This window comes from Beta vulgaris, chromosome 6 (assembly GCF_026745355.1).
Source record: "Beta vulgaris subsp. vulgaris cultivar EL10 chromosome 6, EL10.2, whole genome shotgun sequence".
Lineage (NCBI taxonomy): Eukaryota > Viridiplantae > Streptophyta > Magnoliopsida > Caryophyllales > Amaranthaceae > Beta > Beta vulgaris.
This window is the reverse complement of record NC_079207.1, coordinates 66269861-66341949: the sequence shown is the minus strand read 5'-3', so window position 1 is coordinate 66341949 and position 72089 is coordinate 66269861. Positions and strand designations below refer to the sequence as shown.

The 72089-nt window shown below is 34.9% G+C and overlaps 6 protein-coding genes across 11 annotated transcripts in view; 2 read left to right on the top strand and 4 right to left on the bottom strand.

The window, feature by feature from the left end:
- The window catches only part of LOC104897558 (probable methyltransferase At1g27930), a 1243-nt gene extending 215 nt beyond the window's left edge, over positions 1-1028 (bottom strand). The window contains exon 1 of the mRNA XM_010684457.4: positions 1-1028. This exon is cut by the window's left edge and continues 215 nt beyond it. Coding sequence (XP_010682759.1) covers positions 1-817 — 817 coding nt within the window. The 5' untranslated portion in view covers positions 818-1028.
- Positions 1029-1843: 815 nt separating this feature from the next.
- Positions 1844-2950, bottom strand: LOC104897557 (probable methyltransferase At1g27930). The gene has a single exon (XM_010684456.4). It carries the CDS (start codon positions 2849-2851, stop codon positions 1994-1996), a length of 858 nt encoding a protein of 285 aa, XP_010682758.1. The 5' UTR covers positions 2852-2950; the 3' UTR covers positions 1844-1993.
- Positions 2951-16730: 13780 nt separating this feature from the next.
- Positions 16731-21079, top strand: LOC104897556 (non-specific lipid transfer protein GPI-anchored 1). Its single transcript, XM_010684455.4, has 2 exons — positions 16731-17434; positions 20607-21079. The coding sequence occupies exons 1-2, from the start codon at positions 17080-17082 to the stop codon at positions 20813-20815; spliced, it is 564 nt and encodes a 187-aa protein (XP_010682757.1). The 5' UTR covers positions 16731-17079; the 3' UTR covers positions 20816-21079.
- Positions 21080-28614: 7535 nt separating this feature from the next.
- LOC104897555 (ranBP2-type zinc finger protein At1g67325) lies at positions 28615-34132 on the top strand. Its single transcript, XM_010684454.4, has 10 exons — positions 28615-28773; positions 29150-29195; positions 30564-30679; positions 31318-31594; positions 32342-32418; positions 32679-32724; positions 32826-32935; positions 33119-33143; positions 33242-33393; positions 33645-34132. Exons 1-10 carry the CDS (start codon positions 28765-28767, stop codon positions 33645-33647), a joined length of 861 nt encoding a protein of 286 aa, XP_010682756.1. The 5' UTR covers positions 28615-28764; the 3' UTR covers positions 33648-34132.
- A 3501-nt stretch (positions 34133-37633) lies between these two features.
- On the bottom strand, positions 37634-43960 carry LOC104897554 (squamosa promoter-binding-like protein 3). Of its 6 annotated transcripts, none has more exons than XM_010684453.4 (6): positions 43472-43945; positions 41887-41994; positions 40912-41702; positions 40378-40514; positions 39178-39429; positions 37634-38247 (listed from the first exon to the last, which is right to left on the bottom strand). In XM_010684453.4, the coding sequence occupies exons 3-6, from the start codon at positions 41604-41606 to the stop codon at positions 37949-37951; spliced, it is 1383 nt and encodes a 460-aa protein (XP_010682755.1). In that variant the 5' UTR covers positions 41607-41702; positions 41887-41994; positions 43472-43945; the 3' UTR covers positions 37634-37948. The 6 variants fall into 6 exon arrangements, with proteins under 6 accessions (XP_010682755.1, XP_010682753.1, XP_010682752.1 ...); XM_010684451.4 differs by having other exon boundaries at positions 41887-41985; XM_010684450.4 differs by lacking the exon at positions 43472-43945 and adding an exon at positions 42358-42771.
- Positions 43961-68256: 24296 nt separating this feature from the next.
- Positions 68257-72089, bottom strand: part of LOC104897553 (4-coumarate--CoA ligase-like 1) — a 6930-nt gene continuing 3097 nt past the window's right edge. The window contains exons 3-6 of the mRNA XM_010684447.4: positions 71853-72054; positions 71032-71177; positions 69134-69201; positions 68257-68674 (exon numbers count right to left, since the gene is read on the bottom strand). Coding sequence (XP_010682749.1) covers positions 68437-68674; positions 69134-69201; positions 71032-71177; positions 71853-72054 — 654 coding nt within the window. The 3' untranslated portion in view covers positions 68257-68436. The remainder of the gene's footprint in view (positions 68675-69133; positions 69202-71031; positions 71178-71852; positions 72055-72089) is intronic.

Here is a 72089-nt window from a genome sequence, read left to right as displayed (position 1 = left end):
AATCTTTAACAGGTGGAATCTCAAAATGCCACAATCTCCCAACAGCTCCAACTCTATACTTCTTACACAAAAACTCATTAGCAAATTTTTCCTCAACTTCTCGATTCACATCATGTAAGAACACATGTGTATTCCCTGGACGTTTCCTGTCACGCGCCATTATTGCTGCAGAAAATATTGCTGCCATTCTTCCTGGATGCTCAGGAGAGTACCCTCTTGGTGCATCTATCATGATCACATCCCACTCTTTCATGTATACATCGTCGGGTAAATTTTCTAGGGCTAAAGGACAATTTAGGTTCCCTTTTAGAAAAGCACGACTTGGTTGACAATCTGGATTTTTTTTGTAAGTTTGGAGTAATTGATCAGAATTTCGAAGTTGTGTTCTATATAAGACAGTTCTAGCATCTAAAAAAGGTGCGTTTTTTAGTACAATGTTGACCCATTCAGGAGATTCTTCTAAGAAAATAGTTGTACCATTAGGGTTGAGTCCCGCCCACATGAGGGAGTCGTAGCCTAACCCATAAACGAGGAAGTTGCATGGACTTAAAGATTGGAGCACGTTAAATGATTCTGTAACTTCTTCAAGGGTTTGTTGTGGGATCACTTTAGATGTAGCATAATGTAGGATGGCTTTTCCTTGGACCGGGGTGGATTCTAGAGGATATAATTGATTAGATGACCACCGGTGACTAGTGGTGCCTACAAAAGCCGACATAAGGAGTGCACCGGCAATGAATCCGACAAACGCGCCGATTGCGATTAGCCGTGGTTTGTCGGATTGAGGTTGCCCGTTGGTGGTTTTGTGACCCTTCATTTTTAGTTTTTTTTAGCTTGGTGTTGCTTTCTTTGGTGGATTGTGTGCTTTTTTATACTACTACGAGAGGATACATTATACAAAGGGTAGTAGGTGTAGGACTTTAGCCTTGAGGAAGATATTGGTACGTACTACCTTTTTTTAAGTTGTAAGCAAAAGAAAATTTGGAACTAAGGAAAGTGATTGCACGTTCTGCACGTCGAAAGGTCGTTATCACGCCTTCTTCGAAGGGTCTTTGGCTAATAAGATCTAGACAAATGGCAATCAGAGATTAGCTAATGGATTAATGTAATAAATAAGCTAATAGTTTATACTTTATAAATTTAAGATCATAAAAATTTCTTATTTTACTTCACAACTGGAATTTAGACTATGATTTTCGCTTTATTTAATCTTCAAATTTAAGATTAGTGATTTTAATAAGAATCAGTTTAATTTTATATAAAGATCGATAAGAAATGAATTCAAATATAAGCTGATAAAGTTTAATAAGTTCACATAAAGATAATTAAAACTAAAATAAGGTCCAATAAAATTCGATAGGTTCATACCGCTGGAAATTTTAAAAAGATATTGTGATACGAATTATTGAGGATCAAATCATAATTACATTAATCATATGAGAATAACGAAGTAAAAGGATGGTAGATTGTTCCATTTTCCACCTACAAATTGTGGGTTTGATTTCCACTAAAAGAGTTGGAGAAGCTTTAATGCGATCTATCTTACACATTGATTAGACTTTTAGCTCTATGCACAAGAAGAAAAGTATGAATACTTCAAAAAGTCAAACCTCTTAATTGTTCTTGGTTGTATACTTTCTAAAATTCCTGTTTTTTAAACCCACAATTTTATACCTTTCCGAAAAAAAAAAAAAATTTGTTCTACATAATGCAAGGAAAGTTCTATATAGCTTATCCATGCCATAAACTTTTTTCATACAAATTGTAATAGTATGAAGGTACTCATTTAAAAATTTGAGGAATCCATTTAAAAATTGTAATATTAATGATAATAGCCAAGTAGTTCAATAATTAATCTCATGAATTATATCTATATGTATATAGAATAAAAAAAGAAGAAGTTTGAATAATCTTTAAAAAATGATAATATACCCAGTCTTACCTCTAACTACTAGGTTTATTAATATAACATAAACATCTACTTGATTGAGGTTTAACAAAATTTAAAGGTTCCTTCATTATCATCACTATGTTGAATTGGTGGAATCTCAAAATGCCACAATCTTCCAACACCTCCAACCTTATTTTTGATGCACAAAAACTCCTTTGCAAAGGTTTCCTCCACTTTCCTATTAACATCATGCAAGAACACATGTGTATTCCCCTGGCCTTTTCTTTGACGTGCCATCACGGCCGAGGAGAATATCGCCGCCATCCTTCCTGGATGTTCCGGTGAGAATCCTCGCGGCGCGTCGACCATGATCACATCCCACTCCCTTTCATACACTTCTCTTGGTAGATTATCTAAGGCCAATGGGCAATTTTGGTTCCCCTGCAAGAAAGCCTTGTTAGGGTGGCAATAAGGCTCTTCCTTGTAAGTTTTAATTAACTTATCAGCATCTCGTAGGTGTGTCTTGTACGACACTGTTTTAGCATTTAAATAAGGTGCGTCTTTTAAAACGGTAGCAACCCACTCAGGAGACTCTTCTAAGAAAAGGGTGGTTCCATTTGGATTGAGTGCTGCCCACATGAGAGAGTCGTATCCCAACCCATAAACAAGAAAGTTGCACGAGCCTAAAGATGTGAGAACGTTAAATGATTCTGTAACTTCTTTTAGACTTTGTTGTGGGACCACCTTTGATGTGGCGTAGTGGAGGATCGCCTTTAGCTGCATAGAGGTGGTTGCCGTGGTGGAGAAAAGAGATAATCGATACGACGACCACCCACCGGTGGGACTTACGAGGGCCGACATTAATAGGGCCCCCGTAACAAACCCTAACAACACACCTATGCCGATTAGCCGTGGTCTATCGGACCCAAGATGAGTAGAGATTCTTTTGTTACCCTTCATGTTTGGCTAATTAATTTGTTGGTGTTTTTGTTTCTCTTATAAACTTTGATTGCAAGGTTTTATATATACACTAGTACTAGAGGATACATGAAGATTGTTAATGTTAATTATTTGTATGCACGTCGCACGTCTAAAGGTTGTTGCATGTCCAATAAGGTTTTGTTTGTTTAATCAAATGAAGACAAGTGTTAGGAATTGATTGATTAGTAGTAATACATTATTGACCGCTAATTTGGGAATATATTATACTCCATATATAACTACCTTATGGAAAAATATCATATATAAGTATGTTTTATATTACTAGACAGTGATAGTGGGACATAAAAGAGACGTGTGAGGAGCTTAAGATACTGTTCAAAAATAATAACTTAATTTAGGATATTCTTTGAAATGTAAGAAGTAGGAGCTGGGTTGGTAAGTTGTAAAGAAAATAAGCTGACTTATAAAGTTGTTTGTGTATATAGTTATATAGGTCCCTATTTTTTTTAAAGGGAATGAAGAGATAAATTTTATTAACTGAAAGACATACTAATATCTATTTTTGTAGTATTAAAGAAGAATGAAATACAACATATTTAATCAAATGAAGATTTTTAATATAACTATGATAATAGGGATTAGGGTTGACTCAATCGGTGAACTTTTCTATTTTTCCTATTAAGGTCTAAGGTTCAATTTCTACCTCAAGCATTATTTGCTTGGGATTTAAGGGGTAAGGGTTTGGACTCTTTGGAGACTGGAGTGTGTCTGGTTGTAATGTGCCTCTGGGTGGGAGGGGAAGGGGGCATGTGCGAGGGCAGCCCCTAAAATTTCTTCTTACCAATTTTAAAAAAATATAACTATGAATGCAACATAGCCCTATTTGTTTCGCTTAATCAAACAACCTTCCTTGGGAGCATCTATCAATTTATTAATTGGACTGTGTAGATAGCATACACAATTGAACACTAATTGCAAATTGTACAACAAACTGTTAATAAATTGTATGTTTGCAATAAAAATCGTAAAAACCAAACTTTAAACTCCCACAAGGGGATATTAACATATCAAACTCCAAACTTCGATCCCACTAATGGAGACAAATTAAATTAAAGAACCTAATAATTGGATAAAAAGATCTTCAACAAAGAGAAAAAGCAAGGAGGATTATCATAATTGATCGAGAACTAGAAAAACAATTGCATACAAGTAGAAATTTGAGATTACCATCATCGAAAAGGATGGTGACAGCTTCAAACTGATTAAAGAAAAGACTAGGACTTTTTCAAGGAGATAAAAAGAGAGAGACGAGGTAGGGTTGGGTGTTGGATTTGTTATGTGACGTATGTCCCCATATTATATTGGATTTGTTATGTGACGTATGTCTAGCTTGTAATAGGATTCTAGCTAGGTCAAGGCCTATGCGAGGGTAATTAAGAGGATTTCTTAGCTTCTTACCAATATTTAAAAAATATAACTATGATAACAATGAATCGGATATGAAAACACAACATAGCCATGTTTGTTCGCTTAATCAAACAACCTTTTATGAGAGCATATATCATCTTGACATCATTTTCAGAACAAATCCCTTAATTTGACCGACTAGATAGCATACACAACTGAACATTGATTGCAAATTGTACAACATGCCGTTAATAAACTGTATCTTTGCAACAAAATCATAAAAACCAAACCTTAAACTTCTACAAGGGGAGATTAACATATCAAACGCGAAACTCTAATCCCACTAATGGAGACAAACTAAAGAACCTAATAGTTAGGTAAAAAGCTCTTCAACAAATAGAAAAATGAGGAGTATTATAATTGAAAATTAGAAAAACAAATGCATATATACAAGTAGAAATTTTTGATTACCATCATCAAAAGGATGGTGACACCCCTCTAAATTGATTAAAGCAAAGACTAAGACTTTCTCAGGAAGAGAAAGAGAGAGAGACGGGGTAGGGTTGGATGTTGAATTTGTTATGTGACATATGTCCCCATCTTATATTGGAAAAGTCAAGTCTATTTATTTACAATGCTTAAAGGGGTCTGATTTTTGAGAATTTTGTTTTTCTAACAGTTCTTAGAGGGGTGGTATAAAAGGTTAAGTAAAAAAAGCATAAGTATCTAAAGAAAGAGAAAGGGGAAAATAAAATAATGCAAAGATAGAAATTAATGATGAAAAAGTAATGAATCAAATATGCAATGGGGGGGGGGGGGGTAAACATGAGCCAACTACTTTTTGAGTTTGATTTTCAAACTATTATGAACCAAATATTTATATACCTAATTTTTCACTTGAGAATCTGGTAAACATGCTTATAATATTTCTGTATGTTTACATTCTAATTCTATGACATTAGACTTATATTTAACAGTTTTGGACTCATTCTATATCACTATCAGTCTCAGTTTTAACTTAGACATTTTTATAAAATTATCATAAAAGTTGTATATGAAAACAAATAAACTTATCCATACTCTAGTCATTTTTTTTTTTGGAAAATTAATTATAATAATCTAATTTTTGGTAGGTTGGATGATTTTGATCCCACCAATTGATTATTTTTTAATAATCCAACTTTTTAGGGTAGCTTCTCGAACTCTATTGTTTCTTGTCATGACCAATCCATTTTGAGTATATTGTATGCACAACAAATTAAAGTTAGGATTATTTTGATAAGTTATCCCCAAAATTTTAAAATAATATGCACGATTTAATTCACCGAACCGGCCAAAGATTGAATTATTAGAATCAATTTTTCTTTTTTTGCTTATGAGGACTAGATAATATACGAATTAATAAAACTATTAAATATAAAATATGATTTTGTTCTTTCTCGATTTTCCAAAAGGCTAACTCACAACAATAATATACTTAGATTTACACAATATATATATGGCCCATAACTTAGTAATAGGAATTTATAAAATAAATAAAAGAGTATCTACTTGATTACAAAATTCGATCCCAATTCAAGTTTTACAAGAGTACCTCGAAATTTAACTTGAAGTTCTTTAAGCTAGAAAAAGTTCGAGACTTGGCACCAAATGGGATTTTATCATTATGAGATAGAAACTACCTCTAAATTCAAGCTCGACTCAATGTTTTCAATTATTCAAGGGAATTTTTTTACAGCATCTCAACAATAAGCCTAAAGTAGCAATGTAGCATGTAGTGGGAATGTGGGATGCAAGTAATTGTGTTATAGTATATGTTTGCGATGGAATTACGTAGTAGGAAAGTGGATCATCATCAATTAAATTCGATTTGCAAATAATCCAATTGCAATATTGAATCATATCCTAATTCAAATCAAAGAGAGGGTCAATTTTCAGGTTTTAAAATCATTCGGTCTATGTTCATGCTTATCAAATATCATAACTTAAATTAGGCATCATTTTCATTTGATACCTCCTTTTGATGTTAACAATTCTATAGAATAATTAACCTAGCTGTGTTTTCATTTACCTTTGAATTTAATTTTTTTTAATTTATTTTGAGAATTTATTTTCTTTTAGAAATTAGGTGATTTTAGCAAAATTTATTCTAAATATGGACATAATATAGTTTGCATTGAGGGTCTTCCAAACCCTAGAAAAAATCAAGACATCTTCTGTCCTCATGTACTTATTAAATTACTATATTGTGAACTTAAACTCTTAACAATTTTCATTATTCTATATTACAACATTCATCATTTTAAATTTTATTAGTGATATACAAATGGGAGACAAGAAGCTCATCAACGTGTTCTAATTAATTTATAGTCCAAACTTATAACATAATTAAGAGTTAGATAGAACATTATATTAATTTATGATTTTTAGAATTTTATTAATCAGTTACACAATTAAGCTAGTAACACGTTAGCAGAGTAATAGTAGTCATACACTCATACTAGGGTTCCGTTTGTTTTGAAGGAAAACAATTGGCGAAATTGGTAATGAGGCATGCTTTTTTGGGTCATGCATGACCTTGCTCTTATAGTTTGCTTAGGTGTTGGCTTGTCTTAATTAAATTTCAACTTAGGAAAGCACAGGGCTTTACTGTGTCTACCATTTGGACCATGTGTTGTGGCTGCTGGAATTTGCTTGGGCTGTACATATATGTAGGATGTCTAGCATGCATCATAGGATATTAACTGCTTAGACCTTGTTACAGGGCCAACTGGGCTGTTTGGTAAGCATGTTAGTTGCTTGGAGGAAGCTCACTAGCTTCACGCCTGACTTCTCGTTGATAGAGCTTGTAGTCTTTGACACGATACAATGACACAATAATACGAATGAAATTAATACGACGAAAATATAAAGTTGTTAAAAAGAAGCATAGAATTGACATGAATGTGAAATCAATTCCAAAACGATATACAACCCCTTTAAATCAGTTTATAATATTATGTAACTATGCTACAACATGTACATGTTTTGCTTGACATGTGCAAGTAATTTGGGACGAGGGAGTATTATATATATATATATATATATATATATATATATATATATATATATATATATATATATATATATATATATATATATATATATATATATATATATTGTTGGATGCAATGCATTGTGTTGCATACAACTCATGGCTCGAGTGATGATAAAAGAGTTTCTCGGTAACATGGATGTGATTCAAAGACACACCCCGTGTGTGTGATGGATACTTGTACAAACATCTGAATAATACATATTATCCCAGATTATCATTAATTTAATCCAAGGCATACCCTGGACATTCAAATTTATATGGGAAAATTCCTCAGGTACCCCTGAGGTTTGGCGTAATTCCCAAATTACCCCCCACATTTGGGGAATTCCTCAGATACCCCCGAGGTTTGTGTTTGTGCTCAAGATACCCTTACTATGGATGGAAACCTAACGCCGTTAGGTTTTCCTCTCCTTCTCTCCAATTTTCTTCTTCTCTTTCCACCTATCATCCTCCATTGATGAACATGGAAGCTTTCTCTCTTCTCCCACCCCACTCTAAAGCCCTAACCACCCAACCCACCACCGGGCTTCCCCCCACCCCACCCCTCCCCCACCCCCGCAACTCCCCTCCCCCACCCTCCCATCACCCAGCAGCCCCCCTCCCCCCCCCCCCGCAGCCTTCCCCCTCCCCCAATCCGTCGCGAGAACCCCACCCCTCCCCCACCCCACCCCCTCGAAATCGACGCCCAGAACCCCGTCGAAATCGACCCCACCCCTTCCCCTCCCAGTCGAACCTTGACCAGTTCACTTTGGTTGATGAGCAGTGGCGAAATCGATCTTCTTCAGTCGGAGATTTGGGATTTGGGAAAAAACAGAGGAGAGAGAGAGAGATTGCGAAAATGGGGGTTGCGACTGGCGGGGGTGGGGGCTGCAGGGGTGGGGGAGGGTGGGGGAAAGGGGAAGTGGTGGGGGTTGGGTGGTTAGGGCTTTAGAGTGGGTTGGGAGGAGAGAGAAAGCTTCCATGTTCATCAATGGAGGATGATGGGTGGAGAAGGAAAGGAAAACCTAACGGCGTTAGGTTTCCATCCATAGTAAGGGTATCTTGAGCACAAACACAAACCTCGGGGGTATCTGAGGAATTCCCCAAATGTGGGGGGTAATTTGGGAATTACGCCAAACCTCAGGGGTACCTGAGGAATTTTCCCAATTTATATACTTAGATTTTTTGAAAACACAAGCATAACCTAAACAATATGCGAAGAATTAAAATCAAGGCATAGCAGATAATACAATCAAATATTAAGTTCCCATAAAATCATAATTGCTACTATGATAAATAAAATACAAGGGTATGAAACTTAAAACACACATACGAAGAGTATCTTTGTTGTCCGAGGCCATATTTGGATGTCAAGATAATATATGAATAACATGATTAAGTCATTCGATGTTAAAAAGGAATTAATTCGATCAATTAATCAACATTTTAACAGTATAAAAAGTATGAATTGATTTGCCTAAAAAAAATTATATGTAACCATACATGTAATCTAGGATATGCTAAAAAGGAATCACAAAATAGGGCAATTCAATTGATTGAGGAATTACTAAAGAAATTCGACAATTATCTTTGCAGTTCAATTGGGGGGTTTAGGGTTTGTGAGCAACTTAACAAGAAATCACGAATACTAACATAGAGCAAACAAAATCGACCAAGAAAAAAAATCAATTGATGAATTGATTTGATGTCCATTTTAACAATTATTTTTGGAGAAGCCGGAGAAAAGTTAGTACAACGTTATTGGGTTTGAGGATGTCCGTTACAGTGGCTAGTTAGGGTCTATTCTTTTGGACTAAAGTAATGAAAATTCAGTTCAGTTCAAACAAATTCAGTTCAGTTACTTTCCTCTCATAGTTTTCATTCACTTCATTTCAGACAATTGAGTTCAAAAGCAAAACAACAAAGCCTAGTTACATCGAGTGGTTTTTTTTTTTTTTTTTTTTACTCATTTCAATTTAATGATCTCATATGACCAAAATTTATATGTGCTTTTTTCTCATTTGAGATTATTAAATTCAAAGATTTTGATTTGTTCAATTAGATGGGCTAATATGACACAATATGTTTATTTGATCAGGCCGAGTTTAAAGGTAAAAGATTCAATCCATTAAAGTAAACTTGGATTTTTTAATTTTTATTTTACCATGGAAAAGAAATAGGCTAGATTCCTACCGCGTATGTCAACCTGCTACAATGTCTTTTCGGACTAGCAGGAAATTATTAACATCAAATGGAGGGAAGAAAAGAGTGGGAGAGTTATAGGAACGCCCTAGAAGCCATGAAAGCAGACGCTTTATTGCCTTCTCGACCAATGTGGCGAGAACAAATTTTCGAAAAGCCGGCTATATCCTTACCTACATGAGAAACTTTCATAGTTTAATGTAATAATTGTTAACTTTAAAATGCACAAGCTAAGAGTTAACATGGCACGATAGCACGACCTAAAGTCGAAATGAAAATTAGCGGGTTCAAGCAACATGACTCTTTTCTTATGGTTTGGTCAAAATATTTTAAATAGTAACTTATTTATTAAACAGGTTAGCTCGACAAGACAAAATATGACTCAATTGTAAACTCTAGTTTATACCAATTGTCTTCAATTCCATCAACTTTTTTTATATTTTTGGAGCGAGTAAGTTGTCATGACTACTCTACATAGTTTTATTTTTGTGGTTAAATACGCTTCAATATGCTAGAAATTTTAATTTTTAATGATAAATGTATACTAAAGTAATGACCAAGGAGGACATTTGACATAACTCTATGAAAAAATTTCCCTCCAAAATCTTCTTTTGGCAATTTTAAATTTTTTTAACTAAAAAATATATTATAATTGAGGATTTCGTAAAATATACAAATGAATTATAAGATTAGACATCAAATAAATTCAAATTACAAAAGATTAAGTCATTTTAATTGAATATAATGATTGATAAATTTATTATGATGAATATTTGCATTGCAGAAGGTCAAAACTAGTATAAAATAGTTTATTGTTTTTCAAATAGAATTTTCTTTCTACCAATATTAATTTAGTTTTCATACTGTTTGATGACTGGTCTAATTTGTTTAGGCGCTTTTTAAGGTCAATATATTTTGATTATCGCGTATTTTTTGAAGTTAATTGACCATATTAATAAATTTGTAAAACATTGAATTGAACAAATGTCCATAAAAAATACTCAATAGGGATATGATGAACATTATTTAGTACGGTATGTTAGATAATTATTATTATTATATAAAAAATAATTGTTATTAAAAAATCTAAATGAGCAAGTTAACTATTGAGAGTATGCATGTTAAGAGTTTCTAAAATAATTATGACCCATTTTAGCAATATATTTATTTTTTATAACCAAATAATTTAAGATTTATCAATATTTTTTTTCAATATTTTTCTATATGTACAAGTTAATTAATAAGGTCACAATATATCATTTTTGGCTCGAATATAACAATATAAACCTAATTCATTTAATCAAACAAGTTAATCATGTCAATATTTAATTAAATGGATAAAAATTCCACACTAACCTGCTTATAGATTAGGTTCGAATCAAGTTGTTAAATTGAGTCTGCTTTTGCCAACCCTAATTGCTCATGGTGATAATGTTGTGAACTCTAAAAGGTGTATGTCGTAGTGTGTTAGGTGGGGAAATGCACATGGGGATTAGGGAAGCAATAAGTTGGAACAAAAGTTAACAGAAGGTCATGCTATAAAATTGATCAATATTTAAAGCTTCAAAGGAATCATATATATGAATTTAATGAAAATAATTGTCAGCCAGATAATCTTGTTAAAAGCAAAGAGTATTATGTAGAGGAAAATACTTTATCTATTCAGTGGGTCAACAATTCACTATTAATAGAAATAAATAAATAGTGGAATCCAACTCATCAGTTTTAATAGTTTTTTAATACTCTATTTCTAGTGGGTTAACTACCCACCAGATAAAAGTAATTAACATTGCCGAATGTGGAATTCTCAATTACCGAAATTCTACTCCTTTAACAGTTTTGAACCCATCAATCAAACTGAAAAAGTAATAAATAAACATGCAACAAAGAGATTAAAAGACCAAGTAAAAAGAATGTAACCGGGTGACAACAAATAATCTATACAAATATATTAGAAGGCATGTGTGATAACGTATACATGTCACTTGTCACCTCTGTTACTCCACTAAATTATCCAATGTGTACATAAGTCATGTCGATTAACAAAAGTGAATTTAGCTTGCAACAAGATTAAACATGTGACCTCCTGCTATTATAACATGACACAATTACCATCTCAACCAACTTTTAATCATGTTTTAAGTGTTCATAATAAAAATTTAAATTTACCTTCTAGGAAAAGACATAATACAATAAGAAGCCACCAGAGAATCAACCCTCTTGGTAAAATAAATCCGTAGGTCATCGCTTTGCATTATGAAAAAACAAAACCTCACTTACAGAACTACAGAAGTGGAAGTAAGGATGTGTAAATCAATAAACATTAAAAAAAAATCTAAAAATCTATTTAGCATGGAAACTCTCATGAAGATCATGTTTTCCATTTCCGAAACTCGTTTCATTGAAAGACCACCGAGTTTCCTGCCTCAATGATCTTCAGTCATAAAATGATATTTTCCCAATTCAAATTTTTTTTAGCTAACTCTATAGTCTATGTCCTATTATGATATATCTTTTGTCACTAATAAACAAAACTACAACAGATTTCTATGCAACAATAGTTATTAATTCCCTAAATTTTGGGTTTCACGAGAAATGAACAAATAAGGTGTCCAGAGGCTTTTTCGAGGCAACACAAATGTGCCAAGCCCCGCGCAATGTTACAAGTCACATCTGCATTCCTAGGAATGTTTTGGGAGAAAATATGACCAGGCCCGGAGAAGTCCGAAAATGTCCCAACAACAGCCAATATTGAAGATTATAATAGACGCTTTCGTACTTTCCCGTGGCCCGAGATCCTGACGGCATCGGGTGCCTTCTAGGGACATGAGATGTCATTGGAAATGAATCAAGTGACTTTGAATGAATATATGGATGCATTTATGTTCATTTATTGAGACAATTTTGGGTTTCACTAGAAATGAACTAATGCGGTGTTCAAAGGCTTTTCGAGGTAATGCAAATGGTGTGAAATGCCCGCGCAACGTTACAAGTCACGCCGGCTTTTCTATGAATATTTAGGGAGAAAATATGACCATGTCCGGAGCGGAGAAGTCCAAAAATGTCACGGAAACAAACAATATTGATGGTTATAATACACGCTTTTGGAATTTTCCGGGGCCAGAGCTTCGAACGACACGGGATGCCTCCTAAAGACTTGGGAGGTCATTGGAAAGGAGTCATGTGGCTTGGAACGAATATTTGGATGTCTTTATGTTAATTTCGAGACAATTTTGGGTTTCACGAGAAATGAATAAATGAGGTGTTCAGAAGCTTTTCGAGACAATGCAAATGGAGCCAAGCACCCGTATAACATTACAAGTCACGTCGGTACTCCTAGAGATGTTTCGGGAGATAATATGACCAGGGCCAGAGAAGCTCGAAAATGTTCCAAAAACAGCCAAAATTGAAGATTATATTACACGCTTTCGGAATTTCACTAGGAACACTACAAGAGGGGGGGCGAATTATAGTGTGGAACTTATTGCCCAATTAATGCGGAATTTAAAACATAAGCAATAAGGAACTGAAAGTGCATGAGAGATTTTTATGTGGAAAGTTCTTGTCTCAATACAAGAAGAAAACCCACGACCTACTCAGGATTTAAACTCTTCACTATAATAGGAAATCTCCTATGATTCAACCTATTACATACGCAAGTTTCACTCCGAACTCCAACTCTCTCACAATCTCCACTCTATACTCTAGACTTAACTTTAAGTCTTTCAAGAGTTCCCACAACTCTTTACAAAAGGTTTACTCAAACCCTTCACCCCTAGATAGACTTCACCCTAACTCTACGGATACACAACAAGAACTTACTCAAGTTCCTAACTCGAACTTGCATACAAGATTCACTCAAACCTTTACCAAGTTCCCACTACAAGAGTTCACTCAAACCCTTTAACCCCAAACTCAAATACAGACGCTTGATAATTTGGTTTAACTCTAGTATATAGAAACTGAATAACTGTAAAGGAACATGGCACTTGTAGGAACTTGGAACTACAGGAACTGACTCAAACAAGGAATAGAAAATATATTTCTTTTGTAACGCTATTCCTTAAGCCAAACTTATGGAATGACATAAGTCTAACACTATGGAAAGACACTAGTCAGACAATTTAAAACTTAATTGAACTTGTATATTTATAGCAGTTTTTTAGAATGAACGTGGGATTAATCATGTGTTAGTGGTTAAACCATTATCCCATGATGTTCCTTACACGGAGGAACACGTTCCTCAATCATCCCATAATCTCCATGATCACTGTTAAACGTGGGAGAGAATTAAGTTACTGCTCCTTAATTTTAGCAACCACTTTAAGCATTAATTTGAAAATCTGATTTAATTAAAAATATTTTAATTATTAATACCAAAATAAATCTTTTATAAAAAAAATTATCTTTAAATATTTCCATAAAAACCGAAAATTTTTATTATCTTTGGAAAAATAAAATCTTTTCCTTAAAAGATTTTCCTTAAAATCATATTTTTCCTTAAATAAAACGGTTACCTAAAATCTAGGCATAATTTACTCAATTGACATAAATGAACCTTGTAATGCTCCATCCTAAGTCTAGTTCCTTTTAATAGTTAGTTCCTTTAACTTAGATTAATAGACTAGCACGTTGTTCCTTTAGAGGGAACAAACAGACAATTTCTTTAACAACACTCATTATACGTATTATAAATCTAGCCTTTTTATTTTCCAAAAACTGAAAAGATAAAATTAAATTAATTAAAATCAAATTCCTAAAGAAACCGATTTTATTAAACCTATTTTATTTAAAACTTATCTTTTATTTTTAAACTAAAATTTATCTTAAAACAACTAATGCACATTATTTATAAGTATTTAAGCACGTAGAGATTTATTAAGAAATAAACTCTAAATAAATTCTTATAGATTAAGATAATAATATGCATCAGATTTATTGACTCTTAAATACTTTTGACTCTAAGTTCCACGAGTTCCTTTGACCTTACGAGTTCCTTTAGACCTTGTTCCATTACCTTTCATGTTTCCAATATACTTACATGAATCCTAGAAAATAAACTCATATTTTCTGCCTTCATGCTCCATGCTGCTCCAACTCAAGAACCGCATGTTGATACTCCACCTTTGAACTTCAGTGTGCTAGTTCCTTTAAGAAACTTCGCACTCATAGTTCCTGCTCAGAACTTCTGTTTCAATGAAACGTTATATTGCTGCTCCCACTCAGGAACTGCTCCAGAACTTCATATTCAATGTTCCTCATAGGATGTACCTAGGAACCACTCTATTTGTGTTCCTTATATGAACTCTTTTAGGAACTTCACTTGTGGGAAGACCTTCATGATGTGATATATTCAACCTTTGATGACTTGTTTCATGTTAATGTAATATGCACATCTCAAACACACATGTTAGTTAGATAATCATTTGTTTACAATCATCAAAATACTAAATGCATCATACGAACTAGCACCAAGGAAAGATGAAGGAGCACCAATTGACTGAATGGTAGTAGCCATTGGAAATGAGACAAGTAGAAAATCAGAGGAGAGAAAAAGAGGGTGATTGATGAAATTTAGGGAGAAAAATAGAATTCATATGTGGCAATAATCGGATGTGCTAGAATTGCGCAATACTTATGGCAAAACTTATTTTTCTGGGTATTTTATTCATATATGGCAAATTTTAGTTTCCTTTAACAATAACGATTTCCGTAATTTAGCTTTCCTAAAATATTACAATTAAAATTTCAATCACAATGTGTGATTTAAGGAGTAAAATCTCCTAATGACAAAGTTTTTTGACAAAATTGTTTTCCACGTGGACTATTTTGTTGAGCATTTCAACTGTGGAAGATGTTACGTGGCGCAACTACTTCTGTAACATGCCATGTGGCTTCAAGGATGCTCTTTTAGATATTTATATAGATTTTTTGTAATCTTTTGCAATTAATTCATGAATCATGATGATGCTTTTTCCAACAATAAATATGAGATGGATGTGTATAAATGCAGTAATAACAGTAGCCGTTGTTGAATTGAATGTGACATGGAGTAGTAGGCTAAGTCAAGTTACGGATCGTATTAACTCTCAACTTGTTGCCTCAACTACTTCCCCATTATCTACAACATTTATTAAAGTCCCATAGCTAAGATTACCAGGTTTCTTCTTTCATCATGACAAGAAATTTTGCCTTTAATAATATGATAGGAGCATACGCGTAGAACTTACCTATAATTTAGCATAGATGAGATAAGTCTATATCAACAAAAATTAAAGTTTGACAAATTTACAAGATAAGGTCTAATAAGTTCAAACAAATTCAAATAAGAGCTAATAACTTGGGGTATTTTTGGAAATGGTAGCTGTGATGGTAATTTTAGTGCTGAGAGTGGTTGTTAGTTGTGCTCACAGTTGTTAGTGGTTGGTGTGTAGCAGTTAGCTTTCAAAGTAGCATTACAAAATTTTGATATTGAATAAAAGAAATTGTCAGAGTAACTGTTTAGAGATAACTAATCAACAATTTAAACAAAGCTTTATTTAATATAAATTTATATACCACTAAACACTACTATACAAACAATAGTAAGATACTACTTTTATCACTAAAATCTACCCATATCATTACCTAATCAAACATCCTATTTTTGTGTAATTAGTGTTTAAGAAAGCTTGCGCCGAACAAACATTAAGTCTAGTAAGTTTAAAAAAGGGGCCCTATATATGTCTATCTTTAAGGAGTTCATGAGTTTCTTTGTTACTTTGTTTTGATCTTGTTGCCTTAGTTTGGTTTTTTCAGTTGGTAAGTTTAGGTGTTGTTTCTAGGTTTATCAATTTGAAAGTTGTTGATACTCTAGCTTGGTCTAGTGGTTTCTCGTTGTTTTGGAGTAGTTGTTCTGGTGCTTATGGTGTTCGTTTTATCGCTCAAGGTGGTGTAGTTTGGTATTTCAATGTATGCCTTGAACTCTTTTATGAGTATTAATGAAATGAGTTAAATTATCAAAAAATATATGTCTATCTTTGATTGCTTAAGTAATGCAATTAGTTTCGAAAAAGGACTGATAAAAACAAATGTGAAGGTGTCAGTATATTATTTTGTTCACTCTTGGTGAATGAGTAATAATTTCATTTTGTTAATTATTGCAACATTATAATTAATATGAATTAAGAATATGAGAGGAGACCTATAAAAAAAAGATAAAAAAAAGCACCCTTATATTCTAAAAGAGAAAAAAATAACATACAGTTAAAAATATTAATATTATAATTAATATATAACTTCCTAAAATAAAAAATATTACAAATAAAAAAAAACGAAGGGAGTATCTATCACACTATCATCCCACAAAAAACAATAAATAACACTTCCTAGTTCCTCCACATATAACTACATACAACCATAAAAGAAGCCAAAAAATATACACTCCTTCAATTCACACTCTTTACACCACAACCCTCAACCTTCATTTCTCTCTTCACTTCTTAACGTACGTCACCAACTAAGAAAAAAAAACAAAGACCAAAAGAGAGAATTTCACACCATACATACATATTATCAAAAAATGATGAACATGAACAAGTTAAAGTTAAGCTTGATGATGGTAACACTATTGATTTATGGTTTTATGACCATAAAATCTTCGGAGGCTACTACGTTGACACAACAATGTAGCACGGCGGTGCAACAATTGATAAGCTGCCTAAACTTTGCCAAAGGAGACGTACCGACGCCGACGAAAGAGTGTTGCACTTCTGTGACTAGCATGAAGGAGAAGCAGCCAGTGTGCTTGTGCTTCTTCATAGGGCAAGCTCATAATGGAAGTGAGCAAATTAAGAGCCTTGGAATTCAAGAAGCTAAACTCTTGCAACTTCCTAGTTCTTGTCACATTAATAATGCTAGTGCTACCGATTGCCCTAGTTAGTCATCTCTTACTCTCTCTCTATATATATATCGTTTTGTGCTATTTAATTGTTTTGGTGTAAATGAGCTGAGGGACTAATAACTAATAAGCGCAGTAATGTAGACGAGATTTTACCCCAAATCTCGAGTACCACCACATGAGAGTTTACCGACTAAGCTAGATAATAGATATTATCTTGCTAAATTATTATGTATGCTTCTAGAGTAGTTATTTGGGGGATTATGCATGGTAATATAAGGATAATGATGGTATAGGAGTACTAATTTTGATCATTAATGTAGTGTGATTGGTTAGGGTTTATATATTTAAGTAAATCCTTGTAAAAGACATTTGATGGTTGGATCATTAATTAGTTAGATAAAAACATTACAAATTATGTAAATAGGTAAAGTTAGATAGTGAAATAACTATTCAAAATGTTTACTTAAAGTTAAAGACAAAAGGTTAAAGAGCTAGTTTGACAAAAAAAAAATCTAGATTAGGTTGGGTTATAAAAGACCAATTATTGATTCATTTAATATCTATATCTCTTGTAAGGATTTTTTATCTTTTATATATTTCTTTCTAAGTGAAAAATGTTTTAAAATTTGGAGGGGTGTGAATAATTGATTAGTTTATTATCCATTTTTTTAAATAAAATAATTATTTAGTTGAATATAGACCCGAAATTAACTATAATAATTAGTTTAAAATTTTGGAGGGGTGTGCAAATAATTAAGTATGAGTTTGTCTTATAAGAGACCCCCTACGTTTAAATTAAAATTAGGCAATGATAATCTCAATATTAAAAAGAGAATTAGTAATTAGGTTAATTTTTTTCGGTGACTAAATTAATCCATTTAGTTATTAGTCTACTTTTATATTAAAATTAGACCAATTCTTTTAATAATTTTTAATTAAGTATAGACTTTTTAGAAAAAAGTAGCAAGCAAGATATAGTTTCCCTATCGATACGTACGACAATATAATATCTAAATAGAGGTATCCTTAGACTCCTTACCTTAAGTAACAAAAAGTTTGTAAGGCGTAGATCTTTTCAAATCATGATTTGTCTAAAGTTGTTGAATTAAACACTTATGAGAGTATATAATATTAGGAGATAAGTTGTCGTTACTTTAATGAAAAAAATAGATGTGACAGATAAGAAACACATAATTATACATTAATATTATTTTTTAATTAAAAAGTACATATATGTGAAATAAGATAGTGGATCTAAATAGAGAGGTAAGAGATTAAATAAATAAAAATTGGTTGAATCATAAAATAAGTGTTTTATGTCCAGAGAAATAATTGAATAAAGCATAACACTACAAAACTTTGATACTAACATGCGTTAGTCGTTTTTCAAAAGTTTTTTTATTCTTAAATATATGTAGAGAGATACAATAAAAAGTTGTTCAATAAATTTACAAAAGTTGTAGGAGACATGTGAGACCATTTTTTTATTCCTTACGAGTTTCAAATAAATGCTTTCTCACTACCATATAAAATCTTGCACTAGATTACTTTCTAAGTTCTAACTATACTATACTCCAAGTAGTTTCTTGTAGAGACCATATGAACACTTATAGCATCATTAAGTTAGAAAAAGAAAAATGGCCTTCAAATGATATCATATATAGACAAACGAACATGGAATCTTTTATCACAAAACTGTCTCAACTACTTAAAATAATTGACCTTCAAATAAATGCTTCGGCCATCTTGAATGAAGTTAGTTGAAGCCTAACCAATTCATACCGATCTCTATTTATTGCATTGGACATTTCAAACCGATCGATTTGCTTGCATGCCTTCAAGTTTCTGCCAGGCGCCAGCTATATCTATCTAGATAGCGAGTTTGAAATCTGAATCAAGGTTGAATTGATACTATTCTAATTTTATGTATGTTAAAGTCTACTATGAAGGAAAAATATATATATCAAAGTTGAAAATTAAACCAAATAAATATGACAACGATTTATTAAAATTAAGCTTGTTAAATCCCCATCTTATACTCACTTACTTCATAAATAAATTCATATTTAACGTTAGAGTTTTTTAAAATTAAAAACTTTTTTGGTGTAAATGAGCGACTATGCGCAATGATGTATAAGGGTTTTTGATCTAGGTTTCAGGTAACCCCCACAAGATTATACTCACTTACTTCATAAATAAAATTCAGAGTTTTAAAATTCAAAACTTTTTTGGTGGAAATGAGCGACTAAGCACATAGAAGTAGAAGGTTTCGAAATTATGTTTCAGGTACCACCCCCACAAGATTTTACCAACTAATCTAGATTGATAGAGTATAAATCTATTCCTGGGGCCTCAACCATCAGCTTAAGCTTTTGGTTGAGTTGGTCCTTTGACATGGTATCAAGAGCCAGCGTGACAAAAAGGTCACGGGTTCGAATCTCATCCACCCCTCCTTTCTCAGTGGAATATTTAGCGCCAGGTATGAGGGAGACTTGTGCTGCATCCACACTTCAAGCCCAAAGGGCTCTTGCGTGAGGGGGCGTGATAGAGTATAAATCTATTCCTGGGGCCTCAACCATCAGCTTAAGCTTTTGGTTGAGTTGGTCCTTTGACATGGTATCAGAGCTCTGATACCATGTCAAAAGACCAACTCAACCAAAAGCTTAAGCTGATAGTTGAGGCCCCAGGAATAGATTTATACTCTATCATAGATGACATCCACAAAGTTTTTAAGTTCGAAATAGTTAACTTGGTGGCTTATATGTTAAGTTCATCATTGACAATAACAATAAATTAAGATAAGTTAATGAACAATAGGTTCAAGAAGGAGAGGTGTAGCTCAGTGGAATACCACTACCTCGGATTCCAGAGCATTTCTCAGGGTCCAAATCCTCATCCGAACAATATGTTGTGGCATTACTTCTGGACTGTTTATTAGCCTTATATCCAACTTCTGATTTGGTGTGCCCTACAAGCTAATAGCATAGTAAGGGTTGGTTTTTGTACCAGTTATCTTTCCTAATCCAAAAAATAAACAATAGGTTCAATAGTTAAAAATAACACATTTTAAGTTACAAATTCATTATTACAATGTATATAGGTGGGGTGGGTAACTTGTAGCCATTATTTCATATACATTCATAAAATTTATCTAATGAAGTATCATTATTATGAATTAACCAATATATTTTTGGGTGAATGCTTAGGGCTTCTCGGAATTTCTCCAACCTCTCCGGCAGCTTCCATATTCATGAAAAATGGGACATCATCAACACCAACGACATCAACATCATCTTCATCCTCTTCACCAACCAATGGAGCAGGAAACAGTATAAATATGAATGGAAATGGTGTATTAAGCAGCTTTATTGCAGTTTTTGTGACTGTAATTCTATCCGTCTCTACTATGATCTAGTAGTTCTTCTTTTTAACGTACGTACTCCATGCAAAAAAAAAATGGAGTTTTCCAAGAGCTATATTTTCTTATAATTAACCCAAAAAAAGCTCTGAATTATTGTTGTAATTTCGGCAAATTTATTACTTATTTATGTCTTTAATTTGCGGGTTGTTTTAATATTTAGTTTCGAGGTAGGAATGATTAAATGAACACTATTTCTTGTGATTGAAATTGTAATTCAGACTATTTAGTATGTATTAATGTCATCTTTAATGTTCTTTAGTTTTTTGGATCCTTTCTTGTGTGTATTTACAGTGGCGGATTCAGGATTTTTACATTAGGTGGGCCGACCTAATTGCATTATTTTTATAAAAAAAATTATATGGATCACTTATAACTTAAATACGCATATATTTTAACATAAAGATAATTCACCCTTTTTAAAGGTAGATGTAATTGGAGATAGTTATATTTTAATTGAATAAGTAGATATCGTAGAAAATAGAAGGGTACACTTATTTAAATAATAAAGTAATGATTATAACATTTTAGTAGTGGAAAATAGATGTATCGACATAATAGAGGAATCATTATAAACCGTATAAGTAGTATTATAAGACAGATGAAAAAGAATTCTTTAAAAGTAGTATTAAGGAAAATATAGAGTATTATTATTCTATGACTTGAACTTTTCCGTTAGACCATAATGACGTAAAAATATATAAGCCCATAAAGAATGTATATGATGAATAATATTGTAATATATAGAAATTAAAGAATTCGAAAATTATTTTTTAAAATACCGTGATATAAAACACCACAAAATTATTAGTAATATAGATGTAAAAGATGGCGTTGTGTATTTGATGTTGATTGAAAATATTATTATAGAAGCAAGTGTTTCATAGAGTGATAATGAATGAAAGAGTAAATTGAAAACCCAAAAGGAAATCATAAATCAACATCACGACAAAAAAGGAAAGTAAAAGACCAAGATATTACTTAACCGAAATCGAACACGGGACATCAGTAAAGTTATCCTAGCGCTTCTACCATCTACCTCAACACAATTGTTTTCATAAATGTTACAAATTCGAAACTTAATAGTAGTACATTTTACGGATCATGGGGTGGGCCTTGGCCCGGGTAGGCCACCCCCTAGATCCGCCCCTATGTATTTATCCATTGAGAAATATGGAAGTACCAAATACAAAGAAAAAAAACTTAATTTACTCAGTGGTAGTCTTAATTACTAGATAGAGTGACTTCAACTTTTGGCTTGTTCGTGTACCGCCACCATCTCTTTTTCCATTGATTGAAGATGTTGTAAACTTCATTTGGTTGCATTATGAGCTTGGGTTGAAAATGATCTTGTTTCTTAGTAGCCATATGCTCCATAATATCCCTATCTCTTGTTGTCCATCTTCTTGCATGAAGTACCACAACCAATTTCTTGACCAAGTAGTAATTGAGATGTTTCCCGGTTGATCAGAGCTAATGCCAAGATTTGAGCTTTTCCAAATTTTAACCTAAATTTCATAATTTTGAATAGAATTATTCTCACAAAGTGGGCAAGGACTCTCATTTGGGATTTTTCTTTTCTTAAGGTTTACTCTGCTGGCTAGAGCACCATTAGCCAGCTTCCAGTGAAAAATCTTCCATTTTAGCCAGAAGTTTTGGCTCCATAATTTTGAAGAATCATTATTTGCATTGTTAGGGCAAGAAATCCACCAATATCCCGATTTAATAGAATAATTCCCATGTGAAAAATTTTCCCAATTATAATCGTCTCCGATTTTGGTGGAAGGAATGCGCATTGTTTTAATGGTCTTAATATCTTCAGTATCAAATTAAACCATTATAGTAACAAAGTCTCATTCCAAGAAGTATTTTCCGTTAGTAAGTCACTAACCCATACTCGTCTCGGATCTTGCGTATTGTTGTCACCATCCTTGAACTGCATTAATTGTTCTTCCACCTGCCCAAATCGCATCTAGCTAGGATAGTGGTTGTCTTCCCATTACCTATTCTTTTCATTATTCCCTTAGCTATTTCCCCCACGCTTTTCATAATACTTCTGCTATCCCACGTATTGTTTCGAGGTATTTCCCCCTTTCATGCTTTTCGCAAACCAAGATTTTAAGTATTTTGCACGAAAGACTTGGCTTACAAGAAGTGCTTAGTTGTTTTGAATTTGCCAAGCTTGTTTGAATAGTGTTGCTTTGTTGAGAGCTAACAGGTTCCTCAACCCTAGGCCACCATTGTATTTGTATGTTTCAAGTAGGATCACTTTCCTCCATTACATAGGCCTTTTCTCGGGGTTTGCACCCCCACCAAAATTTTAATATGGCAAAGGAAGCTTTGTTGAGAATCTTTTTCGGGATCATGTAAGTAGCCATAATGTGAGAAGCGTATGCAATTAGAGGTGATCATTTGCGAGTTTGGACGGGTTGTGTATCAGGTCTAACCTTAAATTTTTGTCCAACATGCCTAATATGCATAGTCCAAGCCCTTTTATGCGGGCTTAACTAATTGTCCAACGGGTGGGATTTCCCACGGGCCTATTAATACCTTTATTTTTTTCCAAATAAGTCTAGCTAATTTACTTTAATATATATAGATTAAAACAGAATTTTTGTTAAAATAGAAAAAAAAAGTTGATAATCACAATGTAAGATAAAGAGAAAGTTCAAAATTTTTGTAAAAAAAATGTTAGAGGGTGACAAATTATGTTGTAAAAGGAAGAATAAAGATAATTATGTGTTACCAAAGCTATATTAGTGCAAATAAATTATATATTACAAAAGATAAATGAACACTAAATTAGTAAGATTAGAAAATTAAATTTCATAGAAAATAGATATTATGATAAACGGGCCGGGTAGGCTAGCCCGCTATATGTTTGAGGTTGTCCATATCCGCCCATTAATATTAGCGGGTTGGACTTGGCCCGCCCATTTACAATTATATTTTCAAAAATTATTGTCCAAGCTCGCAACTTTAACGAGCCAGTCTAGCGGACTTAGCGGGTCGTCCCGCTCGTGAACAGATCTATATGCAATGAGGATACTATTGATGAGTAGCAATTTACCTGTTTGGTTTAAAAAAGAGAATTGCCATGGAGAAATTGTCGTCACTATCTTCTCTCGGAGGTCTTGGAAAGTACTTAGAGTATGTCCTGTTACATCCATTGGGCACCCTAAGTATTTCCCTAGATTTTCCTTGTTGTCAACTTTGAATCCCTTATTCAGTAATCTGATGGATTTCCTTGGGGTATTTTTACTGAGATTGTATATGATTTCTGCGTATTTATCATTTCTCCTGAAAGTGTACCAAAAATTTTCCAAGGACTTTTTCAGGTTTCCAAAGTTGTCCATTGTGCATTTGACAAAGAAAATTGCGTCATCTGCAAAGAAGAGGTGCGAGATCTCTGGTGCTTTGTGATTCAATTTAAGCCCTCTGATTAGACCATGTTCTTGTTGTTGTAGCATTTTTCTAGAGAGGACTTCCATGCATAGAATAAAAAAATAGAGAAATTTCCTCAGTTACCCTTGAGGTTTGGTGTAATTTCCAAATTACCCCTCACATATAGGGAATTCCTCAGATACCCCGAGGTTTGTGTTTGTGCTCAAAATACCATCTCTCTCTCTCTTCAGTTTTCTCTCTTTCCTTCCACCATCCTCCGTTGATGAACCTCCAAGCTTTCTTTCTCCTTCCACCATCCTCCCACCATCCTCCAAGCTTTCCCCAATTTTCTTAGACTTTTCTCTCTCCTCCCACCATTCTGCCTCTATGTTTTTCGTATCCAAAACAACCTCATTCACCACTTGCACCACCACTTGACTGTCACCCCACCGACGAACACCACTTGCACTGCCACAGTGCCGCCAAGTCGCAGTATCAACCACACCACCTCCCCTTTCTCTTTCGCTGCTTATCTCGTCATCTCCAACCACTTTCTTTCTGTTTCCACCGATTCTACCAATTAATTTCTTAGTCATATTTGCATACATCTTCCTATTTCAATGTGATTATTACAATTTTGCATTCTTGTTAAAGAGTAGCAAAAGAAGAATTTTCTATCTTATAAGCTAACTGGGACCTGAAAATTCTACTTCAATTTCCACTGATGCTACTAATTAATCGCTTAGTCATATTCGCAGGTATCTTCCTATTTCAATTTGATATCATTATAATTTTGCATTCTTGCTAAAGAGTAGCAGAAAAAGAATTTTCTATCTAATAAGCGAACTGGGTCATAAAAAATCTACTTCAATTTCAAAATATGAAGTTCTCATAGCATAAATTTAGTAAGGTGGGTCAAATTTGAAGCTCCAATGGAGTAATGATTTTTTTATTTGGGTTTCTGGTAAAAGATCACTATTTGCTTTCAGAAAAGATAAAAAGCTGACATTGCTGCATTTTTGGGTTTTTTTTTCTTTTTTCATATTTTGTTATTTATTTCATTTTATAATGTTCTGGCGTGAAATTTTCTGCCAACTAAATATTGGGAATTCTAATATGAAAGTTGTTTGATTTAGTTGTTGTTGGATGATTTTGGGTTTTGGAGCATTAGATGATTTTTTTTGTCTTTGAAGTTTTGAAGGTTTAGAAATAAGCTTGTTGTAGCACTTAAAAAACTATAGTTTGATTACAGTTTGATGGTGAAGTATTAGATGAGTGGTAAAGAAGATGGGAGGAAAGATGAAAACAGAGAGGGGAGAGGAAAAAAATTAACGGCATTATCCTGTCGTCATTAGCAAGGGTATTTTATACCCTAACACAAACCTCAGGGGTATGTGAGAAATTCCATAAATGTGAGGGGTAATTTGAGAATTACGTCAAACCTCAGGGGTACCTAAGGAAATTTCCCAAAAAAAATATGGTGACAAGGGGTCACCTTGCCTCAGTTTATTTTGAGTTATACTCCCTCCGTTTCCTAAAGATCTTTCTTGTTACCGTTCCTACAGATACCAAGGAGACGGCATGGAGGATCCATTTGTATAGGGTGTGGGGGTAGATAAAGTAGGATAGAAGAGGGGGTTAAGATAAATAAACAAATAAAAAGCGGTTAAAGTAGGAGAGAGAAAGTGAGTAAAATTGAATTAATAATGTAATGGTAGACCATATGATAGGGACATGAGAGAGTAAAAAGGGAAAAAATTCCAAATAAGGAATAAAATAAAAGAGGGAAGATCTTTTGGAAACACACTTAAACGGGAAGAGGGAAAATCTTTAGAAAACGGAGGGACTATCTTAGTAAATGTAAAGAATTTTGCCATCAACTTTTCATTAGACACTCGAGATATGTAGCTAAATTCTCTTTACTCCCAACTCCCAACCTTTTTCTCATTAGGATTTGATGAATTTACGGAGAGTGTTCATGCTAAAGACTGTATCAGTGTTCACCCATTTCACATGATACGAAGGTGACTGGGTGAGAGCTTCCTTTAGGACCTAACATATACTCTATTGTCCATATAGAACCTTTAAGTAAGAATTGAACATCATTTGCGAAGAAGAGGTGACTGATACTTGGAGCTTGTCTTGCGATTCTCAGTCCCTTGAGAGTCCTATCCGGTTGTTTGTGCAAAAGATTCATGGAAAGAAATTCCAAAAATAGGAGAGGGGGAATCTCCTTGTCTCAAGCCAGCCTTTAGAGTTATTTTACCTGATGGTTCTCTATTAACCAGAATATAATAAGTCATTGTAGAGATACATTGTTGCGTTGCTAAGTGAATCCAAAGACAATTTCTAGTATCACCTTTTCTACGAATTCCCAATCAATTCTACATATCATAGGCTTTGTGCAGATCATGATGTAGACAGTAGAATGAGCGAGTACTTATTATGAAACTATGAAATTCTTATAATCTTTTGAAAAGGGTAGTTCAATTAAAAAAAAATCAATTGTAACCCAATTGGGATAAGAAAAGGGTAAAAAAAAAATATTGCATCTAAAGCACATGGTTGCGCATATATAAACATTAGGATATGACACTTTGGGGTTGACTTTCAATTTATCTAACAATAAGGTGAATAAGTTTCAATAAGCTTAGATAACTTTCACTGTTAAAAAAAAAAACTAAGTATTTCACTGTAACACTAAAATTCAAAATAATTCCATACCTAAAATATATAGATTATAGTTGTATACATAGTTGGTATAATTCCGAGCAAGAACAACTAGTTTAGCAGGTTGTAATTATCCGTATTTGACTCAAGCTTTAACAAGACATGCACCATTAGTCTCACTCTATATCTATACATCTATACATATATATTAAAAAGTAATCCTATCAAAGGAGTGGTGGCACGTGACACTCTTCTCAAGATTCTAATACACATGCTTATAATTTCAATCAAAAATATTAGCAATGTAGTTACTAGGATTCAAACTCACGATCCTTGAAATGAAACGTGGGAGTTTAACCACTAATCCAAAACAATTTCAATGCTTAAAGTTTCAAATAAAAACATATAGACAAGCTTTTTAATCTTTAACCCTTTAAGTAATAACATTTGCTTACGCAAATCACATTGAAATTGTTATATATATCCCCAATTCCTCATATGTTTTTTTCTAAACAACTTATCATGCCATAACATCCATTTTTTAGTTTCATACTAGACAGAATATTACGAAAAGTTGATAGCATGGGCGGGGCAAACATAGCGGGACCTTATACGCTCTCTTAAAATTGGGCCTTTCATATTTAGTTCATAAAAGATATTAGATTCTCAATTAAAAAATTCTCTCAACATATCAACTAATTATAAATAAACAAATATTTAGATATAAATAGGCAGCCAAAGAAAAACCCACGCGTGATGGTTTATTAATGTGAGTAGGTGATGGAGCCTCCCCTCTCTTTTTCTCTCTCTCAAACCCTAGCCTCCCCTACCCTTTCTTCATCAAAAAGAGGATGTCATGGATGTTTTCATCCATGATAAGCCCCTTTTCCCCTTTTATTTCCAGTTTTTAATTCATTTTCTTGTTTTGTTCAATAAATTAATCTCTCTTTATGAGAGTTTCTCAAACCCTGTTATGGGGTTTTTAGTTTCTGTTTTGGAAATCTCCTTCTCCCCTATGGGAGTTGTGAGTATGGTTTTTTTTGTTTTTAGGTATGAGAATTTATTCTCATTGGTTGAAGTTCGAGACTCAACATAACTAAAAAATGTGAGTAGGTGATGAGTCAGCAGTTATAACTAAAACAGCAAAAAGTAAAAAAAAAATGCTTCTGAGTAGAATTGAACCTGCACCCCTTTGCCCCATTCCTTACTACTTTACCACTAATCCAAATGCTTTCCTTTTGTTTTTCTTTTGAACATTTAATACATTTCTATTATATTTCAGGGCCCTTCGATTTGTGGGGCCCTATTCCGTCGTCTATACTGCATGGGCCAAGAACCGTCCATGGTTGATAGGATCAAATATGAAATTTACGAATAATATATTTAACAATTATACTAGGCTCCAAATACCTGAAATGTTCTATTTTTACATATGCCAAACATTAATGTGTATACTACAAAAGATAATCTTTAGTCATAATGAGTTGCATAACGTTTTTACCTCTTTACGATTTTCAAACTCATATCAAGTTTTAAATAAGTTAAAAGGACTTGAAAATTAAACTAAAATAAAGCTTAATCTCGCTCGAACTCATTAAATCAAATATAAGTATAAACGATCTGATCCAACCTAACTTGAGAATTGAGATAAAGCTCACAGTTAATCGCTACTTTTGCCAAACAGACCTCGCTAGCTCACCCTCATGGCCTCACCCCTACTTCGGGTCTTTCACGTTCTTTTATTTTTCATCCCCCCCCCCTCGTTTCCCAATTATTACTCGAACAGCAAACCCTAACTTTACACTTATCTCTCAAACAAAAACAAGAACAAAAATCTCTCTCTCTCCATCAATCCACCTTCATCTCCGATCTCTCGCACCCTTGCCGGCGACATGTCTCAGGTAATTCTCTCTCTTCTTTTTTTTTCTCTTCAGATTTCTGATCAATGCTGATTTTTGAGCTTTTTTTTCATTATTTGTGGTTCCGTTTCACTGTTTGAGCTTATTTTTTCATTTCCGACAAAAATTAGGGTTTCTCTTTTGTTTTTTTCCGGGAATTGATGTTCTGCTCAAATGGCGTGTCGTTTGAGTTTGTTCTTCAATTTGTGAATTCCAATCGAGCTCTTCTGTAATTAATACTGTAAAAGATTGTTGATGTTCTTTGGGGTGCTAATTGCTGATTTGAAAGAATATTAATTAAAGAATTGGGGATTGGTTTGTGAAGATTCTCTTAATTTCAAGAATTCATTAATGTAAATTAGTTTATGGAACTTCTCAGGTGGATAACAGAAATCCCTCGAACGCCAAGCGTGCAAGAACGGATGGTATGAATTTCTTTCTATATGTTTGTTCTTCATGGCTTCTCTTATGTTTCAGCTCAATTAATTGAATACTGTTGTGTCGGGTGAAAGATTCACCGTGTTGGAACTCAATTAAAGTTATTCATTGCTGAGTTTGTGGAAAGAAAGCTGTGGAATTCAATTTTATTGTGGAGGTTAAAACAGTGGAAAGACTGGAAACTAAATATGGGATATGATGCATATATTGGATATTATGTCAACCTTGTTGTTTTGCCACAATTTTCATGCGTCATTTACTAATAAAAAACCCACCAAATATAAGTTCTATGGTTAATAAGCTTCTTGCTATTGTATGAAGTTAGCATCTCATGGACAATGTCATAATATTGCTGAAGTTATCGACTTTTTTCTCACTACTGTGAAGAAACAGAACGCCCACTTTTTAAAGACAGGAAGTGAGGGTACAGACGCATAAGTATCCATGGGTTGGGGAGGGGGGAGGGAGAGGGTTGATTTTAGAATAAGATCTATCGTATGGGTTTTATATAGTATAAACGTGAGCCAAAGTCTGGAGAACTGACATAGTAATCCTTTGGATGCACATTGCGAAGGTGCCAATAGACATATGTACAACAACAATGAAAACAGTTAAACGGGAAATTATTGTTCAACCTTATAATCTTTTGCAATTCAAATGTTGTATCATAGTCTACTAGTGTTTAATGGTTGAACTCTTAAATGTCTTTCAAGCGTTAACTTTCTTACAGAGTACACTCGGGTCTTATGAATGAGTTGTTATATTTTAAATAAAGGAAAATGTTGCGGAGGCTGCTTGAAGAAGTATAGCTTGTGTAATTGTTATTTTTTGTATTTGGCATATGTGACATGCTATATCTTCATAATAGCAACATCAAGGTATGGTGCAATTCTATAGTGGTCTAGGTGTTATTATATGGAAGGCTAGATAAAAAAGGGATATTCATGTATCACAATGCTTGGTTTGCATGTCCGAATGACTTGTGCATGGTTACAATCTGATCATGACCCTAATAATGCACTTTAATGTAATATATTGAATGGATCGTGATAGTAGCGTGTTGGGTCAGCAATAGAAGTCTAGTAGAGGTCTAGAGGAAAGGAGAGGGGAAGAGGGGAGAAAAGGAGTGAGCTTGTGCTTTTTTCCAAATCTTGCCCCCATTGGAAGAGTTTGGATTGCGTAGAAAGGAAAGGAATCAGGTGCCTGGAATCCCATCTATTCCCCATTCCGTATTATGTATTGCAAGCAGTTGGTGATTTTTACTTCAATATCTGATTCGTGATTATGTTACTGATATCTAACTTCTTTTTTTGAGTATGATATCCTTGTTTATGTCTTGTGGATTCCATATGCAGGTGCTCGTAGGGAAGATGATTGGACTTGCCCAGGTTGTGGCAATGTCAATTTCTCTTTTAGAACAACCTGCAACATGCGCAACTGTACACAGCCTAGACCAGCTGATCACAATGCGGTAGGATATGTTCTTGGACCCAAAATTTTGAATTGCTACTATATTATTGATGTTATGGCCTGTTGGTAGTGTTTTTAATGTAGTACTTTTAGCATCATAGTAACCCGATTATAGCTGTTATTTTTTCTCATGTACGTTGATAAAAATTAGTAGTAGTCCTGCATACTTATTATTGGATAATATCTAAAAGACCAAAGTAGTATCATATTGTTCTCTATTTATATTTTGAGAGAAATTATGGTACTCCCAAAATGATGGGTGCCTTATATTATTGATTTGGAGTGTATTCCCTTACTGCTGCAACTATCCTGATAGCTTGGATAACAAACTTTGGATGTTTGGTTGTACATCAATCCCCTCGGAAGCATGATGGTATTTCATTGTACTTCAACTAGAGAGAGTGCAACTTAGTGTTGCAACCATACCACAACATTGCTAAGAATGTAATTTGTTATCAACTCCCCCCTCCCTCTCTTTGAGCCAAGAAGATAAATTTTGTCACCCTGAGCTGTGATAGTTCTTTTTCTATTTTGTTTTTCCTCCCAAACATGCCATCTGATGCTATTTTAACTGCTAATCGTTGTTCTTCCATTTTTTATCCGAATTAACTTGATAGTTATGGCTTGTGCATGTCATAGAAACCTGCTTTAAGGCCAATGCACCCCCCTCAGCCTTACTCTTCTGCTGCACAATATGGAGGATCTGGACCACCACCTTCTTCAATGTATTTGGGAATGCCACCTTATGGTGGTTCTGTTTTTAATGGATCATCAATTCCTCCTTACGACGTTCCATTTTCTGGGGGATCAGCATACCATTATAATTACGGGAATCGTATGTCTGGAGGCAGCCCCTACCGACCAATGCCTATGACTGGACCACCACCATATTCTGGTGGATCCATGATGGGGAACGGTACATTCTTTTTCCTGACTTCTATCTGCAGTAAATTAGTTATGTAATATGGAAGTATGCCTTTGCTTCTCTCATCACTCTTTGCTGTGGAAGTACTGTTTCTGTGTGCTTACTATGTGTTGTTCCTGTTAGGTTGTCAGTAAAGCTTGCAGCTTGCATTGGTCTCTCTGTCACCTACCTTTTCTTTTTGCTTTTTGTATGAGACAGGTCTCAAGGACATATCTCGCCATTGGAATTTGTAGAAGCATTTAGTTTATGACTAGGACAATCTCCATGTTTGGTTACCTAGCTTCTTAAGTGGTCTTTTTAAATAACAGTTCATGTCTTAGTTGAGTTTGTGAGAAGCTAATTGAGCTAGATTTCGGTGTTCCTAGAGTAGCAGATCCCTGTTATATTTGTTTAGTAATTATTGTAGGACCTTATATTGATTCTTGTTTGTCAAAACTGCAACCTAGCTGCAGACATACCGCTATCTTCAACCTGATAATATATGACCTCGATTGTTTATGATGAACCTTTAGCTTAGTTGAGCTTCAAGTTTTCATAGTTAAACTTAGAGATTTTTTTTTTGAGACATTGACTTGCATGCCTATCTAATTTCTGGTGCCTTTGACGGTTTGTGGATCATGCATTGCTGAAGGGAGTTCTTACTATTTTAAAATAGTGTGCTCATCTTTTTTGCATGCTACTCCTGATTGAGGATTTTATGCATAAAGTAATAGTAACTTCTAATCATATTGTCTGTAGGTGGAATGTATGGTGTGCCTCCCCCAATGATGGACCGTTATGGCATGCCCATGCCACCTATGCCTCCTCCTCCTATGGTATGTTTTCACTTGACAAATGTATGGGATCAGTGGTGTTTTGTGTGCTATATAGATATGTTTTCATATTAAGCTCTTTGGACTGCTGAGTTTCGTGTAGCTCATTTTAATTCCTCAACACTAAATTACATGCTTTGCTACAACTTAGCATATATACAAGACACATCGTGCAGTATACTCCTGCTGATCTTTTAGTGATGTGTCCACGTTACATCAATGGCTGTCCTTTGTTTGTTTTGACGGTAAGCTGTTTGTTTCAGGGCCCAAGACCGGGATTTTTCCAAGATGACAAGTCCCAGAAGAAAGGTTGAAATTATTGCTTCTTTGTGGTTCTTTCTTGTTGCTATTTTGCTTCTTTCTAATCTTGTTGACTACTGCTAACGTTGTGTTTGTGTTTTATTTCAAAGATGTGACGCGTGACAATGATTGGACATGCCCTAAATGTGGGAATGTGAATTTCTCGTTTAGAACAGTTTGCAATATGAGGAAGTGCAACACGCCAAAGCCAGGTGCCCAGGTTATTGTTGCTTCCCTCATGATTTTTATTTTGCATCTGGAAAACAATGGAACAGCTTGCCCTCCTCTCTTCTCCTATCAGTATTCTTTTGGTTGTGTTTATATACCTTAATCCATTAATTGAGGAACCTGATTTTCTCCTTTTTATTTTCTTTGTCCGATTCTTCATTTGAAACAATTATAGGCTCCAAAACCAGAGAAAAATTCAAGTAAGTCATTGATGACATAATGCTGGTGAGTTTTTATTTATCACTTGTATGCATCATATTTAGGTGCTTGTTTTTTTTGTTGCCTTCACAAATCACAGAGCAGAAGATGCCTGAAGGAAGCTGGAAGTGTGAAAAATGTGGCAATATAAACTACCCTTTTAGGACTAAGTGTAATAGGCAGAACTGCGGTGCTGATAAACCATCTGATGAAAATAAATCGCCTTCTCCAACAGCCGATGGAAATGAGCAGGTCTGTGGTGTGATGCACTTTTGTGTGTCTTATGGGTTGATTCTCATTACATTCATATTTTATACATTCAAATTTTATATATTTACATATTCCTTTCATTTCCATACATATGACGAATCTAATAATGGTTGGGTTTTAAACATGCCAGTTTTGGAATTCTCGCCAAATTTGCTATAGTTTGTCTCCATTTATTTTCCATGGTATCTTGTGAAACAATGCATTTATTGATTTGCATTTGTCTACTGTTCCAGTGAGTACTAGGACTTGTCTGGTTGTTGGGAAGGTCCAGAGTTGTCGTCCAGCATGCTCAATATCGCTGTCTGAAAGTCAGTCATGTCGTCTTCATATTGCAGCGGTCACTCTACCTTCTTATGAACTGTGTTGAGTTATTGTATTATCTGCTGTGGTGATGTCTTTTGTGGATCCCTTTTATAATGTCCAGCTAAGTCTGGCAAAGTTTTACCTGTGGCTTTTGTTATTTTAATTAGGTATTAATGTTACTATGAGATGATTTTATTCATCATAGAGGTTATGTCAACATGCAACTGAGTACCTTTAGTTAGCGGGAAATTAGAAACTGCAGTCTGTATTAGTATTATTTTTTTGTGTTTTAATTGTCTATGCAGCCTATGGTTCTTGGGTGTCCAGAGTTTCTCTTGGGTTCACTTGATATTGGTTTCCTGAATTCAAGTGTACTTGTGGTTGTCTAGTTAAAAGATAGCCTTTTCCTGCAGTCTCATTTCCGTGTCCATTACTGCATTATGATATTGGCTTGATCTTTGTTCAAGCTCCTGCTTTCACAGCCTATTTTGTAGGTGGTAATCATAATGAATTATAGTTGTATATTTGTAAGGTAAGTCTTATGTCAATGTCCGATGGTTATGGCTGTACATTACCAATCATCTAAATATTCGTGAAATTTCATTACCCTCCATTATGGCTTTGGAAGGTGGTATTGAGTGGCAATGAAGTGAATTCACATGTTGATGATGTTTCATTACTACAACATCGGCATGGGATTTTCGTTACAGAACAACACTAAAATTGGTCGTTTCCACTTTATATTACCGCTTATCAAACTGGTTGTTTCCACACTAAAATTGGTCGTTTCCACTTTCCTGGCAACTCTGCTTGTCATCCCTGATTAAAATGTTTGTTTTACTCCCACTTTGCTGAAGTTCTTGACAGTTATTTGTGAAAAAGGGGTCACTTGAGGGTTTTTTTCTGCAGCATGGAGTTCTTTTTTCCCCCCAAGGGATGCACATGAAGTTCTTTTTTTTCCGCCCTAAGGAATGCACATGAACATCTTGCTCATTTTAGAGCTGTAAGTTTAAGTAGTTTCTTAGGTTCAGGCGGATGATCTTTAGGGTTGGCGGTGCATTAATTTTGATGCATTTTCTCTCTTTGATTATAGTGGAATTTATTATCCTTTGTCACCATCTCTCTCAAAAGTGTTGCCAACCCTCGGGTCTTTTAAAAATTTTCCAAAAAATATGTTGAAGACTGTAATTATTATAACGGGTGTAATATGTTCGAAAGTCGGTTAATGTTTTAGATCCTTGAGTCAGGTTGATTTTGACAAATTTGTCCAGTTTGATAAGCCATAATATGATAGCAATTATTGGACTTTCTGTTCCAATGTTTGTAGGTTTTTCCTGTTATTGTTCTTGAATTTATCACTTCAAGAACAGTGATGTGAAATAACTGGGGTACTCTCATTGCTATTACCTATTGGACCTGAATGCCCTATAGCTGCTATTTTTCAATATTGCTTGTCTCAATTTTATGCTTATCACTTCAAGAACAGTAGCGTAATGTTTTTACAATTTGTTTTTCATATTTTACATTACCTTTGATTATAATGTGCTATTCGAGTTAGAGTGCTGACAACTATTGTTGACATAGAGAGTGTAAACCATGGAGTGGTAAATAAGATTGTTGTCCTTTGGTGTGTTATCATCACCTTAATTGTGTTAGCGTATCTTATCTTATCTAGAACTTATCTTAGTCTCTATTTGAACTTAATATCTCAAATTTAAAGTGAAAGGACCACTCCGTATCGACCTTTTTTCGTCACTAGAGATAGTTTAAGCTTCAAGATTAGGTGACTGTAAATGCTGTATGTAAATTAGTTTATTTATTATTAATGACATTTTAGTCAGCAAAAATAACAATTGGGGCGTTCTAAAATCTCTATGTTGCCAAGGAAAGTAAAATTCGAAGTATAAGGAAGAAAAAATCATAGATTATTTTGGACTCTAGTTTATATACATTTTCTGTTTTATTTTGTCTCGTAGAAGTATTATTTGGTGAATGGTTGGTTTAGTGGGGGAGGGGAGGGGAGGGTCCAGGTGTGGTCATATATGTTTGATTTGCAGAAGACAAAAAAGTGCTCACATGAGGCCAAAACGTGAAGCTGTATTGGACTTAATATCAGAGATATTTCTTGATCCATATGAATCACGAAAGGCAGTTGAAAGAATAGGAGAGGGATTCGAATCTGTGACTATTGTTCAGAGATATTAAGTTTTATGTCGGCGACATGGATTCAATCATTAGTGTGTGTATATATATTTGTCTTTTGCATTAATATACTCTTTTCTTTGAATATGATTTGACAACAAATTATGTATTATTTCATATAAATATATTTTGTTGAATGGGTGTTACTTATCATCAAGTGCATTTACTTGGTTTTTGTTTCATTAAACCTTGACGGTGAGTGAAACCGGATTGTGTTTCAACCTTCAAAAAAAAAAAAAAACTCAACCATCTAGATTGATAATTGGGAATTCTATGTAGAAGGATGAGGTTTAGACCATTGACAAATACATATCTTAATAATTGTTAGGTATGAGGCGTAATTTTAGATTTTGTAAGTTCAATGATTTAAATAAGATGACATCAACTAATAGTCTAACGAAATATTACTTGTGTCGTGTAAAGATTTATAATTGTATAATGGAGAGTGATAGTTGTGCAGCTTGTGCTGAAGTATATAAATTCAATCAATGGAAGAGGATATCCACGCAAATGTCTCTTTTCAGCCTGCTGTGGTAGAAGTAAGAAGTGAATCGAATTGTCAGGAAGGAGTAAAAACAAGTTATAAAGTTGTATTGTAGTTTGTCGGAATCAAAGACAAAAGTTGTGGGTCTAAACTATCCAAGCATTCTACAGAAGTTGTCAACTGTCTTGGGTCTGTGGTAGCAGCTACCTATGAATGACACGCGAGGGTCGGAATTGGTTACCAACAAACTCAAATTGAAGGTTATAATACACATTTTGGAAACTGTAACATGGTATGGCAGCAAGGGTCATCAAAGAACCTTTGGCATCATATATGACACTAAAGTTAGCATGAGATAGTGTTGATTATGTAGCCTCAGGGGATAGGGGTTGGTCTTAGATCCATGGCGGCGATCACGGTTGATAAGGACCTATATAATCCTGAAGTGGGTTGTATTGTTCAATCCGGTCTAATTCTGAACTAAAGTAGATCAAAGAGAACCTTCAACAAGAGATTAGATTGGTCCTAGAATTTGGATGACTTAAAAGGACTATAAACATGTGAATTATACCTCACAGATTGACTTGTTACTCAAAAATTCTTCTACAAATAGCCGTTCTCACAAATTCTTCTACCTCTAGAGAGTTATTGGATTTCTTTTCGACTGATCTAATAATAATTTTTAATTGATGCTGCACCCTCAAAGGATATTATGTGTTAAGTTTCAACAAAAAAAAAATATTGTGGCATCCTATCTTCCCTTCTTGCCACCAGTAATATCTTAACAAAATACTTTGAATAATGGCCTTTCTTAGTTTTTGTACATGAGCAACAAGTGTAGCTTAATAGCACTTGTATCACTTACGATCCTGAAGATCTTGGGATCGAATCATACCCTTTGCAGTATGACTTTGAGAGTTATTTTGGCAGACAATCAAGCCAAGAAAAGCCATTATGGAGACATGGAGTGTGAGAGAACTCTTGTATGAAAAACCATGGTTTTCACTTTAGTGATATAGCTTTGAAGATTGGAAAAAAAAGAGTACTAAAGCAAAATAAAATTAACCAATAACATATGATTACACAATCTGAACAATTTTGAATTCGCCTCGAACAAAAGAGAAAGTAATATGAAAGCCTAACTTATTCATAGATTTTAAGTTTCTACTGCATATTAATTTCTAGTGAGCTAAGAGATTTATTTTCAAGCATTACACAAATCTGGCAACAATCTGAAAATATAAAGCTCCTTACAATAACTACTAGTGCAGGATATAGTCCCAGTTACATCCAGTAAGCTGAGAACAATTGTCAGAACAATTATACAACTTCTAGTTTCCTTGCAATACAACTTATACAAGGTCTGGTAATCATAGCTAATGTTTAGAATAGATAGATGTCAAGCATGATAAGCAAGCACAACAGCTAAGCTCATACCTAACCACATAAAACTCCATACACTTAATGGTCTAGGAAGAGCAAAATACTTCATTGTAACCAACAACACACATAATTTAACTACTACTCAGCATATCATCAACTGCAACTTTAGTAAAGATAAAAGTTGGATTCGTTCGGTGCTTTGAACAACTGGAAAGTCGAGGTATGTGATCCATGACCAGAAGAGGCAGGTTGATCAGCTTGCCAGAACTCCGATGAAATGGGTGGGCCACCAAGAGGCACGGGGTGGTGCATGGTAGGCAAAGGGGCGTGATTTGTATGCATAGGATGGTTAAGTGCGGAAGGTTCTGGATCACATGAACCCCACGAACTTGTTGACAGAAGAGAGAGAGCACGGAAATCTTGAGCTGCACCCAAGTTGGACGGTGCCACAGAGACCGGTAAACCTACAGTTAATTAGTCATTCAACAAGCATTTGGTTAAAACCATATCACTTTAATGCAATAATCAAAAGCATTACAACCTCCATCTGAAAAATATAGAATACAATTCCTTCTTTAAAAATTTCTCCCGGAATATGGGTACCAAGTTAACTTGTGAACTTTGTTTCATACTACCCCAAAATGACACCTTTTCAATAAAAAATCCAAAGAAATTCTACATTGTCGTGCTGAAGATTCAATAGTGAAAGATGATTACGGTAATCCCATATGATGATCCCATTCAAATGTCATTTATTATATATACATAGAGGAAGAGCAAAAACTAAGTTTCGCTATGCGGTCAATTGCTCTATCTGCCTCAACTATATCTTATAAAAGGATATCAAGTATCAACAAAGAAAATAGAAAAAGGTTCTAGTGTTATAAGATAAATCCTCTACGAATTCTCATAAAAGGAGCATCACTGTGCTAAACTTTAAAATTATTCCCCTACTTTTCAAGCAACTTAGGGCCTCTTTCATACTTGTCCACACCAGGTGTTAAGCCCTCTCAACAAAACTGACAAAGAAAAGGGAAAGGGGGGGGGGGGGGGGATAACTTTCTTTTGTTAAGCCCTCCACTCTTTTTTGATCCTATTTTGCCTTTTGTACTATTGACAATCAGAGTTTGACCATATTAAAATATCCCTTTTATAATCTTCATTAATCAATAGTTGTAGATATTAATGGTCAAAGTTGCATTAGCTAACATGAAAGTCAAAGTAGAAGTAAAAAGTGATTGTTTGGGGGGGGGGGGTTAGTACCTATATCCTGAACTACTTGTAACTCGATGCTAAAATATGAAATTGAAGTTCTATCAGCACATTACTTCTACAATGGATACACATTGGGAAAATCACCTAAAATCTGCAGGCTGTTTAAAGAGAGAATATACCTCGCTGAAAGACATCGGATGGCACGCCCTTGGATGGCATTAATTGCGTTGATACAGGAGTGATTTTGGTTGCTGGGCTATGCAGTCCATTGTGGGTTGAATGCAGCTCATCAGTACCCCCTGATTTAATGTTATTAAAAAATCCGGATTTTGCCAGTGTGACCTTGGAATCGCTTGCACTGTCCCAGGTACCATGCCTAGTTTGAAGCATTGGTACCTGGTCAAAAGAGAAATTCAGCTGATTTCTACCCTCTGCACCAGCAACCACTAGAAACATTAACCATCGAGGCCCTACTGGCTAAATTAAGTTAAAAAGGTGCCATTTAGCCATTGATTCACCTAATCCAACTATCAACCTATCAAGTTGGATCAGGCCATCTATGGCTGCGGAAGCAAAAGCTAAATCCAAGTCAAGCCTGAAATTTTGTTTCAGTCGGGTAAAGCCTAGATGTGAACCTACCAGTATCAATATCAGAGTGCCATAATCTGACTGGGTAAATCTGGTTTACTTAATCTGGGAGAACAAACACATTTCCACTTTGTTTAGCAATTATGGAGAGAAGGGGAGGAATGGAAACTCAGAGAAGAATGAGCTTGCATTGGAGGGATTTTGTTTATTAAAAACAAAAAGAAAATGAATCTTCAATTCCTTTAACTTTTTTGCTATGTTTATATCTAAACAAATAAAAAATGTATCCCTCCCTTTCTTCACTATCCAAAACTCTTGTTACACATTATTAACTTTATATTAATTATTGTTCTTAATTTTATTAGGGCTATAAGCCTATAACTTTATATTGATGATTGACTTAAAAGTGGATTGACAAGGGAAAGACAAAGACCACATGTTGTGTCACAACCTTTTTCCCCCACAAGAATATTACAGAACAAGCTTTGGGCTTTGCTTAGGACCCTTCTTGTCCACCCAAAGAAAAAAGCGTATTACTGAAGCTAATGGACACTCTTGTTCAATCAATCATGGCTTTAGGATCAATCATCAGCTGTTACTCAAGACTACTAAAATTTGTACCCAGACGTTGAAACTGAGACAAAAAACAGACTTGGCAAATTTCACTTTAGATTTCCTATACCATCTCCCCTTATAAAGAACTACTCAAGTATTGGCATTTGAAAAGAGGAGACCCTAAGCAAATGGATGAATACGAAGAAAAAATAAGGAAAAAGAGCTGCAACTCATACCATATAAGGAGGATGTCAGCCTCATCGAATTGAACTGGATGACCTCTGGCTTTGGCTTCCGGCGACGTGCATTGTGATCAGAAAGACGTCTTCTGCAGCTTCTCTTCTTTTGGTCAAACTCCGAAAGGCCGTGAAACCTTCAATATTAGGGTCAAGTGATGTCACAAATTGAATCATACCGCAAAATAAACCTATGCTACTCTGAGTTTCCGACTTTTCGCTTTACCTCAAGTACCTGCGTCGAATTATCGACACTCCGACACGGGTACAGACACTTCAACACTTCATTTTGAGCTAAATCATGGGAATTTTTCATAATATACGAGTCGAGCACGATAGCATGTTAATAAATCCGACATGGGTACAGACACTTCAACACTTAATTTTGAGCTATCTCATGGGAATTTTTCATAATATACGATGCGATAACATGTAAACAAAAATAAACACGAGCACTCAAAAGAGCAATAAATATAAAAAGAAACACAACATTTTCTCAATGAAAAAGTATATTTGATTGCCATGGAAACTTACCGGCTGCACTGTTGACAAAACCTTCGCTCAAGTCCATTTATAACAACCTTGGGGCATTTGGAATGACTTTCACAGACTCTGTGCTTCCGGTGGTAATCTTTAGCAGAGGAAAGATCAATATTGCATCCTTCAACTTGGCAGCGGGGACTTTCTGTACTGAGAGGTGAAGTTTTGGATTTCTTAGTGACAGAATCGGGTGGAAGAGGAGTCCTAGCAGTAGTCCTCACATTGCTAGCTCCAGAAACATCTTCAAAGTACGTCCGCTTCCCTAGCTCCAGAGCGATCAAAGATTCACCAGAAGCAGCTGAACTTTCAATTGTTGGTGATGTTCTTGCCATCCCAGAATTATTAACCAAATCTTTCCTGTTTCTAAGATCCTGTTGAAAACAATCAGCTGTCTCCAATGAGAACTGGGTTCCTTTGATCTCTCTATCAGTGGATGAATCAACAGAAGCTGATTTTGAGCTTTTAGATGAGGAAGCATATCCCAAGTCAGAAGCAGTACCGCCATCACTGCGACCTCCAGATGAATAGAAAGACCCAACTTCAAAGCCATCTATCCCCTCAATCTCAGAGTCCACTAACTGCAATTTTTTAGGTGCTTCAGCTGCCTTTGTGTTAAACATGACCAAATTCTCCCAGTCCCACAAGAAGGGACTTTTTGCATTCAATTCCATCATTGAAATCGCACTCATGAAATAATCTTAAAAGAAGATTAATCCTGAAGCTTCAGACAGACTAGATCTCTCCACTATATATTCTGAATATTACTGAATACTAACTGATAGAAGCTACAAAAAAAAAAAAAAAAAACTTCAAAGCTCAAACTTTTGAAGCATGCCATAAGGAAAACAGGTGAGATGGTAAAGATTAGGCTAAGAAATGAAAAAAATATATGGTAGTTATACAAGATTAAATCCATAGTACTTGCATCAATGATATAACGAAGTTCCGATTCACGACATGAAGCCATACCTTTAATTTAAAAGAACAAGAATACAATCTGCAGTTGTGGAGCACAAATCACTCATGATGCCTCAATCTTCACCAAAACTCTAGTTTGCATCACAAAGCCTGCAGCCACTAGAAAAACATTCCCAATTAGAGATAACTCAAAGGAACCTTTTATTGAGTTAACACACAAGAAAAAAAGTAAAGAATCAGAACACAAAATCAAAGTCTACAACTCAAGTCAATAAAAGAATCAACTGTACCAATCATTTTCTGCAACTTTTTCTAAGTTCTCAAGCTAAGTACAAGAGGATGAATTAACTAGCCTCTCCTAACAAGACCTAACCTCCCTGTTTCATGGATAACAGCCATAACACACTTTCACACTTGTAAAGGTATTTATATGCAATTTGCTAAGCTTTTGTACTCTACAAACCCATTTATGGAAATTTTACCAATACCCATTAAACCTATTTAGAAAGTAACCACTCTTACCTCATGATACATAATAGAGTTGTTTTGCTTGTTTCATATATTCACAACATCCAACCACCCAAAACTCTCACTTTCTCTTTCTTTTTTCTCTTTCTCTCTCCAATTATTTGTGGCAACTATTGAATGAATTGATAGTTTTTACCTTCACTTATTTAGACTTTTCCTACCAAACTAAATAAACCCAAAACCCCCTTTTTTTTTTTTACTGGCAATAAAAAAGATACCCACCAAATCATTGTAGATCTAAAATGACCCCATCTTCCCAAAAACCCTAATTCATTATAAACCCATCAAAATATCAGAACCAAATTTTAATTTTTTATTAAATTTTTTTTTGATGGGAAAAGTAATCCTTGTTCAAGAGACCCCAATAATAATATTAATCAAACAATTTACCTGTTCTAGAGAAACCCACATGATAAATTAAAAGAATGATGTAATTGTATTCTTAATTGTTTCAAAACTATATAATAAGAACATATTACACTGTAACCCATAATCCCAACATTAAAAATATTAGTCAAAAGTCAAGTTCCCAGCTTTTGGAGAGAATAAAAACCAGCACACGTTCACGGAAATCGTCAATAAAGATTTCCCCAAAAAAAAAAAAACCCAATTTCTGGGTTTTGCCTCTTGCTCAACTTCAAGAGCTTTTGATGGGAAATTCTAGAATTATTTTACTTTTTGAATCGCCAAAATCAAACAAGAAGCAGCGAAACGACATCGTTTCTCCAAGAAAAAAAAAATACCCACAAAATCACAAAAATCAATGAATCAAACCCATAAAAATTTTATAAAAATTAGCAACTTTTTTTCTTTTGGAAACATTTGACAAAAATGCAAAAAAAACCCAGTACTAGAAAAGAAATCATGAAACTATGTTTAGCCCAAATGAGAAACTATCTATATCTGCACTGAATTACACACTGAACAAAAAAAATCACAGAGAATAACCAAAGTATTTGTAAAATTAAACTTATTTGTAGATAGTACTTTTCTAATTTAAATAACAACAGTAATGATAATAAAATCAGAAGCAAATATATAATATAATAGTGTAAAAAAAGATAGGAACAACCCAAATTTAGAAAAATCAGTAGTGTGAAGCTCTTACCTTTTAGCTAACCCTTTTCTCTCTCTAGAAATCTCATCAATTTAGGGAAAGTAAAGCTCAAAGAAAGTTTTCTATATAGTGCTATTTTATTATTATTATAAATGTGTTTTCTGTGTTATAACCCCACTTTTTCACCAATTCCAATTTGACTCCATGAGTGAGAGAAACTGAGAAAAGAGGAGAGAGAGAGAGAGAAACACAGGTGAAATAAAATTATTGGATGGGGGACTTGAGGAGATTATGTACAGGACAGCTAATGTTGCTCATACAAGAGGTGTGGAGGAAATTTTTTTTTTCTTTTATTGCACCTTTTCTTTTGTGTGAATATATTAGTAATTTTGATTTCAATGGAATTTATAAAGGTGTGTTTTTTTTTTTACCTTATTTTTAGTTTTTATAAGAAAAAATAATTTAGTTAATAGTTAATATGGTATAATAAGTTTTAAGTTTGGTCCATCAAAAATAAGCAAATTATAAAGGCGTTATAGCCCGTAAAAATCCAGTCTTCTTACTATCTTCTCTTCGTCTTTAACATGACTTGTTACAGGTGATGAATCTTCCACCTATTTAGTGGAAGTTTTTTTGAAGGTACGATAAGTATTACTAATAAGCAAAAAGAAGTTGAAAAGAACGGATTTAAAGTTTAACCGACTTATTAAGCGACCTGATTTGAGAATTGTTTTTAGTCAAAATTGAATTGAGACCTGAAATGAATTGGAACATATTCGTCCAAAATTAAATTGACTCGATATTATCTAGATATTTGTACCGAAGCAACACAAATTAATCCTCATCCGAAACTAGCTAGAAGTAACTTGAATTGAAAGTAACCCGAGTATGTTTGACCCAAACACTAATTCTCAATTTACCAAAAAGAATAAGTAAGCCTCCATTTTTGTCAGTTTATTATGATAAATTCAAAGTCATTTTCAAAGAAACTAATGAGCTTATTTTCAATTTATACCTTGGTTGCTAAGAATACATGTATTTTCTCATATGTTATAACATCGTGCTAGAGTAAACTCATCATTGTCTGAGGTTAAGGTAGTGGAGACGTGGAGTAGTGGCAGTCACCACTTCCCACCTCGTATCCTTGAATTCCACGAATCGAACCTCATAAGACTTTATCATATTTGAGAAATTTCCCTTATATCTCTTTTCAAATGAGTCACCCCTATTTTACCTTAAAAAAATACCATCTTTTTTAAAGTGTGGGAAATTTTATAGAAACATTTGCTTGGAAGAAAAATAAAATAGTTACATCAACTAACAAAAAAAATAACAATATAACTTAATTTTAATTTATATAACTACTCACAGCACAAACAAATTATCTTCATGTATCCAATTAATAAGAGATTGACACCTTTGTGAATCTTGTTTTGCTAATTGATCTCCTACTCCAAACTCCATTTATTTCATTCCTCTGTTAATTTTGTCAAGGTTTACAACCAGACGAATCCCGTAGTCCATCATTCCTACTATTCACTCCAATTTTTGCTCCATATTTTCATGCAACACTTGCAATTCATGTACTAATTAGACCAATAATTTCTTTAATCGCGTATCAGTAAAATTAATGATATTGATAATTATACAGTGAGATTAATCTAACAATAATCCATGTTGCTAATATTTTCATTATATTAAGGTAACAAATTGTGGCCAAATTTACAAAGTTTGAACTTGAAGTAGTAAGTATTGCATGAAGTGTAGAATGGATGAAGTATTAGAAATAATAAAGTCAACGTATTTTAGGATTAAGCATTATCATGAATATCAACATAAGACATTCTTTCTAAAACTACCTATAATTTCATCATCATTACCACTATTTATTACTAGTTATCAAAGAGGTTATAAGAGTTCTACTTCATTAATTGTCTTTCTTATCGAGTTTTCCTTTTTATGTTGCGAGCTTCTTTGCCATTCAATGAATTAGAAGTTATCCAAAAGTCCATGTCATCATATTTTGCTCCCAATATTAGACGAAAATATGAGATATCAATGTATTATGTTGCTTGGTTAACATAAAAAAAATCATGATAAATATAATTTCCTAAGATAGTGATATATACTTGGTTAATAAAAACATGGAAGTCACATTACTTAAAAAGTTCCACTTCTCACAAAATAGAGGAAGTTACTTATTTAGAAGGCTTAGATAAGTATACCATGAAAATTAACTTCTCGTATTCAACCAAATATTTATTATTTCATACGTAATGCTTATACATAGGAAGAAAAATCTACTTTGTATGATCAACTAAACAATACTTAAAAATCTTACATCCAAGCATAATTGTCATGCTAAATTGCTAATCGAAAAACTTACTTACCAAGCGGGTTCATTGCTACCCTATATCTCATAATTTACCCATTTATGTTCATTTCTCATGTACTAATTAAAAATTGCACATCGAGATGATTTTAGCAAATCGAAGTCCCATGTAACAATATTTTTGCTTATACTAATACTAGTCTTACATGCACGCAATGCGTGCGATCATGTGTAATAACAAATGAAGTAAAAATAAAATTAATTAGGTAAAAAACTGTTTTTATATTTTTCTTTCTCAAAAAACTAATGTTCAATTTAAATGTCTTACTTCCCCCCTCTTCCATTCAAATAAAATAGTTAGTTATCTTCTTTTCTTCTTCTTTTATTCTTTTTATTTTTATTTTTTGGTGTCCCCCATGTGTTGCTTTATATAATAGAGATTGGTGATCAAACTAATAAATGCTTTTTCGGAAAGCTAATCGGATAGCGGATTTTCTGTCAAAAAAAAGGTCACAGCAGTTTTGCTGCCTCCATTGACGTGGATGTTTCAACGGAACCCTTGTTACCTAAATTTGTTCTTATTGATTCGTCAGGAGTCTCCCTTGAGAGAAGGGAATCATAACTTTCCTCATGTACCCCCGAAAAATGCACATGTCGAATTAATTTTAGACACAAATTATTAAAAGAGACAGTCTAATTTTAATATAAAAGTAGACCTAATCACCAAATGAATTAAACTAGTCACTGAAAGAAATCAAGCTGGTCACTATTAGACTAAATCTATTTTTAATACAAGGATTGTCATTGCCTAATTTTAATTCAAACATAGGCGGTCTCTTACAAGACGAACTCCATTTTAGACAGAAGACATTACCAAATATGCCCTCATACTCGCAAGTTCATCAGCCTCATGCCCTCACATGGTCAAGGGTACCTATGTCATTTGAAGACTTGTGAGCTTCTATTATTACTATTTACTATGTTTAGGGTTTTATGCGATTTTATTGTTTTCCTTTTGAAGGTAAAAAAGAATTAATCAGGTAACGGGGCCTACACTGTAAAACCAAAGGGTTGCAACTTGCAAAAGCCAAAAAGTAAGTGATTGAGAGATGGGAAAGGTTTTTGATATCACAGAGGGAGGAAATCATGCAATTTTTGATGCAATTTTAGATGGAGACATGTGGGAGTTATGTGTGGATGACTCATTATGTCAGTCATTGTGAGTCACAGCCTTATTTTTATTTTTTTCAGTCACCCTATTTTCTGATTTCTTTATTACAAATTTCCGATTTTAAATGTAACTATTTGACTTTATAGAAATTAAATCTTAAATATCTATTTATAAAAGTTATAATAAATTGATATTTTCCATATATACATTGAGATACATCCAATAAAAAATTACATATTTGGTATTTGGATTTGTCTTTTTCATACTTTCCTCGTTTTGAAAAACTTACGATCGAGATTTTTGATACGTAAATTTAAGAGGATTACAAAACAAACAAATAAATAATTTTCCTTCGGTCTTTATTAGTTTACTTGTTTTTTTATAACAGAGTTTTATGAGAAACAATGATGTGGGACATACGAAAAAAGAGAAATTATTATTTTATATTAAAGTTATTTGTGATGGAAAGTTAGTGGTATCATTCCAAAAATAGAAACAAAAAAAATGGGTAAACTAATAATGAACATCCCAAAAAGAATTACGGATATACTAATAAAGACCGGAGGGAGTATAATATAAACATTAAATAATTCAAGCACTCATAATGGTAAAGCTCCAGCCTCATGAATTAAAAGGTCATGTCATCAAACATTCAAACCTAGCTAGAGGCATTTTAGAAGGAAGGTTCTTCTCTTTTTTTTTCTACACTGCAAAAAAATCTAACCTGTAAAGTCGGCTAAATATACATGTTATTCATCTTACATACCAAAAAGAAAATTATAGTTTACGTAATGGTTCATGGGTGGTTAATTATCCAAAAACGACATGAAATTCCGGATTGCCATTTTTTGTGAATCGTAACAGTTCAAATTGGTAACCGTCTAAGCGATTAACTAGTATTTCGATACAGTTTTATGATTAATCATTAACCGTTACCCAAATTTTAGTAATTTATTTTACTATATTTATACATATAGTTTTCACTTTTTCTCGACATAAAAAATTTAATGAAGCAAATTGTAGTAATTGTTAGTTAGTACTTAGTACAACATGATTGCAAAGGTGTTCAATAAGGTAACATCGCTTTCCACTAAAACTACTTTCTAGTTCCTAAATTTACAATAGGTGACTTAGTTTTTTTGTTTGTTCTTTTTGGAATGCACCAAGAGACTTAGTGACTTAGTATTTTTGTAGTAATAATTAGTATTCCATTCGTTTTATTTTAATCTACACACTTATGCTTTTTACATATGGCAACGCAAAATTTTAAAGACATATATCTTTAGTTTTGTATTTGTCAAAATTATAAAAAGTACATATTAATAAAATACATGTTATGATGAATCTAACAAGATCCCACGTGACTATATTTTCATCCGCGTATAAATCACAAATGATGGTCAAAATAAAATTTATGAATAGTGGAAAATATCAAAGTGTAACGGAGACAATAGTATTTATTGACTAATTGTATAGTTAGTATTAGTAGATAGTATATATCTCAGTAAAAATAATTCAATAATAAAATGAAGTTTGCCGTAATAACTAATAGCTAATCAATCTAATTATTATAATAAATAGAAGAAAAATTAAATAAATGTATCCGATTTTTCGATTAATCATTTTTTAAATAATCGTAATCCCTATTTTTTCAGTACGATTACCGTCCATTTAACCAATTTTTCGGTTTTCAGTACGATTTTTTTGATTTCAGTTTTTCCTAAATACTCCTACTTAATCTTGCACTTAGACAATAAAAAAAACTATTTTGAACCTAATTTCACTTTATTTTCCTTCTTTTTTAACTTTTCAAATAATATAATAACAATGTGTATTAAGGAAATACAATTATAAGGAGTTAAAGGTGCAAAAAGGTTGAAAGATGATGTTTATGGTATTGTATTAGTATTACATTTGAATTTAAAATATTTAGACTTAGGCTATGTTCAGTTTACCTTATTTTTGCTTATTTTAGATCTAATCAGATCAGATCAGATCAGAAAAAATAAGTTCAGATCAGTTCAGATCATGCTTATATTTAAAAATCATTATATCTTTCATTACATATTAGTAAAATTATAATAATTGAATATTAATAAAGTACTCATTGAGACGAATCAAACAAGACCCCACATGACTATTTTTTCTTATATATTGAGAAAAATCTAAAAGATAAAATCTTATAATCAGATCAGTAAGGATCAGATCAGATCAGATCAGAACAAATAAGTTCAGATCAGATCAGATAAGTTCAGATCAGAAAATTTCAGTTGAACTAAACATAGCCTTATATGACGGTTGAATTATTTTTTTAATACCAAATTGTCAAAATATCCCTACTTTTTATATCAATATGTTTAGTGACTTTTTTTCATATCAATTTGGCAAATACCCAACTTTTTTTATACCAATTTGTTTGTTTGGCCCAATTTGAGCTAGAATTGAACCCCAACTACTTCAATTATATATATTTATTATTCAAAATGTACTCGTTTATGCTTGTTTCTTTCTTCTGCAATTGCACTTCTTCATGCATATAGCTTATCTTCGTCGCTCATTTGTTTTAAAAGTACTCAAATCAGATGAAGTGAATTTGCCACCTAACTTTTATCATACACTCAGGTAAACTATGGGCATGTTTGGCAAAACTGTTAGCGGTTGTAGTAGCTGTAGCTGTTGGGGGTAGCTGCTAGCTGTCTACTAGTAGCTGTCAGCGGTCAGTGATTAAATTAGTTGTTTAATCAGAAGTGTTTGGCAAAAGTAGCTGTTGGAATTGTAAAAGATAAAAAAAAAACATTGGTTAATAATTCTACCTTATGCTATTATATAGGGTTTATTTCGTAGACCGCTACCTCTAAACCTCAAACGTTACTTGTAGTAACGTTCCACAACCGCTACTTATAATCTACTCCAACTGCTACCCGCTACTACAACCACTACCTTACCAAACACTCATAATTTTCTCAAGTAGCGTTTCAATCTTGTCCAACCGCTAACCGCTACCTCAAACGCTATTGCCAAACAGGGCCTATGTTCGTGCGACACCAAATGCAATTTTTTGTTCATTATTTATTTGAAACTCCAAATGAGCCTAATCACATAATAGCTAGGTAGTCAGATAGAGCTTTCAAATGAGGAAACGAGCAAAAAATAGCTTTAAGTATATATGCACGTTATACACCCAAGTGTATGATTAATGCAGTCGAGTTTATATAGCACAAAGTGATAGTTTTTTTAGTGACGAAGACAATTGCAATAATAATGATTTGATGTAATGTTGAAAATTGCAAAAACAACTATTGATGAACATCTTTGATCTTTTGAATCACCATCATGAGTCACGACTTGTTATTTTTATGCCCAAAATAAGAATTTTTTCTTTAAATAATGCAAAAGTGGGTTTTAATTCCCAAAATATATCCAAAAATAAAAAATTCCCTGCATACCGTCCACGTAGGACGGCACGCGAGATTTTTTTTTTTCTACTTCCAACAAAATCGCTACTTGAAGTAGCGGTTTCCTGAATTTTTTTTTATAAACCGCTACTTCAAATAGCGGTTTATTATGATAAACGCTACTCCTACAACAACAACGACTGTTTTTTGTCATTAGCGACGGCTTTTAGCCGTCGTTGATATGTATTTTCTTGTAGTATTATCCCCAACTCCAGAATTTTGCCTAGGTAAACCGCTACTCAGAGTAGCGGTTTATATTTTATAAACCGCTACTACTTGAGATAGCGGTTTATGTGTATAAACCGCTACTTAGAGTAGCGGTTTATTATAAATATAAACCGCTACTCTGAGTAGCGGTTTACCTGGGCAAAAACAAAAAAAAAAACTAGTTTCTCGCGTGCCGTCCTACGTGGACGGTACGCAGGGAATTTTTTTATTTTTGGGCATATTTTGGGAATTAAAACCCACTTTTGCATTATTCAAGGAAAAAATTCCCCAAAATAATGTTTCTTTATAGAATGATTTCTCTGTATTTTTAGAGTACAAAAAAAACAATCTCCATTTACTCTGCATGTAGGATGAATTGGGGTATTTTAGAAAATTTTGTAACCAATACCACGCTAAAGCTTTCTTCTTTTGGATTGAATGTATAAATGATAAGCAGTAATAATTGTTTCGGTATGGGACAAGTTTTAGGGTACGAACCGGTAAGTCCTTGATCAGGAAGCCGTTCTAGTTCCTGCAAGAGAGAACACGTAAACTAGCCTCCGGGGTTGATCCGAGAAATGCCCCTTCGATGCTTAAGTCAGTAATGGGTAAACCGGTAGCTCTCAAGGCTTAGAGAGGGATGTTGAGTTTATTGCTTGGATGTAGCTTCGTTTCCTATGCTAGCACTTTTGCTCTTTAAATGTCCAGCTTAGACTTAGTCCCTTACAATTGGATACTTGTACTGTTGCTAAAGTAATAAATAAAATCCCCTAAATATATCAAACTTTTTTTTTTTTTGAAAAGAACACACCCTTGTACACTCTAAGTGTGCGTTTACTTCACCTTACTCCTATGACTTTTCTGAACTTATGAAAGCTAACAAAAAATTATCTTAACATATTAGAACTTATTTGTACATGTTAATTGTTACAAACTATTTGAACATATATTTTAAAACTTATCTTCATTAAAATTAGTTTTGCAGACGACCTAAATACGCGACGGGGTATTGTAAGGGACAGAGTGGCCTTGCTGTCACGATCCCACTGAGATTCCTCCCTATGTCGCTCTGATTCGTCCCACCCCCTCCAAAACCCCCCCACAAAATCCTAAGTAAAGATGACGTGAGGTTCGACTCGAACACTTTGTGGCATCAAACTTAACTTCTGTTATATGGCGAAGTATACTACTTAACACCAAAAGAAAATGATGGACGTTTTGCATAGGCTCTCTGAAAGACAAGGGGGGTAGTGATTAACGATTCACCGCACCCGCGGGGTTAAACGCTGGTTAATAATTGGATAATATCTTTTGTACAACCATATAATTAGAACATACCCCTTGGGTAATGATTGCAATATACACACATATGACATGATTACAATATACAAATAAATAATCACACACTCGTGCCTTAGAAGGGGGTATGGGGAGCCATCCGAAGGCCCTCCTAGGCCGGTGCCCATGGGGTGCACCCCGGGACCGTGGGAGGCCCTTTGAAGGCACACTCGGGCCGTGGAAGGGTCATATGGTTCCGTTCAGAAGCCCTCCTAAGCCTAACTAGGGTCTGAGCCAAGGGAACGCAAAAGTGGGAAGGAAATGAAGGTTTGAGGCCCCATGGGGGATCCTCAGACACCCGGGAACCCTAGGGACGTTTGTGACGAAAAAACTCGCGGGGTCCCGAGAAGTCAGAAAAAAATGGCATCAAAACTGGAAAAATCGTGGATTATAGTACACGAATCTGGGCGCCCACGGGGCTGGAAACCGGTACCCATGGGGTGCACCCCGGGGACGTAGGTGACCCTTTGGAGGAACACTCGTGCCGTGGAAAGGTCATATGGTGCCGTGCGGAGGCCCTCTTAGTTTTAGCTAGGGTCGTGCCAAGAGAGCCAAGGGAAGGCAAAAGTGGGAAGTAAATGAATGTATGAGGCCCCATTGCGGATCCTCAGGCACCCCATGGACCCTAGGGAGCTCCGGGACGAAAAAACTCGTCGGACCCCAGGAAGTCGGAAAATGGCTCGAAAACTGAAAAAAAAATCGTGAATTATAGTACACGAATCTGGGCGCCCGCGATTCCCGGGCACCGGTTCCCATGGGGTGTACTTCGGAGCCGTGGGAGGCCCTTTGAAGGCACACTCATGCCGTGGAAGGGTCATGTGGTGCCGTTCGGAGGCCCTCCTAGGCCTAGCTAGGGTAGTGTCAAGCGAGGCAAGGGAAGGCAAAAGTGGGAAGGAAATGAAGGTCTGAGGCCCCACAGTGGATCCTCAGGCACCACGAGGACCCTAGGCTCCCCCAGCGCCTAGGTACCGGTGCCCAAGGGGTGCACCCCCGGGTCGTGGGAGGCCCTTTGAAGGCACACTAATGCCGTGGAAGGTCATGTGGTGTCGTTCGGATGCCCTCCGAGGCATAGCGCGGGACATGCTAAGCGAGCCAAGGGAGGGAAAAAGTGGGAAGGGAAGGAAGGTCTGAGGCTCGATGGGGGATTCTAAAGCAACCCGGGGACCCTAGGGGGGTTCGGGACGAAAAAACTCGTCGGGACCCGAGAAGTGGGAAAATGGCCTGAAAATTGGAAAAATCGTGGATTAGTACAGGAATTTGGGCCCCCACGGGGACCTGGTACCGGTACCTATGGGGTGCACCTCGGTGCCGTGGGAGGCCCTTTGAAGGCACACTCGCGCCGTGGAAGGGTCATGTGGTGTCGTTCGGAGTCCCTCCTAGGCCTACCTAGGGTCGTGCCAAGCGAGCCAAGGGAAGGCAAAAGTGGGAAGGAAATGAAGGTGTGCGCCCCCATGGGGGATCCTCAGGCAACCCGGGGACCCTAAGGAGGCCCGAGATGAAAAAACTCATCGGGGCCTGGGAAGTCGAAAAATGGCCCGAAAACTGGAAAGAATCGTGAATTATCGTACACAAATCTGGGCGCCCATAGGGCCCGGACACCAGTGCCCAAGAGGTGCACCCCGGGGCCGTGGGAGGCCCTTTGAAGGCACGCTAATGCCGTGGAAAGGTCATGTGGTGCCGTTCGGAGGCGCTCCTAGGCATAGCGAGGGTCGTGCCAAGCGAGCCAAGGGAAGGCAAATGTTGGAAGGAAATGAAGGTATGAGTCCCCATGGGGGATCCTGAAGTAACCCGGGGATCCTAGGGAGGTCTGGGACGAAAAAACTAGCCGGTCCCCAAAAAGTCAGAAAATGGCCCGAAAACTGGAAAAATCGTGGATTATAGTACACGAATCTGGGCGCCCGTGGGGTCCGGGTACCGGTACCAATGGGGTGCACCTCGGGGTCGTGGGAGGCCCTTTGAAAGCACACTTGTGCCATGGAAGGGTCATGTGGTGTCGTTCGGAGGCCCTGCTAGGCCTAGCTAGGGTCGTGCCAAGCGAGCCAAGGGAAGGCAAAAGTGGGAAGGAAATGAAGGTCTGAGTCCACATGGGGGATCCTTAGGCAGCTCGTGGACCATAGGGAGGTCCGGGACAAAAAAACTCGTCGGGGATCGAGAAGTCGAAAAATGGCCTGAAAACTCGAAAAAAATCGTGAATTATGTAGTACATGAATCTGGGCGCCTGCAGGGCCCGAGCACCGGTACCCATGGGTTGCACCCCGGAGCCGTGGGAGGCCCTTTGAAGGCAAAGTCATGCCGTGGAAGGGTCATGTGGAGCTGTTTGAAGGCCTAGCTAGGGTCGTGCCAAGCGAGCCAAGGGAACGCAAAAGTGGGAAGGAAATGAAGGTCTAAAACCCTATGGGGGATACTCAGGCACCCCGAGGACCCTAAAGAGGTGCGGGACGAAAAAACCCGTTGGGCTCGGAAAGTCGTAAGATGGCCTAAAAAAAATTGTGGATTATAGTACACGAATACGGGAGCCTGCGAGGCTCGGGCACCAGTGCCCCGGGGCCGTGGGAGGCCATTTAAAGGCACACTCGTGACGTGCAAGGGTCATGTGGTGCCGTACGGAGGCTTCTTAGGCCTAGCTAGGGTCATGCCACCGGAGCCAAGGGAAAGCAAAAGTGGGAAGGAAATAAAGGTCTGGTTCCCCATGGGGGATCCTCTCGATCCCTGAGGACCCTAGGGAGGTCCTTGACGAAAAGACTCGTTGGGTCGTGGGTAGTCGGAAAATGGCATGAAAACTGGAAAAATCGTGGATTATAATACACGAATCTGGGCGCCCGCGGGGCCTAGGCACCGGTATCCATGGGGTGCACCCCGGGGCCGTAGGTGGCCCTTTGAAGGCACACTCGTGCAGTGGAAAGGTCATATGGTGCCGTTTGGAGGCCCTCCTAGGTTTAGCTAGGGTCGTGCCAAACGAGGCAAGGGAAGGCAAAAGTGGGAAGGAAATGAAGGTCTGAGGCCCCATAGTGGATCCTCAGGCATAACGAGGACGCTAGGGTCGAAAAAACTCATCGGCCCCGGAATGTCGGGAAATGGCCCGAAAACTGGAAAAAAAATCGTGAATTATAGTACACGAATTTGGGCGCCCGCAGGGCCCGGGCACCGGTACCCAAGGGATGCACTTCGGGGTCGTGGGAGACCCTTTTAATGCAAACTCATGCCGTGGAAGGGTCATGTGGTGCCGTTCGGAGGCCAACCTAGGCATAGCGAGGGTCGTGCCAAGCGAGCCAAGGGAAGGCAAAAGTGCGAAGGGAATGAAGGTCTGAGGCCCCATGGGGGATTCTCAGGCAACCCGGGGACCCTAGCGGGGTCCGAGACAAAAAAACTCGTCGGGACCCGTGAAGTGGGAAAATGGCATGAAAACTAGAAAAATCGTGGATTATAGTACACGAATCTGGATGCCCGCGGGGCCCGGGTACCGGTACCCGTGGGGTGCACCCCGGGGCCATGGGAGGCACTTTGAAGGCACCCTCTTGCCGTGGAAGGGTCATATGGTGTCGTTCGGAGGCCCTCCTAGGCCTACCTGTGGTCGTGCCAAGCGAACCAAGGGAAGGCAAGAGTGGACAGGGAATGAAGGTCCGAGGAACCTGGGGGATCATTCCGCACCCGGGGGGGTTTAATGTTTTTCGGAGGCGTGAAATATTTTCTAAGTATTTCCCCCTATATTTCTCTGTTTTTTGCCTATTTTTGCCCATTTCCCGTCAAAATGTATTTTTTTGAAAAAAAAATACGTAAATTAAGTATACGTCGAAACATATTTTTCCAATTTTTTCCTGATTTTTCCAAAATCACCCTCTATTTTTCGCCTTATTTAGCCAATTTTCCACAAAAAATATGATTCTTTCCAGAAAAGAAAAATACGAAAATTAAGTATATGTCGCAAAGTATTTTTTCAGATATTTCCAGATTTTTCCCTATTTTCCCTCCATTTTTCGTCATTTTCTCTAATTTTCACATTTAGCCCATTTTCCATAAAAAAAAGTTTTCCAGAAAAAAAATACTTAAAAAAACTTCATGTCATATACAGTGGATTCATGCAAAAAAATGTGGGCACTACTGATCATTTTTGAGAATAAAATCCCATGTAATTCTACTGTCAAAAGTGCGTTCATTGGGAAAATAGCCTTTTCCCACTAAACCTCTTTAGAGGGTAGTGATTGATGATGCTCTAGGCCTGCCCATGGGCCATGGCTGCTTGGTGCTTGCACCTTACACGGTGCGCTTGTGGTGCATGAAACGGTTGGGCCCCTTTTGGTTCTTGGTGGCGCATGGTAGATTGATTCTTCGTATTACATGGCTCTCGATGGTGCGAAGCGCCCGCAAGGTGCATGGGATGGTTGGGCCCCATATATGGCTTGGTGCTTGGTGGTGTGCATGGTGCTTTACGATGCACCGCGCCCTTGTGGTGCATGAAACGTGGCGCATGGTAGCTTGATTCTTCGTATTACATTGTGCTCGGTGGTGCATCGTGCTCGCGAGGTGGATGGGGTTGGTGGGCCCCATTTGGTGCTTGGTGGTGTACTTGATGATGCGCACACACGCGCGCGCACTTAGCACTCAGCACTTAAGCACAATGCACAATGCACTTTTGTCACTTTTGCACTTGGCACTTGGATACGAGGGCAAGAGGCAAGAGGCTTCAGGCTACAGGTTACATGCATAGTTGTACATGCATAGTTGTACATGAGAAATCTTATCACTTGGTTCAATATAGGTGGGATCTCAACCACACCAAAGATGAATAAGTTGAACACTTAAGACCTAACAATCTTGTCCCTTCCTTCAGCTTGTCAGTGCGTACTTGGCAATTAAAACCATCACTTTAAACTCATATGTTACAAGCCGTTTATTATAAGATTAAAAAAGATTCCACCTTAGAACCATATGACAATAAGAAGAATAGCTTCTTAGTCTTACATCATAGTTTCAACAAGATAACATATGAAAGAATTCAAATCGATCGCTAAATTATAAAGCAAACCATGAACGGACTTTATGTTTGGAAGTACACATAAAAACCAAATCCTAAACTCTCACAAGGGAAAACTAATAGCTCAAACTCTAAACTTTCCTAAAGGAGATGAAAAAAACCCAATAATTAAATAGAAAGCTCCCAAAAAGAGAGAAAAAGAAATATTATCATCGTTAGAATGAAGCTAAAAAACAAGTGAACAAAAGTAGAAATTAAGGCTTATTACAAGATGATGACATCCTCCAACCAGAGGCAACTAGTAAACCTAGATCTAATGAACTTCCACGTTATATTCAACTTGTTGGCATTTTTTAACACTACTTCAAGTCTTCAACAACTTCTTCGTATTCCTTGAAACACTTGAACAAAACAATGGTTTTATTCTCTATCAGATATTGTGAGATGGGATTCACGGAAAATATAGAATCTTGAAAGATTCACCAAAATGCGATAGTACTACATATTTAATTTGGGGCTATTGGTAGGGTTTATAAATTAGAACTAACGAACTATTAGTGGAAAGTTGATGCGGCACAGTTTGAAGATTGAGTTTGATATTACGGATAAACTTACCTTTAATTGACGATACCTGAATAAATGTAATGCTTGTCCATAATTTGGATTTGACGACACAATTTTTTTTTAATTATGGTTTCAGTATATGCATGTAATAAGGGTCAATTATATTTTCTAATATATACTCCATCCGTCTCAAAATATAGTGCTTAATTCTATTTTCTCATAGGAATTAAGGTAAATAAAATCTAAGAGGAAAGTAAAGACTTTCTATTTATTTAAATAGATTTTGTATGGAAATATGTGATTTCAAGAGAGAGAATGGAGAATAATTGATGAAAGAGCATTAAATATAACCCTTGGGTTGAATAAACATAGTAAATAACTAATTTCAAGAAGCAAATAAATGATGGTGACACAATTTCTAGGCAAATTACAAAAACGTGATGAAGTAAATATAAAACCAAAGACTATATTTTGGGACACCTATAATAGAAATAAAGTACTGTATTGTGAGATGGAGGTAATATTAGTTTAAAAATCATGAAAAAAATTGCGTGTCAATCAATGATATTAATATTTAGTAATCACCACTTGTGGTTTCCTATTATATGTAGCCCTCATGACAACATGTATAATATCAAATTTCATTTTTTCAAAAGATTTGTAAAAGCTCTTTGGTTGTAGGACTAATAAATTGGGTTCTTAAAAGAGATGCATCATTTATATTGGAAAATTCCCTTCATTATTTTTTATTATTATATATATTCGTATTGCTCTTCCACATTTATGTATACATCATCAAAAAATTTAATTATATATTATTAAAAATTATACAAATTTAATACATTTTGAGATACACATTGAAATCGTAAAACCAATATAACAAATTATGCATGCTAATGTTGTTTCCTGCAACTCATCGCAGACTATATATATGATCGAGATATTCACTAAAATGTAAAAACATGAAAAGAGATCGACCGAAATATGTATCTTTGTGAAAAAAAGATGACGTGATTAGCTCAGTTTTATCTATTTTATTAAATAATAGAAGTGTTATTTATGCTACATTATAAAAACAAAAGACCCGGTAATTAAAGAAAAGATAAATAATTTTATATATAAAATAATTGAAAAAGGGGACTGATTAAGAATAATTTTGTATCATAGGAGTATTTGAGATTGTATACATACAATTTGCATATAAGAAACTTGAGATTGAGGTGGTGGAGTAGGCATCACTTTCAATATCGTATCTCTTAGGTTTAAGGATCAAACTTCTTAGGACTCATTTGAGGAATTTCTCCTCCTCCACCCTCTTAAAATATATCCAAAGAAAATAATCATATAAATCATAAGTCAATGAAAAATACGTAACAAAATCCCTTTTACCTATTGTCCATAGGTCAAAAGCTCCATGCGGATGCTTAAATAGAGAACTCAGGCCCTACAATTTTAGTGTAAACTGAATTGAAATAAGTTGAACTAAACTAATCGAGTTAAAATGAGCCGAATTAAACTTAAATAAAACTGTAAGAGAAAAATAGGTGAACTTAATTAAGCTGAGTTAAACTGTGCCTAAAAGAGTATGACCTCAGTTTTTTTTTTCCTAGGACGAAACAGAGGATTCAAATAGTGCATGTGAAAAGGTGATATGTTAATGTGGTTCCAAGTAGCATAATTAATTAATTAATTATAATCAACATGATATTATACAATATTAAAATGAACAAGTTGGCTAATGAATCTCTCTCTCTCTCTGCTTTTGATTCTTTTTGATGGAGCAAATGTTATGTTATCCTAGGTAAGTACACTTTGCTGATGATATGTTAATTTTTGAGCAAGTTGTACTTGTTGACAGTATTTCGCCCAGGTTTTTGGAATAAATTAAATGCTTTTGGAGACCTTTAATTATAATTATGCCCACATCAGATTAGACCAGCACGTATTGTCAGGTATTATTATTAAGCCTAATCTAGCCCACAGTTTTATGGGCAGTATTCTACTTTTAGCTAATGCATTTAGTCTTCTAATAAAGATACGTTTGTCCATTTAAATAGTTAATCAACTTGTTATTTTCCTATTTTATACTTCTATTAACTATCCCTGTATTTAGTTATATAGAAAACCGACCATCAACAAGAAAAAGAAAGAAAAAACAAAGAATTGTGATTGGAGTTTTTTTTAAGGAAAGGTAGCAGTAAACATCAACATGACTGTAAAAATAAATATCATTTATGTATTACTATTTAACTAATTGTTTATAGAGTTGTTTGGCGATGAAGGTTGGTTGTTGGCTGGTTTAATTGGCTTGTTTGACTGGCTTGAATATTGCTTGTATATATTGACTTTTTAAGTCGGTCTGGAAAAAGTATTTGGTATAATTAGTTAGAGTTGTTGGTTGTTTATTAGAGAGTTTGTGGGCCAACAAGTCAAAAGTCAATCCAAAAAACTGTTCCAAGCAGCTTTTTTTTTGCCTAAACGCCAGTTTTTCGCTTTTCAGCCAACCAAAACGCCAATAACCAAACACTTTTTGTGGCTGTTTGACTAAATTGAAAAGCCAAAAACCATTAAAAAAATCATTTAGCAAATTAACATAGCGTATATATCTTTGCTCCAAGCTCATTTATTTTATGAATGAAATAATTTTTACTAGACTTACAAGTCCAAAGGAAATCCTCTCTTAAACGCAATTGGCATAGGATTACTCCTCAACTCAACATTATAACGTTGTCTATTTCTATCCTCATGTTTAATGTAAGATAACACTATTCACATGTGGGCTTGTTTATGAAATTTCAATACTCAGTCAAGTTTATTCTTTCTTACTCATAACAATTGACATTTCCACAATCTCTATTATTGAAATTTGGTTATTAATATACTTATTCGTTTTTTATTAAGTGATTGAGGGACAAATGACACAATACTTAAGAAATTTAGGCTATATTCTTTTAAACCGAATTAACAAAAATTTTATTCAGTTCAGTTTATTTTAATTCAATTAGTTTTCTTTTACATTTTTCATTCATTTCATTTCAGTTTATTTCATTTTAATTTAGTTCAGACAAAATCAGTTCAGTTCAGTCCAAAAGAACATAGCATTAGAGAGAGAAAGTTGATATACCATATTTAACAAAGGAAAGAGCAATTTTGTGATGATAATTTAGTAAATAAGGTGAACTTTTTTTGCCAAATCTAATTATATACTCCTACTTCATATATAGGGTTGGATAAATTCACCAAAGAATCGACACTTGGGCTCTGTTTGGTAGGATGTAAAACAGTTTTCTAGAAAAATGTTTTCATCTATTTTCAGTTTTACATTGTTTTGTTTGAAAATGAATTAAATTCAATTTCCCTAAGAGTGAAATTGCTTCCACAATGATGGAATATAATTTTTCAGAAAAAATGTTTTCCTTCTTTTTCTTATCTCTCTTGTATACTCCTCGGTTCTCATACTATTACTTTCCCTTTTATTTTCATTTCGTTTCATCATTTTTCTTGCATGGAACCAAACAACGAAAAACTAATTTTATAATCGTGTTTTCCATTGCAAATTGTTTTCCATGAAAATCATTTTAAATTGAAAATGTTTTACAATAACCGATTAAACAGAGCCTTGATGTCTCTTTCGAATATCAAGTGTCCCTAATCTTTTTTAGGAAACTACATATAGCATGTATGGAAAATATTTGGTACCGCCAACTAAATATAATACTTCCTCCATTATGTTTTAAATGAAACATTGGGTGAAATGGTACTATTTATTGATCAATTTTGACTCCAATTTATCGCCATCATATAAAGAAAACATAGTCAATTATGATCTTGTTAGATTCGTCTCGATGCATACTATCAAATTATAGCTTTTTTTATATATATATATTTTTTCACATGTGCACAACTAAAGATATTAATGCTTAAAGAAACGTGTTGGGTTGCATGAAAAAGCAAACATTTCATTTAAAACAGAACAGATCGAGGAAGTAAGTTTTTTTTCGAGAATATGGTATATAGTAGAAATTACAAATTACATATACTCTTTCCATATTTAAATTGATTAACTGTCGTATTAGTAGCCTTTTCAATTAATTTATGTAAAGTTATTTGTAATTTTTTTTGACTAAGATATAAAATAATATCTAATAAATACTTCCTCTGTCTAGAAATAATTGCACCATTTCATGTTTTCACGCTTGTCGATGTATGTTTTCAACCATTAATATCTTTGATTATCAATAAGTAAAAATTATTAAAAGTTGATATTAAGAAAATATATATTGAGATTTGAGACGCATCTAACAAGATCCCACATGACCATAATCTCTCTACAATATATATCACCAAAGACAATCAAAGTATAACATGTGATAGTAAATACTATGCAAACGGTGCAACTATTTCTAAACGGGGAAGTATCTACTTGTAAAAGTGTAAATGACATGATTTCCAACTCCCAAATCTAGAACTTCTATAAGCTAAAAATGGTTAAAATCTTATAATTTTGATCTAAATAGGGCAAGTGTGTAGAAAATAAAATGTACTAGTTAGGTCATAGGGGGTATAGCTGCTAGGGAGTAGGAAATACGTACGTTGTATCTTTTCTGCACGAAGAAGTAAACGGTCGATTGGTATAAAATTAGTATGTTTTGAACTAACCAAAATCTCTAACTCATTTGTAGATTTGTACTTGTGATATCTTCAAAAGGTTTTTACCAGTTAAGTTAGGTATAATATTATGTGACTATAATACAATGTTAAAAATAAAGGTAACATGCATGCCTTATAACTGCCATATTACTGCTGATCATGATGATTGGTTTAGTCCTTAATCACGTGGCCACAAATTCTAATTAAATTACGTCCTTTCTTTTCTTCTTTAGGCTAATAATGTCAGCAACTTAGCAATTTCAGGTAAATGATCTTGATGGATTCCTCTCTTTTCTTTAAAGTTTAATTAAGATGCCTCTTTCCATTATTCAAAGGTTAAGAATTGAGATTCACCCCTTCATCTTGATTGCCACTTGATTCCCTAATCTAATTATCTAATATAATTATGTATACATATATGCAAAGCAAAGCATAATGGATTCACTTATGAATTGGTACTTGGTTTTCTTTTTTTTATGCCAAGTGCTTTTATATTTTAAGGAAACAAAATGTGGTGTATGGAGAATATTTGATATTACTAAGAATATATAATCTTTCATAATTTTAAATGTATCCATAGTAGATAGGAATGTTACCAACTGGGGTTGGCGTGAGTGGTTAATGGTCTCTCGCTGCTTAATCAAGGTCTCGGGTTCGAACTTTGGGTATGGAAAAAATCCCAGCTGGGAGGGATACTGCTCTTTCAGGTACCCATGCAAACTCTCGCAGGAGATCTAGTCCACTTTTAATAGAAAAAAAAAAGATAGGATTATTGAGATAATACGGAGAATAATTGGTTTTTTCTAAGTCCTAACCACATGTAACATTTATGTTATTTATAATTTTCGATCAAGTATTGTATTATTTAATTACTTTTTACAATTATTTGAGTACAACTTTATAGTATATGTTTCAAATAAAGTAAAAATAATAATATATTATTTAAATAAAAATATTTTACCTATGTATGACATGGGTTATAGTGTAGTAAACCAGCATTTGCAATTTGCCTTACTATTAATAAAAAAATTTACTTATTGAAAGTTGATAGATCTTTTTTCGCTATATTATCTTATTTGAGTCAACAAATTAAAAGACCATAATAGGTAATGATAATGTAGACAAATTAAAATAGACCGCCTATTTTAATAATTTTTGTAAAATAGATCATAAAGTAGGTGCTATCTCCTAATCTTTATCCTACTAGGGTTTTGTTTAATTCACCCTATCCTCTAATTATCTGATCATTTAGGAACCAATTTATATATTTAGATTGGGTATGTTCTAAACTTAATTTTCCTAATGCGATTTGATTTTTCCCGCTCATATATACGATCAGATGTAAACCTATTTAATTGATATGATAAATTGATAATACATGTATGTTGTGTTTGATTATCAACGAGTTATGTGAACACCACAACTGCTACTTGGAAAAATGTTTACTAAATACAAAGTTTTAATTTATTCATTATTGGCATGAATGCAAGTATGCAACATCTCATAATCAGTGATAGAAATAAACTTTTAATATTTCTATACTTCTATTGTACGTAATACTTTCTCTGTTTTTTTATCATTCTCACTTTTCTGTGTGCGTCTCCCAAGGCACATCTTTGTACTTAAATAAATTAATAAAAATTAGAGTGCACTACTCATCATACATCTGGGTGTACCATGTGCATGGTACAACCAAGAGTATTTTTTTCTCATTTATTTGCTCATTTGAAGCTCTACCTACTATGTGATTATGCTCATTTGGAGGTTTCAAATGGGTAATGAACAAAATAATAGCCTTGGGTGTACCATGAGCATGATACTCCCGTGTGTATGATAAAAATTTTCTAAAAATTATAATGATTGAATATTAATAAAGTACTAATTGAGACGAATCAAACAAGACCTCATATAACAAAACTTTTTCTTATAAATTAAAAAAAATTAAGAAGATTTTCTCAAAATTAAATAGTGTCACGATTTCAAGTGAGAAGGATAGAAAACAGAGGGAATATTATTAACTAATGTGCTATGATAGCTTTAAGTAAAAGAAGTTTCCAAGTGATGACAACGTCAAATAATTATTTTTTATGATGACTTAAGTCATTAAAGCAGGAGGAATAATCAGAGTTATACATGTAAATTAGTGTAAACCTAATTACCAACATAAATAATATATAAAACAGCTGAGAATTAGGGTTTGTTCTCTTCGGCATAAAACAGCTGAACTGAACCGAACCGAACCGAATTGAATTAAATTAAATTGAATGTAATAAATATATAAATAATATTTAAACAATAATAATATGAATATTAAATAATTATTATAATGATAAGTAATAATAATGAATAATAATAATAATATTTTGGATATTTTTAAATAATAGTTATAAATAAATAATATTAATAATCATAAATTAATCATAATAATAATAATTAATGATAATAATGATAATTAATAATAATTATCTTATATTATTTGTATTAATATATTAATAGTTGATGATGATATATAATAACAATAATATCTAAAAAGTAAATTAATATTACTATTTTAATAATTAGATTTAATAATATAATAATATTTAGTAATAAAAATAATGATTGGGTTGGACCGCGAAAATTACATCATAAACCGTCTTGACGCGATTTGATTGGTTTATGGGTTAAAAAACGTGGGTTTATTTGTGCTTTGACCTAAACCATCTTTCTCCTAATAATAATATTAATAATAATGAGTAAAGCTATAATAAACAAAATAATATATAGAAACAACAACAACAACAACAATAATAATAATAATACTTAATAGTAATGATATAAAAATAAATAATAATAATAATAATAATAATACGAGTAATTAGTAAAATAAATTATACCAACATAATAATAATATTTAACAAAATGGTTATAAAAGAACCGATTAGAGCTGAACTGAACTGAAAATAAGTTGGGGAGAACAGGCCCTTAGGAGGTCATTCATTCTTCTTACCTAGTAGGGTCTGTTTGATATAATTTTGTCTTATCTTATCTTATTTCACCAGGGGAAAAAAAAACGGAAGGGCTGAAGTGCAAGGGCTGCGGTTAGCCCAATAACCGCAGCCTTTCATTACGAAGGGCTGCGGTTTTTGGGCTAACCGCAGCCCTTTACCCACCAACGAAAATATTATTTCAATGGGCTTTTGAATATTTTGGAAGTAATTCAGTGGACGGACTTTTAAAATATTCAGCACTCCTTATTAAAACCTCATTTTCTCTCCTCTCTCACAAATCTCACGCACAAATCTTCAAATCTTGACACCACCACCACACCCCCTCTTCTGTTGCTCACACCATTCTTGTCTCCTCTGCATCTCGTCGGAGCTCCGCGCATGGCCGCCGCTCTAGCCTTCTCCTTCTCCGTACTTGTTCATTGTTGGGTTGTCGTGGCTAGATGTTAGTCTACTCTCTTGTTCTTCGTCCTCTATTCGTGCATGTCCTGCTCGTTGCTACGCGTTGCTTCGTAGTTGAACGCTGCCACTCCCCTGCGTTGTCGCGCGCACCACTCGCATCTCCTCTTGCCGTCGCTCACACCACCACACCCCCTCTTCTCGCGCGCACCACTCGCGTCTCCTCTGTCGTCGGTCACACCAGATCTAGGGTTGGTTCGTTTTTTATTTTAGTTTGTCATTTTTAATTTTTTTTTTTGTATTTGTTGGTTTTTGATGGTATTTTTCATATTTTTTTTGTTAATTTCAGGTTTTTTAGTTTTATGGAATTGATTTGAGATCTAAGATTCGAGATTTACTCGATTTTTTTATCAATTTAGTTTTTCGAATTTTAGGTTTTTTTATTTTATTTTGTGGAATTAATTTGATTTCATGTTGTTGATTCGTTTGAGAGAGATTTCTGTTCAAATTTTGTCTTGATGTTGTTATGAGAATCAGTATTTAAGTTTAATGTTGTATAATATGAGCACTATAAGAGGGGGGGAGGGGTGAAAAATTATAGTGAGAGAATAAGCTCTACTTTTTGCGGAATTAAAAGTAAACTTGGGAACAAACAATGGGAACACGAGAGATTTTACGAGGAAAAACTTCCTAGGCCTAGTAGGAAGAAACAACCTCGACCACAAGGATTTTAAACAACTTTCCACTATAATAGGCGAAAACAACTCTGATTACAACCTATTACTTTTCTCTCGATTCTCAACTTAAGTCACTCAACTCAAGTTCCCAACGACAGTTCCCAACAACTGACGTTTTCTCTCAAACTTCACTCGAAGTTCCTTTCTCTTTCTCTTTCTCTTTCTCTTTCTCTTGCTTCACTCAAAGCTTTCTCACACTTACAAGAGTTCACTCAAACCCTTTTTCTCAAAAATACACTTTATAAAATAATGGAAGAGTAATAAACTCGATTAATGTAAGTATGAATTCTCTTAAGGAAAGGCACTGACATTTAGATAACTTAGGACAAATTAACTAAGTCAGACACACATGGTGTGACTAATAAAAATCAGACACAATTTTGCTCAAATGAATTAGGCGCCTATTTATAGACAATTAAGACAAGACATGTTCTCCACTAACTTAGACCATGTTCTTCATGATGTTTATTTAATTAATTAAATTAAATTAATTATTCCATGTCATGTAAAGCATCCACTAATCCACTACTTCAATTCATAGAAGCAGTAACACATTACGTGGTTTTTGCAAAACTTGGAGAATAATTAAACTTATTTAATTAAATAAATACTTGGAGGATAATTAACTTAAGCCACTAAATCCACTAACTACATAAAACGTGTAGCAGTAAACTTTAGGCGTGCAATCTAGATTTTAGAAATAAATAAATAAAATACTTTAGCTAGTTTTTAGGAAAAATATCTTTTTCAAAATCTTTTACAAAACCGGAAAAACAGTTTTTATAATTTAAAAATCCGAAACATTTAAAAACCGGAAATATTAATTTTTCGAAAACTAAATCTTTTGAATAAAAATATAAAAGATAAAATATATATTTTAAAAAGATAATATTTGAAAATCAGTTAATTTAAAATCAGAAAATCTTTTTTAAAATCTTTTCCTAACAAACTTAAACTAACTTCCTAAAATAATGGATCTTAGTCAAAATATCCCTAAAAACTCTAACAACTATATTGGGCACTCAATTAACTTAGGCGCACAATATTAGTCACTTAGAAGTTCCTAAATTAGTTTTAAGTCTTGTTCCCTAATTTTTAAGTCGTGTTCCTTAGCCTTGTTCCTATAGTGCCAGGTCTGTTCCTTTCATGGGAACAGAACCATGTTCCTTTGAGAATTCACCACGAATCTTAATAAAGCTTTTACTCAACCTTAACAAGAAGATTAATAAATACCCTAATGTATTCTAATCTTCATTCCATGCTTGATTCTTCATCTCTCGAACATCTTTACTTCGATCTTGATTAATTCTCCGCTTTAATCTTCAATCAAGTATTCTCTTAGCTCGAGCATAAATTACCTTGCAACAACATAAGTACACTATACTATGTCTTTTGTGGTTATGTCATCTTCAAAACTCAATGGTCAACATTTAATCTGGATGATCTTTGTGAATTTGGTTGCTGGAGTTTGCTTTGCTGTTGCGCGACATACTACTTTACAGTTCTTACTTAGTTTTTCGAAATTCTCGCTGTTGAACAAATTAGAAGGCAGAAGTGCAAAACTTTAACAGGAGGGGGAAAAAAAAATTCATAAATATTTCTTGATATTTAGGAGTAAAATAATGCAAAAAAAAAGTTTTTTTTTTGTTTTTTAGGTCAAAAGGGCTGCGGTTATGGTCAAAACCGTAGCCCTTTGTACAAAGAAGGGCTGCGGTTTAGGCCTAAAATCGCAGCCCTTCCATATTTGTTGTGAAGGGCTGCGGTTTAAAATTGCATCTCTTCACTTTTAGTGAAGGGCTGCTACAGAAAGGGTTGTTGGCCAAAAACGCAGCCATTATGGCTGTTTTGACTGCAGCCCTTCCGGGTTTTCCCACTAGTGTGATCTTATCTTTTTTTTCCTGAAATGAGTGAAGATAAGTTGAACAGAACATCTTATTTATCTTATCATATTTCATCTGATCTGATCTGATATGATCTTATCTTATCTTATAAGATCTTAAATAAATCAAAATAAGTTGAACAGAACAGAGCTGTATTATCTCCATATATAAGACCATAACCCTTAATTATACAAACTAAGAATTCCATAGATTATACTATAAAAGGAGATACCAATTTCTTTCAAAGTACACCAATTTTTGTAAATAAAAATAGGTTCTTATAGAAAAGATAGTAACATTGTCATTAATTATTATGTAAAAATATTAAACTTCTTTGTTGTTGGCCTTGATTTTTTCCATGATTTTCTCCTTGAGAATCCTTCTCATGATTTTCCCTGATGGAGATTTTGGAATTGTTTCCATAAAATGAACTGATCTCACTCTTTTATAACTTGCCACATTTGATGCAACAAAGTTCATTATGTCTTCTTCACTCTCTTGGGCATTTTTGTTGATTACTACACAAGCAGCTGGGAGCTCTCCTGCATCTTCATCGGGCAATCTGCATAATTACCCCCGTTAGTCAAAAGGGTAGTTAATTAGGTTTAAGGAAATTTAGACGTTAATGACTAACGGAAGTCTAACATCATTATTCAAAAGGATAGTTTGATGTATTTTTTGAAAAGTAAAAGGTATATGGTGAAGTTCAAAAGTCGAAATGGTATATGGTGCAATTTTTTTTTATCAATGGTATATGGTGAAAAAACGATATAATAATGATTTTTATTGAATACCGAAAATATTCCTTTAATTGCCATGTCATTATATGTACAATAAGTTATAAGGTAATTGTATGACCATAATGTTTTTTTTAAGTCAGCAATCAAACGCAATCATTACATGAGATTCGATCATCGGTCTTGGACACTATCCCCACAAGACCAATAAAACGAATTGTAACCATCTAATAAGGATATTTTCATCATTCTAACATTCCTTATACTAAATACTTTATACTTACGGGATTACGGCTGCATCTTCAATTGAAGGGTGTGAGAGAAGGATAGCCTCCAATTCAGCCGGAGCGACCTATCGTAATACCAAGAATACAATTTACTTAAATAAAGATAAAAAAAAGTTTATAATAAAATTTATAATATTGTAAAAAAAACCAAGTTATAACATTCACTCGATTATACTATTACATTATTCATATATAATAAAATGAAATGTAACAATTATTTCTAAACTGAGGGAGTATGTATCTTTTGCCACCACGCATGAAATTGTAATGCATATACTAGCCACAAGGTCATCGTGACTATGACATATATAATATACGATTTTTTCACCATATACCCTTGACAAAATTTTTTTTGCACCGTATACCCTTTCAAGTTTTCAAATTCACCATATACCCCTCACTTTTCGAAAAATACATCAACTTACCCTTTTGACTAACGATGTTAGACTTCCATTAGTCATTAGGCCCTAATTTTCTCCTAATCCTACTTAACTACCCTAAACACTAAACCCTAATATATACTAACTCTTAGCCCTAAACCTAACTAACTAAAAAACCTAACCCCAAAAGCCCATTAGCCCTTACCCACCCCTATCTCCAGCTCACAGCCCACCACCCCATCCCCAGCCCACAACCCACTACCCCCCTAACCCACAACCACTTGACCCACCACCACCACCTGACCCCCACCCCTGACCGGATTTTTCCACCCCACCCCATCCCACCGGATTTTTCGAGAACCACCTGAACCACCACCACCTGACCCCCACCCCAACCCACCGGATTTTCGAGAACCACCCACCCAACACCCCTCCTCTTCTCCCACCCCAGCCGCAACCCCCTCCCTTTTCCCCGGCAACCCCTCCCCTTTCCCCGACAACCCCACCCCCTCCCCATTCCCTTCCCCCGCTGACCCCCTCACCACCACCCCGTCACCAACACCATCGGACCGCCACCCTCGAGACTGTTCGCACACCTCGTCTTTTCCCTCCGCTCTTTCTCTCTCCTCCCCTCTGCTGGGCCTTTCTCGCGCCGTTCCGAAGCCGTCTGCGCGCTTTGCTCTGCCGCTGTCGTCTGCACGACTCATTTTCTGCCGGAGGTTTGGGGGAGGGGGTGTACGATTGCAGTAGCTTGAAGTAGGGGAGAGGGAGTACAAAACAGGGACAACGGGGTTAGGGAGGGGAGGTGGTGGTGACGGGATGGTGGTGGCGGCGAGGCGTTGGTGGTGAGGGGGGTCATTGGGAGAAGGGGAGGGGGTGGTGGTGAGGGGGGGTCACTGGGAGAAGGGGAGGAGGTGGGGGTGACGTGGCAGTAGGGCCAAGGGGTGGGGGTGACGTGGCAGTGGGCCCAAGGGGTGGGGGGATGGTTCTCAGAAGGACGTGGCAGTGGGCCCAAGGGGTGGGGGTGACGTGGCATTGGGCCCAAGGGGTGGGGGTGACGTGGCAGTGGGCCCAAGGGGTAGGGGGATGGTTCTCAGAGGGACGTGGCAGTGGGCCCAAGGGGTGGGGGGATGGTTCTTAGAGGGATGTGGCAATGGGCCCAAGGGAGAGGATTAGTGTATTATATTAGGGTTAGTGTTAGGGTTAGGATTAGTGTTTGAATGATTTAGGTTAGTTAAGTAGGATTAGGAGAGGATTAGGGCCTAATGACTCACCGAAGTCTAACACCGTTAGTCAAAATGGTAAGTTGATGTATTTTTTGAAAAGTGAGAGGAATATGGTGAATTTGAAAACTTGAAAGGGTATATGGTGCAAAAAAAAATTTGTCAGAGGTATATGGTGAAAAAACCGTATAATATATTGCACACATTAAAGAATAAAGATGTACTGTACAATGTAGCATACAATTTGAGAAAATGCCTTATGCTTATCATCGCAAATTAAGTGACATCTTACCTGAAAACCTTTAACTTTAATTAGTTCTTTGATGCGATCCACTATAAATATATCTCCATCATCATCTATATATCCAACATCTCCTGTATGAAGCCAACCTTCTTTATCCACAGTTTGTTGAGTCGCCTCATCATTCTTATAATAACCTTGTAATAACATAGATTTTCCAAAGATGATAATTATACTAGCACTTTATTTCACAAATATACATATACGACCTAATTAAACTAAAGTTACTATTAGAGGTAAAAGTTCGGTGTATGGTTTGAATTAGGGTCTAATTCAATCCGATCCGAAGAAAATTTTAATTTTAATTTTCCAGTCCGAATCCAAACCGATTAGATTTTGAATCCGATCCAATCCAATTCGAATTTTCATACTTTAGATTGGATCTGATCCGAAAATCTGATTTTTTAAAACTCTAGTTTTTCGATGAAATAAATGAAGCACAACAACAACCTAATAGATTTAGGAAATAAGGAATTAGTTGCTGTTACGGTTTAGGGTAAGGGTTGAAGAGATAGGCATATTGGGCTATGGACTAGACTTTTCTTTAAAAAATTCCAGTTTAGTACTTAAGCCCAATCCAGATACATAATACAAGGACTATTGCTATTCGGTTATATTGGTTTTTTGGATCCAATTACCCTCAATCCAATCCGATCCGAAAATCCATTACTTTTCAAAAAATCTCGATTCGAATCAAATCCGAACACAGTTCGAATCTGATCCGAATTACTATTTCGCGCATTGAATTGGATTGAATTTTATCCGAATAACTTTCACCTCTGGTTACCATAAGTTGCTGATAAATTATTTACCTTGCATTACACATTGGCTTCTTACACAAATTTCACCATGTGTATTCTTAGGAAGAGATTTACCGGTGTCAGGATCCACAAATTTAACCTCAATATTTGGTAGGATAAACCCTACTGAATTCCTCTTTGCAACACCACCATGCTCTTGACTTGGACCACCATGAGTTAGTGTTATGCAACTATGTTCTGTCAATCCATAAGCCTAGCAATACAAATACTTCATTAATAGTGCTTGTT

Bases quoted from the DNA above. Each gene is read 5' to 3' on its own strand.
- LOC104897557 (XM_010684456.4), bottom strand. From the start codon at position 2,851: ATGAAGGGTAACAAAAGAATCTCTACTCATCTTGGGTCCGATAGACCA.
- LOC104897555 (XM_010684454.4), top strand. The intron at 29,196-30,563 runs GTATGAATTTCT...TTCCATATGCAG, and splicing joins CAAGCGTGCAAGAACGGATG to GTGCTCGTAGGGAAGATGAT. The intron at 32,936-33,118 runs GTTATTGTTGCT...AAACAATTATAG, and splicing joins CGCCAAAGCCAGGTGCCCAG to GCTCCAAAACCAGAGAAAAA.
- LOC104897556 (XM_010684455.4), top strand. From the start codon at position 17,080: ATGATGAACATGAACAAGTTAAAGTTAAGCTTGATGATGGTAACACTA. The intron at 17,435-20,606 runs GTTAGTCATCTC...GTGAATGCTTAG, and splicing joins TAGTGCTACCGATTGCCCTA to GGCTTCTCGGAATTTCTCCA.
- LOC104897554 (XM_010684453.4), bottom strand. From the start codon at position 41,606: ATGAGTGCGATTTCAATGATGGAATTGAATGCAAAAAGTCCCTTCTTG. The intron at 40,515-40,911 runs GTAAGTTTCCAT...CTAATATTGAAG, and splicing joins TTTTGTCAACAGTGCAGCCG to GTTTCACGGCCTTTCGGAGT. The intron at 38,248-39,177 runs GTATATTCTCTC...AATTAACTGTAG, and splicing joins ATCCGATGTCTTTCAGCGAG to GTTTACCGGTCTCTGTGGCA.